The 72089-nt window shown below is 38.7% G+C and overlaps 2 protein-coding genes across 2 annotated transcripts; both read right to left on the bottom strand.

Annotated features, from left to right (window-relative positions):
• Nucleotides 1–47154: 47154 nt before the first annotated feature.
• On the bottom strand, nucleotides 47155–49720 carry THBD (thrombomodulin). The gene has a single exon (XM_070939127.1). It carries the CDS (start codon nucleotides 49718–49720, stop codon nucleotides 47963–47965), a length of 1758 nt encoding a protein of 585 aa, XP_070795228.1. The 3' UTR covers nucleotides 47155–47962.
• Nucleotides 49721–65808: 16088 nt separating this feature from the next.
• CD93 (CD93 molecule) lies at nucleotides 65809–67939 on the bottom strand. The gene has a single exon (XM_070939126.1). The coding sequence runs from the start codon at nucleotides 67937–67939 to the stop codon at nucleotides 66122–66124; it is 1818 nt and encodes a 605-aa protein (XP_070795227.1). The 3' UTR covers nucleotides 65809–66121.
• Between the last annotated feature and the right edge of the window lie 4150 nt (nucleotides 67940–72089).

Below are 72089 nucleotides of genomic sequence, written 5' to 3'. Positions count from 1 at the left end.
CAATTTCCTTTTAAAAATTAGAAAACAAGTTCTGCAATTAAAGTTCAATATCAAAATGTGAAATCTTAGTATATGTCTAATTTTGAACATTTCTGAATGAGACTGTGAACATAACAATTCCTTCACTGCAGTTATAAACATCTTTCCACTTTGAAATTCCAAGGGAGGTCATTGTACCTCAGATAGCCGGATGTGAGTCCCTCCTTGTGAAGTGGGGAGGCAGAGGGGCTTGCTGATTACATACCTGGCTCCCTGCCATGTGTCGGCTGCCCTGCCTGAACTGCTCAACGTGATTGCCGAGGTGGCGGTGGAGACCCCCGGGCTTATGGTCATGGGGGACTTCAACTTGCCATCTATCAGCGAAGTGTATGAGGCAGCCCGGGAGTTCATGGCTTCCATGACGGCCATGGACCTGACCCAATTAATTCATGGACCCACTCACACGGGAGGACACACTCTGGACTTGATTTTTGTCTCTGGTCAGTGGATGAATGATCTTGAGATAGGGGAGATAGTGACTGAGCCCTTGTCATGGTCAGATCATTCCCTTCTTAGGTTTGCTTTCTAACCGCCACACCTCACCGCAGGGAGGCGGAGCCTAGATGGTTCTGCCCTAGGCGCCTGATGGATCCTAATAGGTTCCAGATGGAGCTTGGGCCATTCCCTGAGGCTCTGACTCACGGCTCGGCTGAAGAGCTGGTGGCCGCCTGGGATAGGGCGGCTGCTGACGCTTTGGACCGAGTCGTGCCTTTGCGGCCTCTGACCCGTCGCCAAGTTTACCTGGCTCCTTGGTTCTCTGAGGAGCTGAGGGAGATGAAGCACTGGAAAAGACGCCAGGAGAGCAGTTGGAGGTCTAGTCGTTCCAAATCTGACCGAACACTGGTAAGGTCTCATATTAAGACCTACCTAGTGGCGATAAAAGCAGCAAAATGTCATTATTTTTCCGCTCTTATCGCATCTGCAGATAATTGCCCAGCTGCCCTGTTTAGGGTGACCCGCTCCATCCTCCATCTGGGAGCGCGGGAGGATCCCTTGCAGGGTCGGGCTGAGGATGTTGTTCAGTATCTACACGATAAAATCACTCAGATTCGGGAAGGCTTGGTCTCTGACTGGGTGGGTGCAGACGGGATGATGGAGGCTAGTCTTGAGAATGTCATTTGGGAAGAGTTTGACCTTGTCGCTCCCGAGGATGTGGACAGGATACTGGGACGGCTGAACGCGACCACATGATTATTGGACCCGTGTACCTCCTGGTTGGGCTGGCCTCCCGGGAGGTTACGCGAGGCTGGCTCCAGGGGATTATTAACACTTCTTTGAGTGATGGTGTCTTGCCATCCACCTTGAAAGAGGTGGTGGTGAGGCCCCTCCTCAAGAAGCCCTCTCTGGATCCGGCTGTTTTGGCTAACTACCGTCCGGTCTCCAACCTTCACTTTGTTGCAAAGGTTGTTGAGAGTGTGGTGGCTCGACAGCTTCCTCGGTACCTGGATGAAGCTGTCTATCTAGATCCACTCCAGTCCAGCTTCAGGCCTGGGCACAGCACAGAAACGGCATTGGTCGCGTTGGTGGATGATCTCTGGAGGGCTTGGGATAGGGGTTGTTCCTCTATCTTAGCCTGTTAGATCTCTCAGCGGCTTTTGATACCATCAACCATGGTATCATGCTGCGCCGGTTGAAAGGGTTAGGGGTGGGGGGCACCATCCTACAGTGGTTCTCCTCCTATCTCTCTGACTGGTCACAGTCGGTGTGGCAGGGGGGCAGAGGTCGACCCTGACGCATCTTGTTTGTGGGGTGCCGCAGGGGTCAGTCCTCTCACCCCTTCTGTTCAACATTTATGTGAAGCCGCTGGGCGAGATCATCCGTGGTTTTGGGGTGGAGTTCCATCAGTACGCTGACGATACTCAGCTGTACATCTTCACCCCAGGCCATCCCAATGATGCCCTTGAAGTGATGTCCCGGTGCCTAGAGGCCGTGCGGGTCTGGATGGGGAGAAACAGGCTTCGACTCAACCCCTCCAAGACCGAGTGGCTGTGGCTTCCGGTGTCCCAATATAGCCAGCTGGTGACATTGCTGGCTATTGGGGGTGAGTTACTGGCCCACACGGAGAGGGCTCGCAACTTGGGCATCCTCCTGGATGCACGGCTGTCTTTAGAAGAGCATATGACAGCCGTGGCCAGGGGGGCTTTTTATCAGGTTTGCCTGATTCGCCAGTTGCGTCCCTTTCTGGATCGGAACTCCTTACACACAGTCACTCAGGCATTCGTCACTTCCCGCCTGGACTACTGCAATGCTCTCTACGTGGGGCTCCCCTTGAGGAGCACCCAGAGGCTCCAACTGGTGCAGAATGCGGCTGTGCAAGGGATTATGGGAGCGATGGGGCGCTCCCATGTGACACCCCTCCTGCGCGAGCTGCATTGGCTTCCTGTGGTCTTCCGGGTGCACTTCAAGGTGCTGGTTACCGGGGCTTCCGGGTTGGCTCCGCGGCGCCATGGACGGTCTTTTTAGACCGCCGCCCCGCGATCCCGTTGAGCCATTCTGACAGCGCTAATCAGCTGTCAAACGGCTTGAAAATCTCCCCTTTGGGAAAAGAAAGGGAGGAGAGCAGGTGGGTGAGGGTAGAGCTCCCCGAAAACCCCTGGATTAATTCCAGGGGTTAGGAGGGCGGGAGCTCCCCGTTCAGGTCACTGAAGCTCCGGATCCGGGGGGACTCTGTTTTTTTTACAGAGCTAGGCGTCGCGTCCAATTTCTGCTGTCAAACAGAAGATTAAATGATTTCAAAAAAGCAGGCGGAACAGAAGCAGGAGGACAAGCTTTTTGCAAGTATAATACTTAACTCCGGGGATACAATGTTTCTAATTGGATTTTCTGAGCTGGAAGTAAAGATGGTGTTTTTTTTGTTGCGATTTTAAAAGTGAAAGCTAGAAAGGAAAGTGTCTGCTAATAGACTTGTGCTCAGAGACTGGCTTTAAATTGCTGGAATAGATTTTAAAGAGCTGTTTGGGAAAAGATTATCTCGTTTGGTGATTTATAAAGAAATTGCTGAAAGTTGCTCAAGAGGATGGCTGTGACTTTATGACTTTATGGTTGTGGGAAGAAAGAAAATCTTTTTAAAATAAAATGGCTTCCAAGAAAGGAGATTTTGAAAGTGCTGGAAGCTATTTGGAGGTGTCAGAAATGAAACAGTTGTCTGATTTACAGAACTATAAGGATTTTGATGCAGAATTTACAGAATTTATAAAAGAAGCCATGAATAATCATACTGCAGCTATAAGTAATCAAATAGCAATTCTTAAAGGGATAACGACAGAAATGACTGAGGAGACAAAAGCAAGCACGGAGCATGATGACAATTCAGGAGACATTTTGATTGAAGCAGAGAAGGTGGAAGAATCTTCTCAAGAATTTTCGAGCTTATTCTCTGCTCTTTTTGAAAAAATTGATAGAATCTTTCAAAATTACGACTTGGTTTGGAAGAAAGTAGTAAATGACCAGACTTCCGAAGTTTCAGAAGATGAAGGAGATTTGCCAATGGTATTTATACATTTAATAGAAAAGAAACAACTGAACTTTTTTTTTACAAACTCTTGACAATCTTTGGTCTTACAGACAAAGGAATGAACTGATTTATATAAGCAAGAAGAGGCGATATGGGGGCTCTAAATCAGAGGAAATTTTCTCAAAAAGGGGACAATCTTTGCAGTTACATCAACCTCAAATTAAAATGGAAAACCTCCTCAAAATAGAAGTAGGAGGGATGCAGAAAGACTGGAAAAAATATAAAAAGAAAGCAAGAATGGAAGATTAACTTTTCTTTTTGGTTTTGCAGTTGTTCTATTCATGGTTAAAAATGATTAAAATATTTGAGAGTAAGTAATGGTTAATTAAAATGATTATTTTTTTTAAAAAAAGGTAGAAATCAAAATGTTGATGATTATGTTTTAAAATTTTAAAAGTTGGAGGGAGGAATAATGAAGGGGGAAAATTTAGAAACTTAGAAAATGTAGAAATTTAACTATTGAATATCCAAGGTTTATTTTTTGTCATAAGATTTCAAAATATCTGAACTTTGAGAAAAGTAGGAGGGGGAAAAATGTTTTTGCAAATGAATTGAATATTTTATTGATATATTAAGAGAATTTTTAAGGTTTGAATGCTTAATATTTGTTAATGGTTTTAAAACTCTTATTAGAGTTATTGGATTATATGCTACTTTGAGTTTATAAAAAGGCAGGTTGATGAAATTGTAAAAGGGGAGTTAAGGGGTCTTGGGAGCTATTAAATCTTGCAGTTAACTAGTTTATTTTAGTGAATATTTGGTGAAATCTATGCCCTGTTTTTGTTCTGGGAAGTCGGGGGTGGTGGGTGGTGAGGAGGGGTTGAAGATTGAGTTTAGTGATGGATTATGGATTGATTTTTTTTTCTTGATGATAGTTTGAATGATTGTTTATATTGTATACTTGTTTGATCAGAAAATAAAAACTTTTTTTTTTAATAAAGTTGCTGGTTACCACCTTTAAAGCGCTCCATGGCATAGGGCCTGGGTACTTATGGGACCGCCTTCTGCCGCCGATAGCCTCCCACCGGCCAGTTTGCTCTCACAGAGAGGGACTCCTCAGGGTGCCGTCAGCCAGGCAATGTCGCCTGGCGACCCCCAGGGGGAGGGCCTTCTCTGTGGCAGCACTTGCCCTCTGGAACAACCTGCACCCAGAGATATGTAGGATACCAGATCTCCGTGCTTTTCGCCATGCCCTCAAAACTTTTCTATTTCATCAAGCTGGGCTAGCGTAACCCCCACCCCTTAGATATTTTTAATTGTAAATGGATTTTAGTCGGGAGGTTTTAAATTTTGGGCCAAAATTTGTTTAATTCTTTTCAAATTTTAAATTTTGTATTGGGATGTTTTTTATTCTAGGCTGTGCACTGCCCTGAGTCCAGCAGGAGAAGGGCGGTATAAAAATTCAATAAAAAGAAAAAAAAGAAAAGAAAAAAGAAATTAAATTTTTAGGTTAATTCTGTGAAAAGGAATTGTTCAGCCTTCATAACATAAAGACAGTGGAAGTCATCTTTATATCCTCCAGATGTGCCAGATGACAGACCCCATCACTTCAATGGTCAGCGATTAAAGGAATTGTTATTTGATATACATGAGCCAAATGAGAAAGGTGCCACAGAATGTGTGTGTAAGTTTGTGTGTGCCTATGCATGCCTTCTAATCAATGTTGACTCTTACTATTGAGACTCGTAAACATTTTACCTTCTCTCTTTCTCCTCTCTATCTCTCTCTCTCTGCATATGAGATTCTCTGACTTGAATCTCCCTTTAAAGTCAGACTTGACTCCTGTCAATTGCCTGGACAAATCCCTGCAGTTTTCTTGGCAAGATTTCAGAAATGATTTGCCATTGCCTACTTCCTAGGGCTGAGAGGGAGTGATTGGCCCAAGGTCACCCACCTGGGTTTGTGCTTAAGCAGGACCAAATGCACGGTTTCTCATTTCTAGCCTGAACTACTAAATCAAACTGGCTGTTATATCACTGCGCATATTAACCCAAATATATTATAACTTTGCAAAAAATAAATTATATTTTAATGATTATCAAACACTTCCTGGCTAACGAAGAAGCTTCAAATATAAAAATACTGAGATGTTATTAAAGAATAGCACAAAAATCTTTGGAAAAGCGGTTAAATTTTGCCAAGTTTTCATTTGGATTCAGAAAGAAATTCAAGACTATGTGCAGGGGGGAATCTCTCTTCATTTCATCTTCACAGCAAAAACGCTGTGCTATTCTGAAGTTTTTGCTAATATTTTTAAGTAGCCCTTGTGTTTAAAATATCACAAAGGCAAAGTGATAACCTAAGATGCTGTATGGGGCTGAGATCTGGTGGTGCGATGAGAAGGGTATTGCTGAATTGGAAGTAGTCCAAAACAACTTCAGAGGTAGGGTTACCTTCCAACAACATCAGACATCATCTTGCATTTTTCGAAGCTATATAAGAAATTAAAAAGCCTTCAATAATCCACCTTATCAAAATCTGTTTTCTCAGTTGGACCAAACTTTTGTCACCTATCCTATAAATGCCCTTGCTAACATTTGGGGCAGGACATGAGATCCAAGTAAAGTCCAATCGTTTAGCTATTCTATGTATCTAGGATCCCTAATTTAAAATCCACTTTGCAATTCAACATACTTTAAAAAATCATTATATTATCTAAAATTTGTGGCTTTCTTTCTTACTTTCTTTTTGAATCTTTAGTTTTGAACATTAGGTTTCAGTTTTATAAATATGATTTATATTTTGGTATTGCCTTAACATGTTGGGACTTTCCAATATAAAATTATATTCTATATAATTTTAATCAGATCATGGTTGTCCCAAAAGTGCTTTTTCTAAAAGGCAACTGGACTTTCTTAGGTTTTTTTTTTCCTTTGAAAACATTTCACTTCTCATCCAAAAAGCTTCTTCAGTTCTGACTGATGAGGAATGGAAGGATTTATATTCTTTGCAGTCATCTGGTCATTAGCACTCTGAGGGTTGATCCTTAGCTCTCTGAAAGTAGTTGAGACACTTTGGGGGTTTATCTCTATCCTTAGAGTCACCTGAATGACTGAAGTCCCAAGAAGTTCCACACCCATTTATACTCTGATTCAGGTGAAATAAGGACTGCAGTAAATTGTCAATTTTGGATTTTTATACAATTATCCCAGAGCTCAAATGTTGAGCAAATAGTTTTTTTTAAATAAAGTGAACTTCCCAAGGATTTCTTACATTCCTTCAAAGGATTCAGCCACTGCTCTAATCACAGTCACGGGAATTACAGTATTTGATACAGAGAACAGAACAGAACAGAACAGAGCTGGAAGGGACCTTGGAGGTCTTCTAGTCCAGCCCCCTACTCAAGAAACAGAATCTATACTATTTCAGGTAAGTGACTGTCTAGTTTCTTCTTAAAAACCTCCAGTGATGAAGCGCCTACGATTTCTGGTGGCAAGCTGTTCCACTGGTTAATTGTCCTCACTGTTAGGAAGTTTTTCCTTAATTCCAGGTTGCTTCTCTCTTTGGTTAGTTTTCAACCATTGTTTCTTGTCCTGCCCTCTGGTGCTCTGTAGAATAATTTGACCCCTTCTTCTTTGTGGCAGCCCCTCAAATATTGGATTCTGTGTTGATTCTGTGAATCCTTTAGAATAGTATAAAATTATAAGGATAGTATAAAAATGTATAAAGAAAGCTTCACAATTATGTTGTTAGATATAGACTGTCTTCAAAAATGTAGATTTCCCTTACAGTTGTGTAAAACTGATATGCTGGTTATTTTAAGAACTAGAGAGGATTCTCAAATGTCCAAAAAAACCCTGTAAAACAGGAATGCAAACATTTTTTTTTCTTTCAAATTGAGCATGTTGGTTACCAAAGGTTCTACCATCAGACATTCTGTACAATCTTTATTTTATGAAAGGGTACCAAGCTTCTGATAATATTAGATTATTGATGGACATTCCAACAAATCTTGAAATAGCTTTGGTAGTTTTGTTTATTTTATTCTATTCTGACTGGTTACACATGAGTTATTCTCCTCTGCTCCCTCATGTCCCCCTTCCCCCACCCCATGGATATGAACCTGTCAAGGATATCTCTGGTCTTCTAGTGATATGGTAATGAGCCACCTTTCTTGAATGGGGTAACACGCCAATGCAGCTGGGATAAAAACCTACCAATTTAGGCACACCAGTTTTGTTGCTGTGCCATCAAATCAGTCCTGGCAACTGCCTGGACAAGCCCCAAAAGTTTTATTGGCAATATTTTGGAAGTGATTTGCAGTTGCCTTCCTATATTAAATTCTGATCAATGTTTAAATCAAAAATAAGATAGCAGAAGGGATTGGTAACATGAGGGCAATTTCCCAGTTGATTAACATTAGCTATAATATATTAAAGAGCAACTTAAGTAGAACACTTAAAAGTTCATGTGAGATAAGAACTTTTATCTGTTTTAAAGAAACTTTTAAAGAAATTTCTGAAGAATTATCAACTTCCCACTGTCTCCAGTAGATGGCAGCAATGTATCATAGTTCCCGTTTTGTCCATTTGATTAAAGTTAATACTAATTTGCTCAAAAGGTCTCTGCAGCTTCTGGAACAGCTACTTCTCTTGCCTTCAGGAGCATCCCAGGTACCGAATTTGTAGACAAAAAGTTTTCTGACAAAATGTTTTCTAAATCATTCATGCCTGTTTATATTCCAGGTCAGTATGTACTGTCTGCAATCAGGGCTTAGAGAGAAAGCAGCTGCAAGGATGGGTAGAGTGAGGAAAGGATGGTTGAAAACAAATCTTCCTATGCCCCAGGATGATGATGATGATGATGATGATGATTTACTACAGAGTAGCAGTGATTAACATAACTGCAAAAGACTAAGGGGGCATTGGTCGTGCTGGTGGATGATCTTTGGAGGGCTCGGGACAGGGGATACTCCTCTGTTCTGGTCCTCTTGGATCTTTCGGCAGCTTTTGATACCATTGACTATGGTATCTTGTGCGATGGCTCAAGGGTTGGGAGTGGGAGGCACTGTTCTACGGTGGTTCTCCTCCTATCTCTCGGGCTGTATGCAAGCGGTGTTGGCAGGGGGGCAGAGGTCGGCTATGAGGCCCCCCACTTGTGGGGTGCCGCAGGGGTCAGTCCTCTCGCCTCTCCTGTTCAACATCTATATGAAGCTGCTTGGGAAGATCATCCGTGGTTTTGGGGTACGCTGATGATACCCAGCTTTTTATATCCACCCCAAACCAGCCCAGTGATGCCCTCGATGTGATGTCCCACTGCCTGGAAGCGGTACGGACCTGGATGGGGAGGAACAGGCTCCGACTCAACCCCGCCAAGACCGAGTGGCTGTGGGTACTGGCATCTTGGTCCGATCGAGATATTCCATCGTTGACCATCGGGGGTGAGGTGTTACCCCATGTGGATAGGGCTCGCAACTTGGGTGTCCTCCTGGATTCACGGTTGTCTCTGGAAGATCATGTAACGACCGTGACCAGGGGGGCATTTGCCTAGGTCCGCCTTGTGCGCCAGTTGCGCACTTACTTGGACCAAGATGCCCTACTCACCGTTACTCATGCGCTGGTCACCTCCTGTCTTTTTTTTTTTTAATTGAAAAAGTTTTATTAGAGAAAAAACACAATTTTCCCACAACCCTCCCACCCCCCGACTTCCCAGAGCAGAACACAAGGTATTTCTATTAACTTTTAAGAATAAACTAAATTGCCTAACTATCCATTAAACTAACACCCTCTAAAAAATAATTCTTAATCCCCCATAGATAAAATCCTGCTTCTTGGATATAATACTTCTAATGTCACTCATGTAGCGCTTATACAATTAAAGATTCATTCATAAGCTATTTGATATTTTTTAGTCTGATACTTATTTTGAATATAATCAATCCATCTTCTCCAATCCTGTATATATCTTTCTTGTGTATGATCCTTCAAATACGCTGAAATTTTAGCCATTTCAGCTAAGTTAGTTACTTTCAATATCCAAGCATCAATAGTAGGCAAAAAGTCCTTCTTCCAATGTTGTGCTATCAACAATCTTGCTGCTGTTATTAAGTTCAGGATCAGTTTAGTCTCTACAACTGTACAGTTGTAGTTATACTGTAGTTATACCCAGTAGAAACAAGTGCGGAGTAAATTTCAATCTTTTTTTAAAAAATATTCTGCATCACCCACCAAATCTTTATCCAAAATGCTTTGATTTTTTTACAAGTCCACCATATATGATAATAAGTTGCATCATCACAGTCACATCTCCAACATTTAGCTTGCACATTAGGATACATACATGATAGTTTTTTAGGATCTAAGTGCCATCTATAAAACATTTTATAAAAGTTTTCTCTTAAATTTTGTGCTTGTGTAAATTTCACATTTCTAATCCAAATCTTTTCCCAAGTCATCATCATCACTGGCTCTTGAAAATTTTGTGCCCATTTAATCATGCAATCTTTAACCAGTTCCGTCTCAGAGTCTATTTCCAATAAAGCATTATACAACCTTTTGATATGCATTTGTTTTTGATCTCTAATTTGTTTTACCAAATTTTCCTCATTTTGCACAAAGCCAGTTTTTTGATCTTCCTTCCATCTAGCTTGAAGCTGACCATACTGAAACCATGTGTAAATTATACCTTCTTCTCTCAATGTATCTAAAGATTTCAAATATAATACCCCCCTTTCCATAACAAGAAGCTCTTTATAAGTAATCACCTCCTGTTTTTGTTCTGTACTTATATTTTCTATTGCATGTCTAGGATTTGCCCATACAGGTATCTTATAATTTAACTTGTATTGATATTTTTTCCAAACCCTCAACAAAGCATTTCTAAGTATATGAGCCTTAAATACTTTATCCACTTTTTTGTCATATAACAAATAGGCATGCCATCCATATAGTAAATCATAACCTTCCAGATTCAACATTCTCCCCTCAGTTAAGCTAAACCAATCACTAATTTGTGATAAGACTGCTGCTTCATAATATAATCTTAAATTAGGCATTTTAAGACCCCCCCCTTTCACATGTATCTTGTATAATTTTCATCTTATTCTGGGTTTTTTCCCAGCCCATATAAAAGTATTAACACCTTTCTGCCATTCTCTCAAATTTTCGTCTTTCTTAAACACTGGTATCATTTGGAACAAGAATAAAAATCTGGGTAACACATTCATTTTAATTGCTGCAATTCTTCCCAATAAGGACAGCTGTAATTTTCTCCAATTCTCCATATCCTTCTGTAGCTTGTGCCAGAGATCTTCATAGTTATTTTTGTATAATTTTGTATTTGAAGCTGCAATATACACTCCTAAATATTTAACCTTTTTAACTATTTCAAACCCCGTTATTCTTCCTAGTTCGTCTCTTTCAAGTACAGACATGTTTTTGGTTATCATCTTTGTCTTATATGAATTGACTTTAAATCCTGATACTTTCCCATATTGATCAATTAAATCCAATAGATATGGAGTCGACTCTATGGGTTGAGATAAGGTAACAACCAAATCATCTGCAAATGCTCTTAATCTATAATCTTGATGTCTGATTACAATACCCTTCAATTTTTCTGAGTCACGTATCTTATTCAGTAGCACTTCCAAAGTCAAGATAAACAACAATGGGGACAGAGGACACCCCTGCCTTGTTCCTTTCTCAATTCTAAAAACCTCTGTTAAACCTCCATTAACTATTATTTGTGCTGTTTGCTGCTGGTATATCGCTCTAATTGATTGTGTAAAATACTCCCCAAAATGCATTTTCTCTATTATTTTAAACAAAAATTGCCAGTTCAAGCGATCAAATGCCTTCTCTGCATCCAAAAATATAAACGCTGCCGGGACTTGGTTATTTTTTTCCAAATATTCCAGTAGGTTTAAAATTTGTCTACCATTATATTTCATTTGTTTCCCTTTTATGAACCCTGATTGGTCATTATGAATTATTTGTTGCATAACTGGCATTAATCTATTAGCTAATATCTTAGCAAAAATCTTATAGTCGGTATTCAAAAGTGAAATTGGCCTAAAATTCTCAGGTTTGATACAGTTTTGATCCTCCTTTGGAATTAGTGAAACAAAAGCTGTTTTCCAGGAAGGTGGTACTCCTCCCCCTACCTGTATTTTATTAAATAGGATTTTAAGTGGTTCTAACATTTCAGATTGTAAATGTTTGTAATAAACAGCTGTTAGTCTGTCTGTTCCCGGAGCCTTACCTATTTTTAATTGTTTAATTACCCCAGCAATTTCCTCAGAAGTTATTGGCTGGTTCAATCTTTCTCTCTGTTCCAGCATTAGTTCAGGAATATCTATCTTTAAATATCTATCAATATCAACATCTTGAATTGAGTCTTTAGCATATAACTTTGTATAGAAATCCAAAAAAGCCTTTTTAATTAAATTCTGTTGGTGAATCTCCTTACCTCTAAATTCTATCTTATCTATAGTACGTGATTTTTGCTTTTTCCTCATCGTGTAAGCCAGCCATCTCCCAGGTTTATTGGCATTACAGAATGTATTATGTCTAGCATATTGTATGCTGGTTGCTACTTACTCAGCCATTAACATATTAAATTGCTCTCTTAAAATGTTTATCATATCTTTTGCCTTTTTATCTCCCGGATTAGTTATAAGCAATTGTTCTTTCTTTTTTATTTCCTCCTCTATCTCTTTCCATCTACTTTGTTGTTTTAATCTATATTTATTGTTCAGAAAAATTAATGTTCTCCTCATATATGCCTTACTTGCATCCCATACCATTTCCATAGAGGTACCTTTATTCATACTGTTAACAAAAAATTCTTTCATTTGTTTTTTAAGTTCATTCAAATTATCTTCATATCTAAATAAATTTTCATTTAACCTCCAAGACCTCCTTTCCCCTCTTTCCTGTTCTAATTCCACCCAAACCGGGCTATGATCAGTTAACGTTCTTGGATATATCTTCGTCTTCTTCACCCTAGAAAAAAGATCATTTGTGGTTAATATAAAGTCAATCCTAGAAAAGGATTGATGTCTATCTGAAAAAAAAGTAAAATCACTTTCCAATACGTTCCTTTCTCGCCAAATGTCTCTCAGCTCCATATCCTCCAAAATATCAAAAAAAGATTTAGGCAACTTAGCACGCATAGATATCTTGGATAAACTTTTTTTTATCTTTCTGGGTATTTATTACTGTTGCAATATTTTCAGGATCAGACTCAATAATGATAATAAGAGTTAGAGGTTTAAATATATTTCTCTTTAATTATAACAGGCATTCTATATTCACTGAATATTCACAGATAGAAGCAAGGAAAATGGTGAAGGTGGCTCCTTATATATACAAGGGGTGGAGCCAAGAATGGGAGTGGTGAATTATGAATACATTAGGAACCAAAGAATAAGTTAACCCCCGATGTCCCATATATACATTATTTACACATTAGGGAATAAGGCATTTACATCTCACAAATCCCCCTCTAAATGCCGGTTCGCTATACAACACCAATTACATTCAGATTCAGGACAATATAAGACATATAATTTTGATGTTAAATATTTGTGCTGTTTAGAAGGTAAAGGCTTCGTCAATATGTCAGCTAATTGTTCAGAGGTATCACAATGCACTGCTTTGATAAATCCATCTTGAGACAATTGTCTCACATGCTTAAATTTTATATCTATATGCCTGGACCTTTGTCCAATGGCATCGGATCTGGATATTTCAATGGCTGCTTTATTATCTTCATGCATAACAAAAGGCAAAGCAGGTTTTTTCCAAACATCTGAAATCAAATCATTAAACCATACAAGGTTATTTGCAGCTTTGGACAAACAAACATATTCCGCTTCTGTGGTCGAAGTGGCTACCAGTTCTTGTTTACCAGTGTACCAGTAAACTGGACAGTCATTTAATAGAAAAATATAACCAGAAGTGCTCTTTCTGCATGATATATCTCCAGCCCAATCCGCATCTGCGTAACATGTAAGTTTTGGTTCTTTACCATTACTAGGTTCTAATACTAAGCAAAAGTCTAATGTACTTTTCAGATATCTTAGAATTCTTTTGACTGCTTCCCAATGATACATTGTTGGTTTGCTAACATATCTTGACAATAAGTTGAGTGGTAATGCAATATCTGGCCTGGTCCAATTAGATATATAAAGAAGTGAACCTATGACTGATCTATAAAATGTATTATCCTTGAATTCAGGGGAAGATTCATCAGTGTTTCTAAGGAAATCAGTTTGCATAGGAGTGTCACAGGGTTTGGCATTGTTTAAATTGCATTTGTTCAGAAGTTCAATGATTTTATCTTTCTGAGTAAGTTTGAATCCCCTTCTAGTTTTGTTAATTTGTACACCAAGGTATTTGTTTACCTTACCTAGAGATTTCAACGAGAAATGTTCGTTTAGCTTATTTACAAAGGTTTCTCTTCTCTCCTTGTGTTTTCCTATATATAAAATATCATCTACATAAATTAATACAAATTCAATATGATCATCACTCTTTTTTACAAAGAAACAGTTATCAGCAGTGGTAGCGTTGAAATCCATGGTCTTAAGTACTTTTACCAAGCAATCGTACCATCTTTTGCCAGATTGCTTTAATCCGTATAGACTCTTGTTCAATAGCCAAATTTCATTCTTATTAGTGTATTGACTGTGTGGTGCTCTTACATATATTTCCTTATCTAGTTTTGCGTGTAAATACGCAGTCTGTATGTCATATTGAAATACATCAAGATTGAGTGCAGATGCCACTACTAGAGCTGTTTTAACACTCTCTGTTCTCACTGTGGGGGAGTATGTGTCAGTGTAGTCCTCCGGATATTTTTGTGCATAACCTTGTGCAACCAATCTAGCTTTGTATAGAGTATTGCCTCCTTCTAGATTCTTAATTTTATAAATCCACCTGGTACCTATAATCGTTTTATCTTTAGGTGCAATCGCAGGTGTAAACACATTCAATCCTTGCAAACTTTCCATCTCTTTTTTCATAGCTAGTTCCCATTTTTCTTTTTCTTCACGAGGGAGTTTTAATACTTCCTCATATGTATTAGGTGTCATTTGTTCACCATCCATATGCATTATGTAATCTCTGTATTTATTTGGTACTTGATTTCTATTGTTTCTAATAGCTCTTTCGGGTTTGCTATGGTTATCATGCAAATATCTTGCTTCCTTTTTTGTTAATGTGTCTGTCTTTATTTTGTGCTGACTATTTGTCCAAGTTTTGGTTTTGTTTTTATTTTTGTTGATATTTTGATTTTCTATTGTCCCTTCCTCACAAGATTTTGTATCTTTGCATTTATTTGGAAATATTTCATTAAGATGTAATTTAGACCAATTGGCCTGTTCATGGAACACAGCTGTTCTGGAGACTATAAATTTGTTATTATTATCAATGAATCTGTACCCTTTGGTGCCAGTTTCATATCCCATAAATCTTAATCTTCTGGATACGTTTTCTCCCTTTCTTCTCAACTGCTTAGGTATGTGTACGTCTGCAGTGACTCCAAATATGTGCATGTGTGCTAATTTGGGTTTTCTATTATACATCACCTCATATGGTGTTTTATTCACAATACTGGACCAGGTTCTATTTTGAGTGTAATTTGAATAATGTAAGGCCTCTGACCAAAATTGTTTGCCTAAACCAGCATCCTTTAATGTGCACCTAATCATGGTTTGTAGTGTGGAATTCTTTCTCTCTGCAATCCCGTTTTGGAACGCAGAAAATGGACTAGACGTGAAATGTAGCATTCCTCTATCCTTTAACCATTGGGAGAATTCTTTAGACATGAATTCACATCCCCTATCTGTCATAATTTGTTTTATTCTGATATTATGTTGTGTTTCTATGCGTTTGTAGAATTCCTTAAATTTCTGAAAGGTTTCATCCTTGTGTTTTAATGTGTAAACAAAACCATAGCGACTGTAATCGTCTACTATTGTTAGGAAGTAACGTTTTCTATAAGTGATTGATGGAGTTAATGGACCAACTAGGTCCATATGTACTAAGTCAAAAATTTTGTTAGTTGATCTGTTGGATTTTTTTGGTCTGGGACTAGTTTTTAGTTTAGTGGATTTACATACTGAGCATTCCAAATAATTTTCACAATTTTTTATTTTGACACCTTCTGCGTGTTCAGTCATTTTTTGTACTACAGGAAAACTTGCATGTCCTAACTTCCTATGCAAGATATGAGCACACTCATCATGAATTGGTTTACCTATTCTTGGTTTCTTCTCATTGTGTGTATTTGCGTGATCATGAGATATTTTACATTCATCATTGTCACTGTTACTAACATTTTCATCATCTGCCTCAATACAATCTTCCATATTTGAATCAATGTTATGTAACCATCTTTCTTTTGTTATTAGATAGGGTAGGCCTCCTTTAATCATCACAGTGCCTACATTTGTTTTGTCCTTCTCTAAAGTTGCTTTCCCCTTTGAGAAAACTATATTGATGTCAGAATCTCTGCTTAGTTTTATGGCACTTAGTATGTTATGAGGTATTTCTGGAATTAACAATACCCCCTCTATTTTTCCTAGGCCAGGCAAGGTCACATTTCCTCTGCCTAATACTTGAACCTTTTCTTGATTAGCTACCTTTATTACAAATTTATCTTCTGTAAATGAAGACAATATATTTTTGTTATTAGTGGTGTGGTTGGTTGCCCCAGAATCAATAAGCCAATTATTGTTCTCATTTTGTTGTGTTTTAGTGCTGTCTTGTTTATTTAGTCCATTCAGTGAACCAGATTTTCTCTCTTTTGAATTTTCTCTACCCCCTCTACTATCTCTGTAATTTGGTGGGCTTCTATATTTATGTCTATCTGTGGAAGACTGTCTATAATTGTATTTGCTCCTATACTCTGACCTATGTCTCTCCTTTGAGATTTTGGGACAGTCTCTTCTATTGTGTTCCCTGGACCCACAATTATGGCATTTAAAAGCTTCATTGTATTTTTCCTGGAAAGCTACCTTCCTAAAAGATTTGTGTTCTGTGTGATTGCTGGAACGATTTTTTCTTGAATTGTCTTCTGCTATCAATTTGTTAGATAGACTTTCTATGGATAAATATCCTAGATTGATGGTGTCTAAGTGTGACATAAAACTATCCCATGATGAATCAAGTGAATTGATAATAACACTTTTCATTGTTTGATCTGAAATCACTTCCCCCCTCAAATGCAGCTCAGCTCTTATTTTGTTTAGAGATATCAAATGCTCACTTATGGAAACCCCTGGTTTTACTCTGGAAGAAAAGAAATCCTTAGACATTCTTGTAGTGGTAGCTACACTATCGCTGTGAAACAGATTAAACATGCATTGAATTATTTCTGAAACAGTTAGGTTTGGTTTGATGCTATGATACATTGCAGGAGACACGCTAGATATTATTAAGAAAAATGCTCTATGATGTAAACAATCTATTTTTAAAGTCCAAGGTCTTCTTGGAGGACTAGTGATAAAGAATAGTAAATTTTCTTTCATAAAGACAACCTGAAGCTGTTGATACCATTCTTGCAAATTAATGCCATCAACTCTAAGTTTTGGGAAGTCACTGGGTAAGTTTCCCACATTATTTTGTCCATTACTTACAACCTGAGGTAGTCCGTGGTCTCGCAAGTGCAGGAAATTGCAAAACGGCATGGGGATGCTCGCAACGAGTCTGCGCGGTTCTCTGGCCAGTTCAAGTCTTTCCGGACCGTCTACGTAGTTTCGCACATGCGCGTTGCTCATTTCTTCTTTGGCGTCGTCGTGGAAGGTTCTCTCCATTGCAGCTCGCTCGCTCCGCTCCTCTTCAGACGAGTCGGTTTCTGGCTCGGTTTTAGGAGTTTTGATGGCGGCGACTGCTCTTTTCTTTCTTTTGTGTGCGTTGGTACTTGATCCGGTCTGCGGTGTAGGGCGGAATCGACATGGCTCTCTGGGCTCGGGCGTCGTCGCTCTCGAAGTCAGGATGGGAGCGTGCAGGTCTTGAGGTATCGGCTTGTTCTCTAGCTTCTTCGTTGTCGCTTTGGAAATTTTTAATTTTGGCCCAAATGCAGCAAAAAGCGTCTTCATTGCTGACTTTACTTGGGATTTCGTTAAGTCGTCTTCGCTTTCTGATTCTGGTTCTTCTGAAGAGTTTGAATCTTCCTTTTCGCTTTCGTTGTCTGATAACGTTTTTCGCGCCAGAAATTTTGAACTGAGCATTTTGATTGGCTCTGCTTCGCTCACTTTGGAGGCTTGTTGGAACCAAGATGGCTGCCATTCAAAATTTCGCGCGGGATCACATCTTTTCTTTTTCATAACGACTTTCTCTGTAGTCATATCACTCACAGTTTTTTGGTCTTTGGGTTTCTCTTTAGCAATGTTTTTCTCTCTCGCTGCTCCGCTGTTTTTCAGCATTTCTTGGAGATTCGCGATGAGGCTTTCATCATTCTTCTGGCTTTTTAATAGTTTTAATATCTCTGACCTGAGTTCGTTATTTTCTATTTCGATTTCCTCCTGGTCATTATTTTCATTTACTAGTTCTTCTTCTTCAGTGGTGTATTCTTCGGATTCTCTCGAAATCGCGTTTGTGGATTCGTTGATTATTTCTTGTTCAGTTTCTATTTCTTTGCTGTAGGCCCTGGTGTTGGGCCTATCTTTCTTAGACATCTTTAAGTATTTATTGAGTCAATTAACCATCCTCTGCTACCAGCTTGTTGCAATATTTTCAGGATCAGACTCAATAATGATAATAAGAGTTAGAGGTTTAAATATATTTCTCTTTAATTATAACAGGCATTCTATATTCACTGAATATTCACAGATAGAAGCAAGGAAAATGGTGAAGGTGGCTCCTTATATATACAAGGGGTGGAGCCAAGAATGGGAGTGGTGAATTATGAATACATTAGGAACCAAAGAATAAGTTAACCCCCGATGTCCCATATATACATTATTTACACATTAGGGAATAAGGCATTTACATCTCACAATTACCCCATTCCAATCACCCATTAAAAGTAAAGATCTGTAATTCCATTGTAGTATTTTAGTATGTAAAAATTTAAAAAAATTATCTTGCTGTTGGTTAGGTGCATATATTCCAATTACAAGCAACTTCCCATTCTGTGTTGTTAATTCAATTGTAATATATCTACCTTGAGCATCAGCCTCAATTAAATTGGCCGATAGGCCTCTTTTAACATATATAACTAGGCCATTTTTCTTCTCTGGTGCTGATGCCACAAAATGTGTACCTAATTTCGAATTTATCAAGTACTTTTGATCTGAAGATTTAATATGCATTTCTTGCAAACAAATAACATCATTCTGAAATTGCTTCAAGTAGTGAAATATTTTCTTTCTTTTTTGTGGAGAATTTAAACCATTGACATTCCAGGATAAAAATTTATTTGCCATCTCTAGGCCCTCCAAGCTTTGAGAGCATCAGCTGAACCTCCTCCGCCATTTTGGTCTTCGGCCTAGCTCCTCCCACTGCTTGTTTTTTTTGGACTTCTTGGGTTAAATCTTGAGGCTGTTGTGTCAATTGCTGTTTGTAAGTGGCTCTTGTCAGTCGTTGTTCTCTTGGCATCTCTATCTTCTTTAGTGGCTCAAGGGTTGGTGGTGGACCTCCACTCAGCAATAAATCTTCTTCCAAGTTAGATCCTCCAGCTAAACCTTGAGCATAGGTTTGTACTTGCCCTCCATCTTTCTCTTGTTGTATCATTTCCAATTGCTTTCTACCACCCCCTGGTGAGGGTGGCCGTCCAGCCTTTAAGACATTGGCATAAAAGTCTTTTGCCTTTCCAACTGTGTTTAAGCGATGTCTTTGCCCAGCATATGTCACTATTATCCCAAATAGGACATCCCATCTGTACTGCACCTGTTGGTTTCTTAATTCATTCACCAAAAAACCAAACTGCTTTCTGTCTCTTAACATTTTAGGAGGAAGCTCCTTCAAAACCACCAGCTCCTGTCCATCCACTTGAATCTTATTTTTTTTTTTTTTTAAAGAATGGCAAACTGCCACATGCAGCGCCTCACTTGGATGTGTCTGGAGTCTTGGAAGCTTGACTACCCTACGTTCTCCTACAAATGGACCTTGAGCTTGTTTGGAGGTTCTAGCAGGGGAGCGCAGCTATCGTATACCCTTGACCGAAGATCGGTACACTCCTTCTATCTGGGATGGTCGTCCTCTTCCACCGAGCGCGCAGCTTCGGGAGGGACGCACATGGAGCGGTGAGGGAGGAAGGGGACACCCGCCTAGCCAACCAGATCAGCCGAATCAACCCTGGCGATCAATGGGGTGACAGATGTCGCAGCCAGATCGCCCTCACATCCAACTTGAATCTTATTTTTGTAAGAAGCTTGCAGGATATCATTTCTAATTCTCCTTGTTGTAAAATAAATCACCACGTCTCTTGGCAGCTGCCTTTGTTTTGCCAGCCAAGAATTAACCCTATAGATTTTGTCAGTTTGAATTGCCACATCTTCTGGCCTTTCTGAAATCATCTCTGCTAAAGCATTGGAACAAATGTCCTTTAAATTTTCGCCACTCTTTTCTTTCAAGCCTCTCAGTCTCAGGGCAAATTCCATTGATCTATATTGTAGCATGACCATTTCATCATCCACTTTCTCTGTTTTTATCATAACCTCTCCTAATTTAGTTGCTAGCTCCAGATTAGCTTCATCAACTTCCCACACTCTCTCCTCAATCTTTAACATATGATTAGCCAATTCTGAAACTGCAAAAACAATGTCATCTCTTATTGCATCATGTTTTTCCTCCACCACATCTTTAATTTTCTTTAACTCCTCCGAGAATTCTTTCATCATTTCTGCCTGATTGTTCAGGGCACCCATTATAAATTCTTTAAGGTCTTGTGACTGTGTATCAGCCGGAAGTTGTTGCTTTTGAGTCACTACAGGGGAACCTTCTCCCCCTTTAGAAGTTGGTGGCTTTAATTGTTTAGCAGCCATTTTATTTTAAAATGAGTTATTCCTTTTACAGACACAAACAGTCTTGCAATATTTATTTCAAAGTTTTTCAAAATAGTCAATCCTCTCTCCAGTCTTTTCTCAGTCCCCAGCAATTTTCTCTTCAAGCGGAAGACTCTTAACAAGCAATTTCCCTTTAACTTTCACTTTCCATTCTGCCCATAACAAAGGCTTCCTCTCCAGCCTCCAGCTCAAGAAAGTTCCATTTGCAACAATGTATACACGGAGTTAAGCTCTGTTTCTTTTAAAATGCTTGCACTCTTGCTTCCGCTCTGTCTGCCTCTTTAGTAATCATTGAAACTCACTGTTTGCCGGCAAAATTGGACGCGACGTCTGGCTCTGGCTAGCAGAGACACCACCGATCCGGAGCAATGGGAGGGCTGAACTGGGGAGCTCTCACCCTCCGAGTCCCTGGGATTAATCCAGGGACTTTCAGGGAGCTCTACCCACCCCCTCCAATTCTCCTCTCCTTCTTTGCCTGAAGGAGAGTTTTTTCAAACCGCTGGACAGCAGTTTAGCGCTGTCAGGGTGGTTTTAACAGATCGGGTGGCTGGCAGTCAATGGAGACCGTCCTCGACGTCCGCGGAGCCACCGGAAGTCCTCCTGTCTTGACTACTGCAACGCTCTCTACCTAGGGCTGCCCTTGAAAACCACCCGAAGGCTTCAGCTGGTGCAGAATGTGGCCGCGCGGGTTGTGATGGGAGCGTCCCGACACTCCCATGTTACGCCCCTCCTGCACAACTTGCATTGGTTACCGGTTGCCCTTCGGGTGAGGTTCAAGGTGCTGGTTATTACCTACAAAGCCCTTCGTGGCCTAGGCCCGCGATATTTGTCGGACCCCCTGCAGCCAGTGACAATTCCCAATCGCCCGGTGCGTTCCCACAGACAGGGCCTCCTCAGGGTGCCGTCGGTTAGACAGTGTCGGCTGGCAACCCCCAGGGGGAGAGCTTTCTCTGTGGGCGCACCCACCCTCTGAAACCAACTTCCTTTTGAGCTCTGGATGGCCCCTGACCTTCGCTCATTCCGCCGTGATTTGAAGACCTGGTTGTTCCGCAGCCTGGACTGATGGGGGGGTTTCTTAATGAATTTTAAATTGTTTTAAATTGGAATTTTAATTTTATATTGTCTTTTAATGAGGAACTGTGCATCTTTACTGTTGTGAGCTGCCCTGAGACCTTGGAGATAGAGCGGCATATAAATTGCATAATAAATAAATAAATAAATAAATAAATAAATAAATAAATAAATAAATAAATAAATAAAGCAAAAGTACTGGAGGAAGGCAGAAAAACGTGTGCTACATAATCTAGTGTGCATTCTCATTGTCAGCCTTGAAGGAAATTCTACTCCAAATTCTCTATATCTGGAATGAGGTTATCTGCCATGGTATCTCACAACCTTGGGATGCAAAATTTCTTGGATCATTTATAATGCTGCACCTCATTTTAGCAAATAAATCTAGTGTTTCGTTAAGGAAAAATTTCATTATGAAAGGCAAAAAGAGCCTTGGTGGTACAGGGGTTTAAGGCACCCTGTTATTAAGCTTATTAAGACCAGCTGCCTGCAATTACTGCAGGGTTCGAATCTCGCCAAGGCTCAAGGTTGACTCAGCCTTCCATCCTTTCTAAGGTAGGTGAAATGAGGACCCAGTTTGTGGGGGCAATAAGCTGACTTTGTATAAATATACAAAAGGATGAAGGCTATTGCTGAGCACATTGTAAGCCGCCCTGAGTCTTCGGAGAAGGGCGGCATATAAATCAAATAAAAAAAAAGTAGTATTTATAAACCTAGTACCCCTCCACATCTCACTCCCACCATTATCCCTGGTTTATTCAATTTGACCCTGCAAAAAACATTGTACACAATTAAGAATCTTACACATTACACAGTCTGTAATGTATGAGAGACTTTTAATTGTGCACAGTGTTTTTGCAGGATCAAACTGAACAATCCAGGGATGGAGATGGGAGCAAGTTGTGGAGGTTTGTAAAATCATGATTTGTAGGGATAGACTAGAAAACCTTTTCAAAAAAATCTAGACTTATAGATGACTCAGTTCTTAGCTATTTTAGGTTTAATTATATAGTCCAAATAATCTCCAAAAGTACAGTTTAAAATAACAAAATGTAAGTCTAAAAATGTTCCTAGCCGAGCTAGATCATTTAATCCCTGCCCCATGGCTTCACCGGAGGTTTTTTTAAAAGTAATCTTTCCTTAAGGAATTAACTGGAGTGTAGTTTATTCCCCTCCCTACTCCTTTGTTTTTCAGTGATGTCTTTGAATCAAATGGGGGTGGGGGGGAGGAAGGGGAAAAAGAAAAAAAGCTGGTCAAGGTCCTACAAGGGAGCAGAGTCGATAAAGCAACCATTTCCACAAGCAGAAGGGAAAGTCCCAGGACGAGCAAGATGTCAGGCGAAGAAGAAGTTAAGCACTCACGGGAATTTAGCACAAGGAGAGAATGCCAAGACAATTCATTTGCTCCCCATACATTCAACTATTTTGTTAGCTGAGTTTTTAAAAGATAAAGTAATCCCAAAATAGAAATGGATGAAAGCTAGTAGAACGGAAGGTTTTCTCAGATACACTATCTGCCCTGGATAAGTTCTGTCTGTGTGCATTCAGAACAATGAGTTCCTCATGTTCTGATATGTGTTCTCCTTTGAAGCCATGCAGCTGACCTGAAATAAACTGGGCTTTTGGGAGGTGTGATCACAGCAGCCTATCTTGAGCTAACTTCAGTCTTTTGTCTTAAAAAAAATGATTTGAGAGAAATGATCTCTTAGATGGGGTTGGTTTCTTCTTGCTTCTATCCCGTCACATTGGATAAGATTGTAGGGGTTTCTGCACCTAATAAATGCAGTCAGCAGAGACTTAGTTGGTAGGACGACTGTCTGATGACTTAGCTGTTTGATATACAATAAAAGTCATGTATACTGTTTTTTTCAGATAGATTCAGGGGTGAAATTCATCTGGTTCGGACCAGCTCGGGCGAACCGGTAGGGATGATTTGAATTGGTTCGCTGAACTGGTAAAAACCACCCCTGGTTGGCTCCACCCATGCACACCTACTTGCCTGCTCACCCACTCACCCCTTCTGGCCACTCGCTTGCCCCTTCCGGTCGCTCTATCCATTCAACGTTAAATGCTGCAGCAGAGAGAATCTGAACTTTTCTCCCTCCATTCACAGTGGAGCTGCTGCAGCCTGTCCCTTTAAGGTACTTCAACCCCCTGGAGGGAAGGGGCTGGGGCGGACCATAAAGGGAGCAGCAGCTCCACTGTGAATGGAGGGAGAAAAGTTCGGATTCTCTCTGCTACAACATTCACCATACACACATTTTTTCGTACCGGGTTCTGTTGGCGTGGCTTCGTGAGGGGAGGGTCATGTGACTGAGTGGGCGTGGGCATGAGTGACATTGAGTTGGGCATGCCCACTCAGTCACAGAACCCCCCCCCACCAAGCCACACCCACAGAACCGGTAGGGAAAAAATTTGAACGTCACCACTGGATAAATCGCTTGTTACAATCCATGGAATAGAGCTGGTGATTGATGCATATGAACACCAATGAAGGAGATCACAAGTTCCTAGAACCTAAATGTTGGTTGAGACGAGTAATTGATATCAATAGAAGAGAATGTTTATAGCTCTAAACTGAGGGCCTTTAGTGCGCTTGATGATTTTTTTGCAGACATTTCATTACCAAACTAGATAACTAGATGCACTGATGATGTTACCTAGTTTAGTAATAAAACTTCTGCAAGAAAACCACCAATGTGCTCCATATGCAGGACTAGTTGGTTAGATAGATTGGGAAGGTTTGGGGGCATGAATGACATTTATTTCTTGTTGGTTAAATACTGAGGGAAAAATTGGGGACATACGATAAACACACTTCTTTTTTAAAAAAAGCTGGCCTTTGATATTTTATTTCTTTATTGTTTTGTGTTTTTTTTAAAGAAAGCAGAGTAGAAAACAAGTGATGTCAGCTTTAATAAAAGGGAAATATTTCACTATAATTTATAATATAATTATAAATCTAATACACAATAAATGTTATTATGGAACTGTATTTCATTATAATTTCCTATACTTATAGGCAACTTGTAAGATTAAGTCTTTAATTCACTGGGTACATTTGTATTTCCAAGATAGAAATCCCTTGACAGCAGTAAGTGCTTGGAGATCCCATTTCTGTTTCTGGCTGCCAGTTTCTGCATAATAGCTGTGTAAGTTAAAAGGATATGTACATCAGAAAATATTACATCTTCAAATTAATATATGTAATTACTTCTTTACAGAACGTCATAACTTTAGGACACGCAAAAATATATTGTAATGAAGTGTTGTTTATTTATTTAGAAAATGTATATGGCCACCCAACTTACTCTTGGTAACTCCAGGCCTGGAGTTGGGGATAAAACCCCAGTACAAAAACAATAATAATTCTTCCTGCATTAACAACAACATGACTATTTACTCCTTACTTTTCTATATAAATGCACTGCAGTCTAGTGAAGGCATCCAATATTAAGCACCATAACATCAAAAAGAGAACAAAACTTTTCATTAGAAGGAAACCAAGACAATTTATGGGCAATCAAATCAGGAGGAGTAAATACCGTGAATGAGATAGAAAGAATTCATGCAACCTAACCAGGACAGAAATCATGAAGGTACTCCAATACTGCCAATATACTTCCTTCACATTCAAAAGAGAAATGTATGAGCAAATAAAAGGGACACCGATGGTTTCCTCAATATTAGGAGTCTTTGCAGAAACTGTCCTGCGTGAACTAAAACACTGTGCATTTCAAAACTACATACCTAAATTTTGGTGCCACTACGTGAATAACAAGTTTGCCATCATCAAAAGAAACTCTATTGAACTCCATCTTCCCAGACATACAATTCACAATGGAGGAAGAAACAGCTAGACAATTACCATTTTTAGATGTGCTCGTCAGCAGGCAGGAAGATGGAAGCCTAGAAAGCACCATTTATCATGAGGCCACCAACACTCCACACATTCTTAGTTTCAACAGTAACAAACCACTATCGCACAAAAAGAGCTGTGTAAGAACACTATATGGCAGAGTGAGAACCCACTGTACGGTAGTATCCAGCAAACTAAACAACTGGAGAGAAGGTACCTACATGAACAATTCAGACATAATGGGATTTATTGCAAGATGCCTGCGCAAAAATCAAGGGAGAGAAAAGAAAAAAGAAGGTAAAAGACCAACTATATGGCATACCCTGCCATACATCAAAAACATTTTGGAAGCAGTAGAACGCAGCTTCTAAGATCTACAAGTGGGCATCTCATATGAGTCACATTATGCATTGTAAAGATTGTTTGGAGGTGTGAGATACTTCTAATGTAATCTACTGGATCCCCTGCAGCCGTGGTGGGTTGCCCCGTTTCCGACTGGTTCTATAGAACCGGTAGTAAAACTGACAGGAGGCTCCACCCGCCGACCCCGCTGTCATCAGGAAGCTTCTGCGCATGCGCAGAAAAACGCACACGCATGCATGAGCGGAGCAACCACTCACATGCGGCCCCGTTGCGAACCGGTAGTAAAGGTAAGTAGAACCCACCCCTGCCCTGCAGGGATTGCCCCTGTGACAAATGGGGAGGAAGCTAACCACCAAATTGCAAGAATACAAGCAAGCAGTCAGAGGAGGAGATCCACATTCATTGTTAGCTTCATATTGCAATGAACAAGGATACACATTCAATTTCACAGTTACTAAGATCATTGGCCATGCAGGTACAAAGATAGCCAAGGAAATGATTGAAGCCTGGGAAACGGGCTCCTTGTTAGTTAACAGGAGTGCTGATTTACCACCAGTTTATCAAATATTTAGGAGCCGAGGACTTGGCAGCACAAGGAAACGGCAGCCAATTGCCAGCCATCAACATACCAGTCAGCCAATAGGAAGGCACCACATAAACATGACTCACAGAACAGCCCAAAGGATGTATTCCAGTAGAGAGGAGTTCCCTAAAGATGGGCTCCAGCATAAGTCCGAAAGCTCAAAGAGTAAATCTCTGGTCCCGGTGACCGACCTAAATTAAATCTTGCATCATTATCCTGGGACGTGTATATTTGCCTTCATGTGTTACCATTCATACAGTTCAACATGACAATTTGGCAATCTTGGTCCAATCACTTTCTCTCAGCCATAGGAAGGAGGCAGTGGCAGCCACTATAACATCCTGTCCATTATCTCTAAGCTTCTTCCATGCTTCTCAGCTAGTCCATTTTGTAGTAGTGGATTCAGGAGAACTGAGTCACAAGGAGCACTTTTATTTAAAAGATTTCTTTTCCTTTCTTTAAATAGGCAACAATTCTGATTACCTTTCTGCTTCGTTGGGGAGTCAATCTGTGTATGTGTGGGGGGGAATGTTCCATTATTCTGGGGTTTTGGCCTTTCAGACTTGTGCTAAACCATCAGGGCCATACAGTTAAAGCACTTACTTTAACTGTAATGCTCAGGTGGCTGAGCATTATTAGGCCATAGACCACCAGGGCAGCATAGCTCTTTATCATAGCATAAAGGCAAAAGATGAGACTGACTGAAGGAGGGAGGAAGGGAGGGACAAGACAAAACACAGCTGTGTATGAAACTGCCATTTCCTATATTTCCTTTTAATCGAGGGAATTATATACAGATTTTTCTTAATATAATAAAATAAGCAAATGTGTACTTGGGAGTGAGATATTTTGGAAAGGTTTAACAGCCCAGATACAATTGCATTCGGTTGCAATGAACGGAACATTTTATCCTTGTCCTTAACCAAAAAATCATGGAAAATTTTAAACCTTTCCAAAGAATTTCTGTAAAACTGAAAGACAAATATCATCTTTTGTACGATTATGAAATAACATCTGAATGCCATGTGACAATTTAAATATGAAGATGAAAGATTGAAGACTCTTCTCTCAACTTATATTTTTCTCTATGTTTACACTGTTGAACTTCCTTTGTACACAGTTGGGAAAACAGTTAATCCCAATTCGATTAACTGAAGAAATGAAGCCTCCTACAAATTTCCAATTTTTTTTTCACCATCAGTCTTAAGAATTTCATAGTGAATGACTGGGACTGATTAGCTACTGTGTATGAAAAGAAGAACCTAGAATATCCCAAATGATCTCAAAATCTTGCAGAAAAGTTTGCTAAATTAGCAGCAATCGTCCAGTCCTTCTCAACTTCTATTATAATTCCAGTCTTATATAAATTGGCACATTGGGAGAGATTCAAAGGGTATTATTTTATTCTGAAATATTTTATTGGCCTTTAGTAACTCAATTAGAGATTTTCTATGATCTTCCAAATGCAATATTCTAATTTTAGTTGCATCTAATCTAGTCCTTATAATGGTAATACTGTTTTAATAATTTTTAAATCCTCCTTTGTTCCAAAAGAATGATTGTTATAAAAGAATGATCTTTTTCTGCAGCTTTTGTGAGTGTTCTTTAAAATATGAAATGATGTTTATAGAACATTTTTTTAGAAATCTCCAGATCAAATCCCATTTTGATCATTTCAACCACAACAAAATCATATGATTTTGGTTTCAAAAATATATTTAAATAGGAATTAAATATAAGGACACATTTTTAACGGATGCCAAGGAATATCAATATGTTAATTAGAGCTTATCTCAGTTTAGCATCATCTTGATAGAACAACTCAAAGAAGTAATGCAAGATCAAAAGACATGGACAGACCTGGCCCATAGAATCGCCAAGAGTTGGATACATCTGAATGAATAACATCATCATCATCATCATCATCATCTTCCTCTTCTTCTTCATCTGAGGCTCAGTGCTTTTTAATAAGGAAAACATGTTTGCTTTATGCCAGATAGTTTACAATAAAAATAAATTCATTGTTCTAACTGAAAAAATGGATCTCAGTATAGTCAGTGTAATTCAGGCTAGATTGTTTTAAGTTTTAATGTCATGAGCATTCAGTATCTCTATAAAGGCATTATTTCTATAAAATGAGGAATTTTTGCCTGAGCCTAAAAGGAAAAAAAATGCATATACCAAATGGAGAATTCACTTATGTATAACAGATCACCCTACTTTAAATGACTCTGACAACTAAAAGTGACGCAAAAGGTCCTAAAATGAGATAAAAAGAACCCAATTATGAGTCACAAACATTATACTTGTTTCATTCATTCATTGAAGAAAATATTTCAAAGCTACTTTCTGGGCCTGTAAGATGTCATTTATTAATTGGAGTGAACTGAACTCACTGTGCATTTAGTTTTCTTATTCATCATATATTTTCTTATATTTGCTGTCAGTGACATAAATACAGCCAAGGCAAGGAGGGTATCTCTGGAGGCTGCCAGTCCTTAAAAAAAATTTTTTTTGCTATGGTTGGAGGCAAATTAGTGCATGTCCAAAAAGGAACCTAGGTATTTGCTTGGAGCAACATGATGGGTAAAGGAGAAGAAACAGGTGGCTACTAGGCAGCACACCTGAAAACCTCAGAGTGGCCTGATTTAGATACTGGTAGATGGCAATCATGAAATGCAGAAAACCCTAACCATTTGCTGCCATCTAGTGGTTATCTGGATTTTGCAGTCCTGGTGCTGATGTTACTTGCCGGAGCAAATCCACCCTGCCAAGAGTGCCTAGGGGTGTGCCAGATCTGAGCACTAGGACAGAACTTTCTTGGAAATAGTTACTAGCTCTTTAATTTAACAGCTGGTGTCCGCTTTGGGCCAGAGCTCAATTTTCCTGTGACTTTATGCTTGGTATGTTGGCCTTTCTCATAATGTAATCTTCTGTTTTTTAAGAGTTATGAAATTCATAAAATGTAATTTTTAAATTGAAGACAACATCAGCAAGAAAAGAATGTTCTGTAAGACAGCATCATGAGTTAAATATTTGATGAGATCTGAGCTTGAGGTATTTGTACAGATGACCTGTTTATAATTGTGGGATTGATAATCAGTCTTTTGATCATTTACAATCAACATGCATATTTCTGGCTTGAAAATTCAAAGTATAATCCTAAAATGAAAAACAAAATACTGCAGAAATGTATATTTTCCAATTCCTGCATACCAGGTTATGCTAATGCAGAAATAGAGAGGATTTGCGGGAAAGAATTGGCAGCCTTAACCTATTCCTACTCTAAACAATTGGGTACGTCTCTAGATGTACAGATAAGAGCAGGCTAACTGGCCATTTGGGAATCTTCAGAAATGGGAAATTGCTACCTTGACCATTTGAATTGCAAAGGTTAGCCAAAAGCAGGAAGGCATAACCTTTCTCTGCCATGTCAAAATTTATCTAAGAAGGGCTAGGAAGCCTTTATGACCTCCTCCTGTAACTTTCATATATATTCAGCAACCAAGTCTTCTTGTTGCCATCTGTTTCTCCCCCCACCCCAATCAATTGTATCCAGTTCTAAGAGACTGCCTTGATAGATCCCTGCAGTTTTGTTGGCAAGGATGTTCAGAAGTGGTTTGCCATTCCTTCCTTCAGCCTCCTTCCTAGGCTGAGAGAAAGTGACTGGCCCATAGTCAGACTGCTGGCTTTGTGTCTAAGGTGGGACTAGAAATCGCAATTTCACAGTTTCTAGCCTGATGCCTAAACCACTTCACCAAATTAGCTCTCGAGTTTTTTTTTCAAAACTGGAAACCATTAACAGGGAAAGCTCTTCCCATATTTGGCTGAAAGTGGCAGGGGAAAGCAATTATTTCACAATCTGGTCTGATTTATTGTATTTGTTTGTTAGGCCAGTGTTTCTCAACCTTGGCAACATCAAGATGTGTGAACTTCTACTCCCGGTATTTCCTGGCCAGGGATTTCTGGGAGTTGAAGTCTACACATCTTAAATTTGCCAAGGTTGAGAAATACTGCTCCAGACAATACAGGAAATCCTCAACTTACAACCGTTCATTTAGTGACCATTCAAAGTTACAACAACATTGAAAAAAGTGACTTATGACCATTTTTCACACTTATGACCGTTGCAGCATCCCCATGGTCGTGCAATTTACATTTGGCTGCTTGACAAGTGGTTCATATTTGTGATGGTTCAATGTCCCGGGGTCATGTGGTCCTCTTTTGCGACCTTCTGATGTGCAAACTCAATGGAGAAGCCAGATTCACTTTACAACCATGTTACTAATTTAACCACTGCAGTGATTCACTTATCAAATGGGGCAAGAAAGGTCATAAAATGGGGCAAAACTCACTTAACAAATGTCTCACTTAACAGCATAAATTCTGGGCTCAATCGTCCCCCTTTCTATCACTACCAATGAAGAAACTGGCGGTTCAGAATAAGGCAGATGGATAGTAGGGTTTAGGAGAAAAGTAGGATCAGAGAAGGGCATGCCAGAAATGGGACAGGTCTTGATGCTTGTGGATAGGCTTATAAAGACGGGATTGCATCAGAGCACGGCTGACTCACACTGGTTATACGTAATTATGCTATTGGGCAGGATTTCGGAATAGTCAGTCCCCATCCAGAAGCCTGTAAGTATTACAAAGAACACATAAATATGCATAAATTAAATCAGCAACTCCAGATTATAAATCCCCCAATTTGCTCCCAGTTGAACCAGTGGTGGGTTTCAAATATTTTTACTACCGGCTCTGTGGGTGTGGCTTGGTGGGCGTGGCAGGGGAAGGATACTGTAAAATCTCCATTCCTACCCCACTCCAGGGGAAGATTACTGCAAAATCCCCATTTCCTCCCAATCAGCTGGGACTTGGGAGGCAGAGAATAGATGGGGGCGGGGCCAGTCAGAATTTTTAGTACCGGTTCTCCAAACTACTCAAAATTTCTACTATCGGTTCTCCAGAACTGGTCAGAACCTGCTGAAACCCACCTCTGAGTTGAATCCTTCAGGCCCATTTGAAAGCTTGTTGCTTTACTTAAAACGGCTTAGTGCCTGTTGGTAACTGCAAAACCTTTATGGACTCTTTAATGAAAGTGGAGAAAAAATGAACTTGTGATTTGTGGGTTTGCTGTTTAGAAAGAGTAGAATATGGGGGCGGGAGGGAAAGGAGCCACAAATAAATAAATTCATTTACAACTGTGGTAAAAAAAATTGGAAGCCACTCCTTTTGTCTTTTTTTCTCCCCTTTTCTTTTCAGTGTCTTTTACTTATTTCTCATTTGCTTATCACTTTTATTTTACTTTACTTTCTTTTTTAAAATTTTTGTATTGTTTTTTATTCTGTAAAAAACTTCTTCAGTAAAAATTAATGATAAAGAAATAATTCAGAGTCATTCCCACCCCCTTCCTCTCCCTGCCTTATTACAAATGTTTCATTTGTAATTATTACAATGCATTTGCATGACCCTTGGGCTCTCAGAATTTCCAGCATGGAGAGCCAGATGGGTAGAATGCCAGTTCCTGTAGCTGAGGAACATCTGGAGGACAGCAGGTTGAGGCAGGCTGCTTTACAGTGTAAAGTCACGGCAGCTGCACTTAATGGTAAACAATATCATAATGTGATTTGATTATTTTACTTTAGTGTCCCAGATAAACCTTATTGGGGTTTATAATTATGGCCTATGCCTTAGGGTGTTATGTAAAGCAAATTACTGTGGCTTATTATAACAAACCGTGGGGAAAACAAGCCATGGCTGGACAATAGGTGAGTTTAGCCCTCCCACGCCAACTCTTTCCAAACTGATAGACATCCTGTATTACTGACATTTCAACCACTGAAACAAAAAGAAATACAAGAACTAAGTAGAAGTAAACACCTATAAACATTGGATGTTCTCTTCATGGTGGTCTGGATCATTGGTCCATTTCACCTAAACCTGTTTTATTCTGATGGATAGCATCATGGCAAAATCTCAGACAAGAAACTTCTGAATATGCCACCAGCAGTTAGTGAGCTGCAGCAAGAGTTGTGGCTTCTCTCCAAAATATTTTATTTGCTTTGAAGGGACTATGTGATCATACTATGTGATATCACACAGTATTGGCTGTCAATCAGCTCTACACATTTCTAAGCCTTTTATTCCACCCCTACCTCCATTCCTTATTACACAGGGTCCTCTTTTCCTGGCAGACAGCCCTCCCTCCCTCCCTCTCCATACAAGTTCACACAGATAAAGAATAACATACTCATAATGAAAACATATTCATCAATATTTAAACAGTGAGATGATTATTTCATGTGTGAAAGATGGAGGTGGTTAAATGTAGTTGCCGCTTCTAAATGTTTGGAAAGATCTCAGTGAAAATGTAAAAAAATGTTGTCACAGAATTTCTACGATCCCACAGCCTTCCTCAAGCTAGTGTTCTCCAGATGTTCTGGACTTATTGTAATCCTTACATGGAAGGGGGCAAAGGCTAAGAGTTATGAGAGCTGAAGTTCAAAACGTGTGGGAGGACACTTGCTGGGGGAAGTCTGCAATATTTGGAGATCAAGGTTTGATGCTGTAACCTCAGCCATTTGATCTATGCTCTCTTAAATTCAGTAAGAAAAAGAAAATGCTCCCAAATATCCAATCTATCAAAGTGCCAAAGGATGAAATCAGCTGTTTCAGTGTCCTGTGATTCCTTTTTGCGACCTTCTGACAAGCAAAGTCAGTGGGGAAGCCAGATTCACTTTATAGCCGTGTTACTAACTTAACAACTGTAGCGATTCAACTGTGGCAAGAAAAGTTGTAAAATGTGGCAAAACTCACTTAACAACTGTCTTGCTTAGCAACAGAAATGTTGGGTTCAATTGTAGTTGTAAGGCAAGGACTACCTCTATAAGTACTACCCTTGAAATTTTACCATTGCTGGTTATTTCCCTTGTTGATTCAAGCCGGCTGCTCAACATCCCATAATAATTATGTGCACATACCATTGCTGGTCTTCACCCTGAATGATGAAAATGATATCTATTACATTTGGCTTATTAAATATCATAAAAATGTAATAAAAATATTAACATTCTGACTGACCTCTTGTATGTTTTTTTTCTTCTGCAAGTGTCTTTTGAGATTGGAATCTGCTGAATGACTAAACTTGTAGTCATTAAAATGTGCAAGTGATTTGTGAAATGTTTATCTAATGTATCATAATCCTATTGTGTCAAATAAAATGTATAAGATATAAGATATGAATTTAAACTCATCAGATTTCCACCCACACAATATGAGGGTCCTTTGATGTCTAAGATCATAAACTGAAGTTTTTTGTTTTTTTTTAAACATGAGCTGTGGTAGAAATTAAGGTGCAAATAATGTTCTCATATGTTAGTGCTGAATGGACAAACAAACGTGTGAAGAACTTTTGCTAGGAAAATAAATAGGCTACTCTCTTGCAAAGAAATGTGTGGTGTCAAACTATTTCAGAGTAGCACAGAAAATGGATACAATGCAATCCTATTCTTATTTACTCAGAAAAATGTTTCTTTGAATTTTGAATGTCCTCCCAGATAAACGTGCATGGAGCATCAGCCTAAAATGTTCTATAATTAAAGGCACGCAGCCCATTTCAGTCAAATATGAAAGGAGATCAAGATAAGAAATCCACATGACTTGAGAAATGGGCAGAAGGCAGAGGGAGAAAGTGTCCTAGGGAGAAATTCTGGGGCAGCAAACAATCTGTACTTGGACACAGTGGCAATCCCTGAGATTTCTGTCAGTGTCCATGTGTACTGTAAGGAGTGCTAAAAAGAGAGTGCATATAAAGTTCTTTGAACCTTCAAAAATATTCCTAAAGCTACTTTTGGAGCCAGGCTCAATCAAATGCTGCCTATTTTGGCACAAACATTCAGGAACAAAAGGCAGCTTCTCCCATCCCCTTTCCTTCCTGACAGGTTTTGATGGCTCTGTGCCATGACGACTCATTGGCGCATTTTGTTGTTCTGAACTTCTTGCTGTACCAGGCACCAAAAGAGTAGCTCAGTAAGTAAAGCACACAGACATAAACAGAGTAGATTCACATCATAACCACAAGTATTTCTTTTTATTCCAACTTTTACAGAGATCCGTGTTGGTTTAAAACTAGTCAACCACTCTTTACATGTGTTGTAATCAAATATCTGAAACTTAAATGGTAGCACAGGTTATACAGCCCCACTACCATTTTTTCAAACAAATGGGTTCAAACTTCAAATGGTTTGTTACAAGGCAGACATATAGAATGTCACGTTGGGTGCTCTGATTTATTTAATTGATTTACTTAAACTTGTGCTCCATTTTTTAATGTAACCATTTTCAAACTGACTAATAATCATATAAGAAAATGAAGACCAGAGCAATCATAAGTTGTACAATAATAACAGAACTATAAAACCAGGAATGTTCACAAAAGAATGTCCAAAAAGTCAAGATAGCAGGCAGATTGATTGATTGGCCAGGCAGTCAAAGCTCTGGCAGCCTGTAAAAATGGGTTGGAGCTTCATTTGCACAGATGTTCAACCATCTTGACATTTTTTTTGACACACACTTATAGAATAAAGCTAAAATGCTGTATGAGGAGAAAAATCTAAAATCTCCATGCAAATCTTCATGAGGATTGACAAAAATGCTTCAAAATAATACAGGTTTTAATATTGTCCAGAACATAAGAGATGGGGAGATGCAGATGGGGAAAAGTTCAAAAATTAGAGTTGCAGATTTCAGAGCTAAAATGTGTAATGCACCTATAAACATATACGATGTACCCACTTTCATGATGGTTACCAAACATACGTATGTGCACGTGCATGAACACAATCTGAAGATGTTTTAAGTTTCTGTAGCTAACCTGAAAAGTACAAGTTTCCTAGCCAGAAGCAGTTCTTTTTTTCAGATATGGTACATACATAGGTAAACATAGTGAAATACACTTAACCTTTAGGTATTTCATTTCCCTAAGGATTAAAATGTTATTCTTGCATAAAAAGTCCTGTCTACAATAATTTGAAAGTTAATAGGCTTGATTTCCCATAAAGGATTCATACTGTATACAAATTTCATCCAGTTTTACCACAACATATTTTTTTTAAATTGTGTCAGTGTTTTCCTAAAAGATAAAGATTTAATTTTTTTAAAAAACAAAACACCTTGAGCTTATTTATCTAGAAAAGTATAATCTGTCTTTCACAGATCAAATCCAGAGTATTCCAGAAAGTTATTTTGAAGCTGTAGTTATGTCCAGTTGAGGAGAGATTCAGAAGGAGAAAATTTTAGGTTCAAAATAAAAAATGAGGCTCCAAATCACTCCAGAATGAGTTGATCAGTTTTCTAAATCATCAAATCGGAATCCAAACCAAATGTTGTAGTTGTGCATGCCCACACTTATTATATACATTTTATACATGCATACAATATTATGCTGGATGGTTGTTTTTACAGATAATGTTATTGCTATCACACTCTACTATTTTACAGGCTGTTTTATGGTATTTTATGGTGCAATAATCTGTTTTAACTTGATGATTTATTGTGTTTTCTATAATGAAAGCTGCCTTTTGAGAACTTCACTCAAACAATAGTCTTAAAAGTTACTATTTAAAACTATTTTAGTTAACACTATATTCAACCAACATAAAAGTAATTTCAAATAAGAGCTCTTTTTTCGGGTAATGGAAAGGTCAATGGAACCTATTTGAATCCATCAATTGATGGATCCTTTTGAATTTCATTTGGCACCGAAAGCCAGGAACGTGGAAAATCTTTGTCCTTCATTCTCACACAACAAAAGCATATGAAACTAATCTCATGTGGGCAGTTTCGTATGATGAAAAGAGTCTTTCAAGAAAAATGGGCCCAAACTATTTTGGTCTTTGCAGATCAATCTAAGAACAAGCCATCTTCAAAAAGGGTCCATATCAAGTCCATTTCACTATAAGGTAAGTTAGATGTGATTACTACATTGGAAATTGAGATAAGAGCCATTGTTTCCCAAGAAGATCACTTCTGACATACCAATCCAAACTCATAGAAGACATTCCTACCATAACAAGGTCTGATAGTTTTGATTCAAAAGAAATATATATATCTTGAAAATGACCATGGCACAATCATAGGGATTTAATAAATGGCAGTAGAGCTTTGTTTAGCTGATTGAGGTTGTAATTTAAAATGATTCCAATCAGCTACTAGGTGAATGAGGGAAGGAAAAACTTAGATGCTAGAATTAATTAAGAGATACTTTACTAGAGAATACACAGTGATAATCAGTATGCATATTTAGTTATTACATTAAACTGTATATATATTTTACTTAATTAAATGTCTCAGACTATTTAATAAAGAACGAACAAGTTTTATATGGAATGCCTAAGCAAATCAGGAACTGAGATTTAGCAATGAACCTTTGTCTCACCCACCATAACAGTGTAATGATCTAATTTAAAAATGTAGCTGCCATGTGCTAGAGTAGCACTGTATGTCTTTGAACCATTTTCTTCTGTTGAAAGGAGATATGTATGATTGCTTTAATTTATTCCTGAATTCTGATCAAAGCCAGCTCCAAGATAGAATTATAATTAAGGCAAACTATATCCAATTTTAATCTTTTAGTTTTGTGAAGATTTTTTTCTTTTTATAGGGGAGTTCAATCCATTTATGTTAACAGATAGCATCTTTATTTCCTCATCCATCTTTTCACTTATATATAGATCTTGCCCTTCAAGTTGTTCTTATCACTCTCTGTCCTTTTGTTCTTGTGCCTTCTCGTTCTGTCCGCTCAGTTTTCACCCTCACTTTTTCTTCTTGATCAAAAACTTTTTCTTCTATTTGCATTTCATCTTGACTTTTGATCTAGACCTTCTTAAAATAAATATCTTTCCCTCACATTTGATATGTGGGCAGTGCAGAACACAACAGATGTGCTAAAACAATTTGTAATGAATTTCTATTTGGCAATGTATCAGCATTTCTTGTACCTTTGTACCTGTTGCAATTTTTAAAACATCACTTTCGGGAATTAACCCAACCTTCCATCAGGCAATTCTCCTCCTAAAATATGTCAAAGGAAACATTTCCTCCTTTCTATTCTTCACAGAATTCCACCCTTAAGTATTTCTGGAGGGTTGAGTGATCACATCAGGAGAAACTTGCTCAGAAGAAAGGGTTTCCTTCCATTCTTTACTGAGTTCACCTCTTAAATATTTTTGCAGGACTGACTTACTATGGCAGGAAAAACATAATTGAAAAAAGAAAAAAGGAAAAGAAAAATGGGGTGGGGCAGAGAATGAGTCCTTTGGGCAAAGAGACCAGGAAAGTAGATAATTTCAAGAAGGATATGTCTGCAAATAGAAAAGGGCTGAAAAGACACCAATATTAAGCTGAAAATACAAATGATGTCTCACCTTCTGCTAACTAAGATAAGATAGCATTCACAGGAATGCTTACTCATTCAACATCAATGACATTTACAGGAAACATGTAAAAAGTACTGTAGATTATTTGTACCTATCCCTCTATTTTAGTTTTGTGAAACATGTACTCATTGTCTCTCCCATTCTGCCACATTTATTGGTTACTTCCATGTTGGCTACAGTGCTGAGGGTATTCCATTACAAGGGTTAAACATAGTGCACATGAGAGTGATCTGTGAAAATAAACCTTCCTTGCTCAAAAAGATTAACCTGATACAATAAGAATTTTCTGTACATCAAAATGGTCGGGTTAATTATCAGTTTTCTGAATAAGTTGGCAGATGAATCAAAGTCTAAAATTATGGCATGGAAAATATGATGATGCAGGTTTAGATTTCATTGATAAGTAATTATTTAGCTCTTGAACAGCATGTTCAAAACAAGAGGACAGGTCACATGTTTTGGTGGTTAACCATTTTGGGCAGTTTATTTTACACTAAAAATGTAGATATTACAGATGCAGCCTAAAGAGATTATCTCATAAAATAAATATATAGTTCAGATTTTATGAGATCTAATTGTAACATATATGTGGACATTTATTAAAAACTAGTAGTACAAATAGGGATTGTTAATATATTGAAATCTAAGAGCAACCCAGACTCAGAAGGGGAAGGACCAATGAGAAATACTAAATCCACACATCCCATCAGTGGAACCACCTTCCAGAGATGCCAGAGAGACTTGGATCTTGGAGCCCATCCCCAAACTATAGCTCCCAAAACTCAGTCCATTGGCGGGGATGGAGTGGGATTTTAAGCTACAATGAACCTACACTCATCTGAAAGCATATGCAGTACCAATGCAAAATTCAGCTGATGGAAAAGCTTCCTATAATCTTTAACTCCATTTCTTGATACACACTCTTTCACTAACCACATAATTTCGCTATTTAAAAAAGTCTGGAGTTCCAAAATATTCTTGAAAATAGACATAAATGGAGAACTGTAAATGGCCCAAAAGGTTTATTATTGTTGGTTTGATGGAAGTATGGATTCCACAATTAACTCCATAAAGCTTTGCAGCACTACATCAAGGAACTGGAAGATAACGTAAGTGCTTGTATATACAGATACATTGTATGTATATACATATATACCCTGTTTCCCCAAAAATAGGACATCCCCTAATAATAAGCCCAATTGGGCTTTTAAGTGCATGCACTAAAATAAGCCTCCCCCCCAAAAAATAAGCTGTCCCCAAAAATACTTAAATGCAGAGCTGGGAATAAGGTAAGACAGCAAGAGGAGCCCTATCTTGCTCCATGCGCCCCAAAATAATAAGGCCAAGTGCTTATTTCGGGGTTCAAAAAAATATAAGGCAGGGTCTTATTTTCGGGGAAACACGGGTATTGTATGACCCAGCAATGTCTTTCATATCATGTTGAATAAGGATCAATATAACGGATATTATTTTATATAATTATATAAAGGATGGATCTAATGGGATATAATTACAAAAAAAAAACTACAAGAGAATTGGAAGGTTCTCATGATTATATAGAGCAGAGCTGTCAAACTCCTGGCCCATGGGCTGTATGCATCACACACTGGCCGCGCTCATGCCTGGTTTAGTGAAAGGGAAAAAAGTTCCAATATGTCACGTGACGCTGCCATGACAACGTGAGTTTGACACCCCTGGTATAGAGGGTGTGGTGGCCTAGTGATTAAGATACTGGGCTTATTGACTGAAAGGTTGGCAGTTCGAAACCCAAGTGCCACATGATGGTGTGAGCTCCATTCTTGCTCCATTCCTGCCCACCCAGCAGTTCGAAAACATGCAAATGCAAGTAGATAAATTGGTACCTCTTTAATGGAAAGGTAATGGCATCCAGTGTACCTCACAGTATAGTCTTTCTGGCCACATAATCATGGAAGCATCTTTGGACAATGCTGGCTCCCTTGGCTGAAACGGAGATGAACACCACCCTCTAGAGTCAGACACTAAGCAAGAGAAACCTTTACTTTTATCTTCATCAAGATTGTATACATTATAGTGACCAGAAATATACGCATGTACTTTTCTGCTTTTTTTCAGTCACTTTATCTAAATATTACTTTCTACTTTAGCACTGATCTGTTTACAGGTGTGATGGCCTTGATTTTTATCAAATAAAATTTGCATATATCACTAAAATTTTTGGGTAGTTATTTATTGGGTTTATAAACTGGTCCCATCACAAAGGACTGTGATTGGCATATATTGCTACCTCTGTAAACTGGATACAGTACAGAGGTAGCAATATATTTACTGGATTTAAAACAGTACAAAACAGGGAAAACAATACATTACACAAGCTATACATAGCACAGCAACATTTATCAATATAACCAGAAATGAGGAGGTTTTCAATTCCCAAAGAGAACAAAATTATAGTTTTGCAGACCCTACAGAAAGGGAGCATGATTGAAAAGACTCAATTTGTAGTCCTTGTATATGATATCAACTCAATGAAGGAATGTGGAGGGAGCCCACACTACTAGTTCCAGTTGAATGGGTAAATGTGATTCTGCAGATATCCAGGTCCTGAGCCAGATAAGCTATTCTTTAAAGTTATCAATGAGCATCTTGAATTTCACCCAGCTGGCAAGTAATGCAGCTCTTGAAGTGTTGGGTTTCTATGCATGAACTGAGGAGCCCCCACGATTACTCAAGCATTCTAGACCAGTTTCCAAGTGATCTTCAGAATATCTCTTTAGACCACATTGCAGTAGTCCACTCAAGTAGTGACTTAGGTTTGAGTGACTGTGACCTCCCATTTCAGAATGGGGCATACTCAAAGTATCAGAACTATCAATCCAGAATGATTCCAAATTGCATCCCAGGAAACACAACTCTATCCAGGACCAAAAATGATATTTTTTTGGAATCAGATGGTTTCTAACTTAAAGCCACTCTGTTTTGCTGGGATAAAACTGAATCTTGCTCCTCACCATCCAAAACCTAATGGCCTCCGCTCCAGATACCTGGACAGCATCTCAGTGGCATCATCTGGGAGTAATTAATTGGAACAACATCAAGCTTTGTGCCGTTCCATAATTGAGGAACCTGGGACTGATCTCTCCCCTCACCATTTATTCTTCTTTAAGAAGAAAAATCACTGCAGAACAGTGTCCCCCTTTGCCCAATCAGTGGAGGTGGTTCAGAAGGGTACCATAATCAATTGAAGGCCACTGAGCCACTGAGATATCAATCAACTCCAGGAGTATCCCATTCTCTATCTCAGTCTTGCCATAGGATGTCCATAAGTGAAATATTATTATCTCTGTATCATACACAGCCATGAAATGAATATGAGTCTAGATAAACTGTTTCCTCTCTATAGCTGGAGCAGCCCCATTACTTTTTCAACAAGTTTCCCAGGGAAGTGAAGGGTAGATATTAATCAATAATTATCCAGAATATCTGAACTGAGCAATGGCTAGTTGACAAAAGAGTCATTTTGTTCTTTCAGGATGGGTGGCAACCTCTCTTCTCCCTAGGATGTATTTACCACCAATTTGACCTGATCTCCTCCTTGGAGGCTTTTATGTTTTTTTTTTTTTAACCATTCACCTTCTCTGGCCTTCCTAAATTGCTTTTAATCACTTCATGGTTTCCTTTTTACAGCCAAAAATTGCTAGAGTTGTGAAGAAAAACAATTATTTTAACAATGACTGTCAAAAAGAAAAAGGTACAAAGATTGAATAGCTACACATAGGAATTACTAAACAGGAAACTGCATTTGAAAAAAGTTAGAGCTTGTATAAACATTATGGATTTTAATTTTGTAAGCAACATAACTTTTTCAGGTCATTGTCATGGCTACGTTAGATGAAGATACTCGTTTGGGACTTATATTTATGTCCTGTAAAATTCTTTTTTGTCATTTTTGGTAATTTTATTTTTATTTTGCTGCTCTTTCATTCCCAATATTACTCAAGGGTACTGATTACTAAATATTAAATGGAGAAAATACTGTAAACCTAACAAACAAAATGAAGATTGCATCCTCCCACCATCCCTATTTTTTTTATATGACCAAAGTCAAAGTCAAAGACTATAAATTTGACCAAAGTCAAATTTACAGTCGATCAATACTCTGCCTAATCCCATCAGATCCAAACTGATCCTCTCTGCATCTAAATCAAAGTAAAACAACTTCCTCACCAGTTCACAATCCAGTCCAACAGCAGCCTTTACAAGGGAACAGTAACCTAGAGAAGCCCCAACTTTCCATTCTCCATCAGTTGATGATCTCAACATTCTATCTCCTTCACAATGGACTTCCCCAACTCTGCTTTCCTCCTGGAAGGTCCATTTGACCTAATAATAGAAATAGCTTCAGGTACACTGGAAGAACTTGCCTAGCTCAAAAACATGGCCAAAAAAATCAGATTCCTTGGATCTCCTACTGTGAGGTCTTAATATCTATAAAAATCTTTGCGTTTACATTTGTGAGGACTCTCTAGCTTGTAAAGCAGGCACCTTCCATAGTTCTTGTCAATGCTGTGCTCTTTCTTCAAACTGAATCCACAAATAATTAGGTGGCAAGAAATAGATACAGAAAATTATCTGCCATCTGTCAATCTTTGCAATGATTGCAGCCCAAGTCTGTTAACCCTTCATGAATAAACAGTAGTATATTTAGAATGCCAGCTTTGAATCAATCTAGGGGGCTGTATCCTAGATATTTAGTAAGCAAAACAGACATTTACCAAGAATCTCAGATATGAAAGTGTTTGGGAAAAAGAATTCATAAGATCCCACCTAGTCATATAAGTATGATGGACAATACAGAAATTTTATAAATAAATAAAATGTTTATGGAGGGATAATTGATTGTGCAATAAAGTTCAAATAAAATGTGGACACTGGTAGTCCCCTCAAAATAAAACAGACAGCCTTAGATGCCCAGAGGTTGAACTATATCAAGGATCCCTCCCTAAAGATAAAAATCTGAGAACAGTGGAAGGAAAAAAACACACAAAAAAGATTTAGTTTAATTTGAAAAAATATAACTGATTTTTATGAAAGTGAAAAATTTAACAGGAGTGGAAACAATGGCTAATAAGATTTAATGACTTCCCCAAGTTGGCAAAGCTCAAAACCATAAGAATTCCTCATATAAAGTTGCATACTATGTACATACTGTGTGTGTGTGCTCTTTAAAACCAATAATTTCAGGCCTTTTTCAAATTGGCATGAATTTGGATAGAGAACTGTCTAACTTCAGACAGCAGTAATTTAAATGCTCCTTCTGTAATTTTGAGCTCACATATTAGAGTCACTGTTAAAGTCCTTTTCCGTGTAAGATTTTTTTAATGGAATATTTTTTTACTTTGTGCAAAACAGTGAGTAATAACCCTCAAAACTAAACTATACTTGATATAGGCTACCGCTGATCGGATCATTAAACTATTGTACGTCTACCTCATTAATTTTAAAACTGATTTATATATTACTGAATTGGATTTTTTAATCTTTATTGATACACTCTCCATACACATGGGCACGACCCCACACACTTAAACACACAGTTGTGTTGAAAGGCACATCAAGGAAGGATTTGAAGGAGAAAGTGCATAAAAGGAAATTATCCTTAATTCATCCTTCTGTTGTGGATTCAGAACCACTATAACCATTATCAGTTGGTTAATCTGATAAATTTGCTCTAGAAAAAGTACAAATATAAAACACAACCCCATTATAAAAGTAGGTTGAATATATGAGAATAAATCCAAATATTTCCATTATGCCAAAGGAAACACTTTTGATAGTATCTAATTTAGGGTACATAATAGACTTGGCTGTTCAAGCAAATAGGCTGACTCTGATTCTGGGTTTTATTATTTATTATTTATTAGTTAATTTGGTTTGTTGTACATGTTTTTAACTTGTGTTCGCCGCCCTGAGTCCTTCTGGAGAAGGGCGGCATATAAATACATGAAATAAATAAATAAATAAATAAATAAATAAATAAATAAATAAATAAAGTGATGAAAAAGAAAGTTAATCAAATATGAAACAGCATTTTGTAATCATAAAAATGTGGCAATCTTTCTGCATGGAAATACAAAAGTCTTTACTGCTAATCTCAAATAAATATCTATACAACCGTCTGCTCTGCTTAAGGTATAGTCTGTCCTGGGGGAAAAAAGTGCTTTAATGTAAGCTCTGGTAGTTGTTGTCATATAGACTTCTTTCGCTAAGAACTATGGTCCATTTCTTAGTTAACAACTAATAAGTTTCAGCATTTTTTAAATTTCCAAAGTTACACATTGTTTTATTCTATTTGCTGTGCAGTAAATTCAAACATTTAAATATTAAAAATTCTATATAATTTTTCCATTATTATTTTTCAAACCTGTTGACCTGCATTATAATGATGAAGATAATTTTCAAAGACCACTTGTGTACACAGGTCCTCAAATTATGACTAGTCACTTAGCTACAATCAGAAGTTGCAACAGACCTCCTTGGGATTACTTATGATCTGGTTCTGAAGTTCCAATGGCCAGTACTCCCCGTCGCCCGCCCAGCCACATGGTCACATTTTAGCCTCTCAGCAACCAGGCTGCATTCATGGCTGTATGCATCATGCATACATGTAACTGCATTTGATGATGTTTTTGTTAAAAACCAGCATTTACCTCCAGTTTTTGGTCATAGTGAACAATTGGTTCACTTAGTGACATGATGTTCGCTGAATGCCTGTGGCCATGGCTTTCCAACCATAGCACTTGCTTAATGACCACCACAAAAAGGTCATAAAATAGGTCAGTTTTACGACAATCATGACTTATGACCAAAATGGGCAGCTCCATTAGTTGTAAGTCGAGCATTATTTGTATAAAAGGCATACTATGTTGGGTCCTTCACCATATCTGTGTTTTATTATGTGAAGCAAGCCCAGTGCTGCAGTGTTGGCTTATTTACTTGAGAGTAAGACTTACTGAATTTGGTATAATGGATTCAGAATATTGAAATGGGCATGATTCTTAAAAAAAAAAAAAAGACTGTATACTTGTTTCCTTATATTCTTCACCCTTACTATATACATTATGATTTTCTATTTTGTCTTCATTTTTGTTTTAATTTGTTTCAGATTTGTGTTCATTTCAGGACCAACTAGAAATAGATCCCTCCTTCCCAGCATGTTCTGAAATCAGCACGGGATTTGCAAGCCTTAAAATGAATCTTGTACAGCCTGCTTTTCTGCTCTGCTGGCAGATTTTCCCCCTTAGAAGGGGAAAGGAGCAAGAAATGAATGTAATCATTAATTCTCTCTGATCCATCTTACTCAGAACTATTGGAACACAGAAAGCTTACATAACAGTAAACTCAAATGATTTGAGAATAATTTGTACATAATGAAACAGAGGTTAATGCCCAGAGTTTGTAATTCATTAGTGGGTGGCCTCTATTAACAGATCAATTTAATATTTATTACTATCAACTTCTAAGAGATGTACCTTTTTAATTAGATTTAAAGTTTAAGAAACCAAGGATCACATATCCACTTAGAAAAGTTTGAAAAACAAAAGTAGATTAAATAGAATTCCATAAGCACACATAATACACTCTCATAATTATATTGAACTTTTAGGATCATTAGCCATATATAAAGTAGCTGAAGGAGATGTGCAAGGTGGCATTTAAGCTAAGGAACATGCAAAGGTTTTGAATGTTAGTGAAGTAGTTATGCAGCTTAGTTAAACTAGTGGCTAATCAAATTTCTGTTATAAGGTAACAATTACCATTTTAGGTTTACCAATCTATTATTAATTCTATAATTATCTTGTCCATTCTTAAATTAGTTTGGGATTACTATACCTAAGTTCTAAATTTATATTTTTTTATAGTTATGACTTTGCTATGTACTAACTATAGCCATTTAAATGCTAATGTCCATGGTTTCTTCATTGTTTTAATTTTTAAAATTTTAAAAACCATACCTGTTATACTACATCAGCTGTTACACTGATGTTATACATTATTTATAAAATAAATATTTCACACTTTATTTATGGTCAGAATGTCACTCTAACATTTTTTTTCCTGATAATATACATGCATTTCTTGAAATAACAAGAAACTTAGTAAGTATGCTAACTTCACAAATGTCTAGCCAAAAATGTTCTTCATTACTGAACTAATTAAAATTAATCCAGCAGTTAATTTTAGTTCTAAATTATCTGTTGATATTCTGTTCACTTGTGCAATCTTGAAAATGTTTATTTAATTTTAACAGAAACAGGTTCATAGTACATAGTACATGTGTCAATTGTGTTTTTTTTCAGATAAGTTTCGTATTACTTGAATGAAGGACAGGCATGAAGCTAATATAGCTTTATTTAATCCTTGCAACTTTATCCTTGAGGTTCAAGAAATCTACCATAAAACCTGGAAATCCAGACAAAATAAAGAGATGCTTGAAACACAACATGTATGTAGTATGTGAAAGAGATCATGCTGCAAATTTTATATAGATTGACTTTTTATGTACACTGATGGAAAAATAACTTTATAGCATATTTTCTATAAATACATACATAAAACATTCACTTATAAACTATCTCATTCACTTCCATTTATTAAAAGAGCCATTTTAAAGTGTTAAAAAATACCACATTGGAACTGTATTAACCAATTAACAGCAAGATTGATAATTTCCTTACCAGTGATTCATAGCCCCTTACATTTTCATCCAGTTGTTTCTCTGCTGGTAACACAGTAATAAAAATAAACTTTATATTGCTTCACTAACGGTTGGGTGACACTAGAAGTTATAAAAATCCTTCAGGAAGACATGGCTATAGTATTCAACAAATGCCTATAACATTTTTTGCAAACTCCCAATAAGATACTGCAATGGTGACATCATAACTCTGAAAGAATCCAGGTATGATAAAACTCACCAGGTATTAATTAGTTCACATTTAGCCTTTGGTTACACTTTGTACCTGAAATCAATGCAAAGGGCTTACATTTAGCTGAATTTTGTTTCAGAACTGATTAGATACAATTCACTTTACAATGTTTAAAGTCCTTTTTATCATGCTTATCATCTTAAATAAAAATGAAAGAGTTTCTCAAATGAAGGCATTAAAATGTCATTCTCCAACTCTTTCCAATACAGTACTGAAAATCTGAAAGGCATGATACAGCTTCCACTAAAACTGGTGAACATTTTATATTAGAAACAAAACATGAAAGAAAGGAATTTAATCCAGTTAAATAAAAGTGTCCAAAGTGCAAACTGGTATGTCACGTTTTTCAATTAGAGAAATCCATTGTGAAACAAATAGAACAATCTGAAAATGAGATGAAGATAAAGGAAAGTCGCACAAAGAAAAAAGGAATAACATCGCAATAAAGTAGTTGTGCTTATAACAGCAAGTACTCAAAACTACTTTGACAACACAGAAAGTTTGTATTACAAACCAAATAAAGGTTTGTATTACAAACCAAATAAAGAAGGTAAAAGCCCAAATCTGTAATAAAAAAAAGGGGGGGAGGAGAATGGGGCTGCATGGTAGTGTATTGCAAATTAAATGGATAATTTGGCATGGGCTGATAGCTAACTCCTTCAACATTCACAGAGACTATGTCAAGATTGTTACATAGAATTGTTATCCAATAATGTTAACAAGGTGAAAGCTGTGAATTAGAAACATATGTTTAACAGTGAAAGCTTCCAGGCAAAATACTTGTAGAAGAGTTTAATATCCCTCCCATTTCATTTGATCTTGATCTTCAACACAGGCAGCATCATGTCTGTACAACAAATTATAGACCAATCACGTTGTATTTGAAGAAAAGAAGGGTAGAACTAAAATCCTATATAAATGCACCCCCGACTCCATTTCTCTGCACACGTGGGATTCACATTATAGGTCAGTGACAAATACTAACATTGCTCTCACGGCATGACAATTAACTCTCGGGAAATGAAAGGAAAACATTACTTCAGAGTTCATGCAGGCAGTTATGAATTAAACAGCATCTGCACAGGACTCCACCCCCCACCCCCAAATTCATAAACATTTCCTTAAAGTTTTTAAAGTTATTGTCTCTTTTCTCCTTCCAGAATGAATGTTTCCTACATTTTCTGTCTGGAAGAGTCACATGTTGAACTAACATGCTGAAGTGCCACACCACTTTCAGACTGCTGAGATTTGTAGTCTGATATGCTTTGTGCAGCATAGCGTTTCTTCACCAGGTAGGAGATAATAACTACCAACATCACAACCGTACAGGTGACGCCAACAATTATTGCAACCAATGTCCCTCGGCTGCTGCCATCCTTTGGTGGGGCAAAAGAAGGAGGAACAGGTGATTTGGGATAAGTTTCAGTTTCACCTGAAAACTCTTCTGGTTCTTCTGATGGCTCCTCACAGAAGCTGCCCGCTTCTTGAATAAGTCCATTGGGACAGATGCAGTTGTAACTGCCAGGTATATTTATGCACTTCAGGGAACCACAGAATTTAGCCTCACACTCATTGATGTCTGTGCATACTTGTATACCATCTATGTTCATTTCCAAGATAAAGTTTTCTGGACAATAGCATTCATTTATATTGTTAGGGTCACACTGTGCAGCGCATTGACTCTGGTTACAGACTTGGAGACACTTATGAGGACTTTTGGGGTCTGGAATATATCCCTCAAAACATGTGCATTTATACTCTCCATCAACAAGGTTGCAGTCATGTTCACACGTTAAATCAAAGCACGCCCATTTTTCTAGGAGGCATTTGCCCTTCACCAGATCATAGCCTTGCCAGCAGCGGCACTCAAATGCGCCCTGGGTGTTAATGCACTCCTGTTCACAAAGCCCTGGTGTGGCCTGACAGTCATCGATGTCCAAGCAGCTCTTGCCATCGGAATCCAGCTCATAACCCTCAAAGCACATACAGACTCCAGAGTCACCCTGAGGCTCACAATACTGCTGGCATCCTAAACTGGCACAGGGGGACCAGCAGCTCCGTTGGTCCTCCAACAACGTCTTGCCTTCCAGGCAGGCGCAGTGGGGTCTCCCTTGCTCGTCCAAATGACACTGATCGTCACAGCCCCCATTTTGCAACTGACAATCCCAGGCGCCGGGCGCGGCTGAACCCCATTCGAAAGACCCGTTGCTGCCCTGAGCACGGCACTCCAGAACGGCATCCAAACTCTGCACCTCCGCCGTAGTGCCCGGCGGAGAGGCCACCAGATCGCTCTCTCGGGCGCCGAAGGGCGTGAGGTAAGTGACCGCGAAGGCGGCCGGCAGGGGCCCGCAGGTCCCGTTCGGATAGTTGTACTCGCAGAGGATGGCTTCGGCGGAGGCGTTGCAGGCGCGCTCCTGCCACCTCAGTTGGGCAGTCACCGCCACGCACGTGGGGCCGCAGGTGGGCACTTTTGCGTCGGACCCGTTGCTCTCCCAAGCGTCGAAGTCCGTCCGCTCGTCGCCGGTCACCCACTGAAATCCCCGCAGGCGTTTCGTCGGTTCGACGCAGCGGTTCCCGGGCAGGCGCAAGCCTAGCCAGGCGCTGCCGGGGCGGTCGCGCAGCAGCAGCAGCGCAATGGCCTCCGCCGCCACCGTGGAGCGGACCGTCATGAGGTGTCCGCCGCCTGCCTCGCACACGCCGCCCGCCTCGGTGAAAGTCCTGGAAATGCCGAATAAACCGAAGCAGGCGGAGCCCAAACACTGCGCGCCTAAGGGGATCGGCGCCGGAGACGGAGTGGGTGACGCCAACCCTGCTCTCAGGCTGCCCATCGCCACTAGGAGGAACCACATGTTAGCGGCGATTACGGCGAGCGCACTTCGAGTGAAACTGGGGTGCCCCGTCGTCGCTTCCCGTTCAGGCGGTCGCAGCATTTATAGCGCCTTCCATGCGAGGGGAGGAGGGGAGAAAACCAGGAGAAATAAGGGAAGCACCGCCCGCCCGCCCAGGAGGAGATCTCCCTCTGGAGCAGGAGCAGAGTCAGAGTCTCACACACTCACACCCAGCTGGATGCAGCGCTGAGAAGGGAAGCCAGCCAGCCCCGCCCTCATTTCCTCGACTATTGGCGCAGGAAATTGAGGCTTCCACCCGATCCTTCTTAGTCCGGAGAAGTGGCTGCTCTCAGCAGCCAAATGCTAGATAGCGTCCATAAAGTTAGTTAGTTAGCTTTCTTTTTGCTCTTTAGCTGGCTCTCCATTTCTAAAGTAGCATTTGACTACTAACTGCGAGTAACTGCATGGAACTAATGCAATCTTTGTCCAAACCTGGCACCAAGTTGCAACCACTGTCCTTTAAATGTCCTGGTGGTGTGGAAGTACTTCCCTGGCTGAGGCATTTGCTCAGTTCTGGCATGTTCTCTGTGGTTGCTGCTGCTGCTGCTGCTTCCAAAAGAAAGGAAAGTTTTCTGAGGGTTTTAGATGTGGAGAGCGGAAGATGTCCAATAAACTTTAGTGCTCAAAAGTGGAAAAGCCAATAGCTGAAAGATAGTGCCCATAAAGCATTGTAAGTGCCTTAGTCTTAACAGTATTATAAATCCAGGAAAATCTTCTTGTGGAACAAAGGAACAGACAAACTCTGTTTATTCTGCATTCAAACCCACCAAACTGCTGCTTGAACACACCAGTTCTCTCAAACGCTTCCCAAAATGTTATGGCCGAAATTAAATAGGTTTTGCTTCTATATTTGATACTGTATGTTTATTTAGTGATCATCTCACCTGTAGAGGGTAAAGAGATTGACTCTGGTGGAAAGAGGGAAGATCTATTCCCAAGGCAACAAGTAGATAAATACTGCTTTGGCCCCATCTGAAATAGTTTTCAGGTAGGCACCCCCTAACTCACTACTGCATACAGTTTTGGTCACCACGATGTAAAAAGGGTGTTGAGACTCTAGAAAGAATACAGAGAAGAGAAACTAAGATGACCAGGGCACTGGAAACTAAAATGTGAAGAATGGTTGCAGGAATTGGATATGTCTAGTTTAATGAAAAGAAGGACTAGGGGTGACATGATAGTAGTGTTCTAATATCTCAGGGGCTGTCACAAAGGAGAAGGGGTCAACCTGTTATCCAATGCACTTGAAGATGGACAAAAAGCTAATCAAGGAGAGAAGCAACCTAGAACTAAAGAGAAATTTTCTGATAGTTTAAATAATAAATCAATGGAATGAAATGCCTCCAGAAGTTGTGGGTGCTTCAACACTGGAAATTTTTAAGAAGAGACATTTCATTTATCTGAAATGGTATATAAGGTTTCCTGCCTGAATTGGGGGGGGGTTGGACTAGAAGATCTCCAAGGTCCCTTCCAACTCTGTTATTCTGTTCACTTGAATATAAAAGAGAGAGAAGGGGAAGCACATTCAGACTTGCAAGTTTGTTGTCAGCCCTAGGAGATAGACCAGACCAAGAAGAGTTCACCTAGGCATAAAATTATTTTTACAAAGATTGGTCATAGTAACAGAAACTTGCAAATATAAATTTCCATTGCTTTTTTCCCCTTTGCATGAATTGGCAGTTGCATTGTGGAAAATTTATCAAAATGTTTTGGAGTCCTCTAGATTAGCTCTCTGGTCTTGGCCATTACCCATGTTGTCTGAAAGAGACTTAGCGGAGAGAATGTGCTTTCATGAGCTAATGAGCATCTCAATAAACAGGATGATCCTATGCAAAAAAACTTTCATTAATTCCCAGCCCTTCCCGGTTAATCAAAAAATAGCTTTTTTTTTTTTTTTTTGCTATATTGTCTAGTTCACACATAATTGAAATGGAACTTTTATCCAAAATTATTACTATTAATAAAGTAGAATCAGTTTGATGTAGCTAGAAACCGGGAGCCTACGAGTTGTATTTCTGCCTTAGGCACCAAGGCAGATCTGGGTGATCTTGGACTCATTGTTCTCACTCTGCCTTACAAAGAAGCCAGAGGAGGTTACAAGCTACTCCTCAATTTACCACAACTGAGACCAGAATTTCCATTGCTAAGCAAGGCAGTTGTTAAGTGAGTTGTGACCAATTTTATAACCTTTTTTTGACATGTTGTTAAGCAAATCAGTGCTGTTCTTAAGTGAATCACTTGGTTATTAACTGAAGCCAGCTCCCCCTCCATTGATTTTGCAGTCAGAAGCTGGCTGGGAAGAATGCAAATGTTGATCACTTGATCCCAGAACTCAGCAACTATTGTTAAACACATGCTGGTTCCAAGCCCTGGGATTTTGATCACATGACTGTGAGGGTGCTGCAAAGGTCAAAATTGTGAGGCTCGATTATAAGTCACTTTTTTCAATGCCATTGTAACTGGTCTTAAATGAATGATTGTAAATCGAGGACTACCTGTACTTCCAAAAATCTTGCCAAAAAACCCTGCATGGATATGTCCAGGATAGTTTCCAGATGTCAATGCTGACTTGAAGGAACAATGTCTATTATCTGTCTACAGGTAGTTTATGACTTACAAACATTCATTTAACAACAATTTGAAATTGTGATGGCACTGAAAAAAGTGACTGGTCCTTTCACTATGAGTATCACAGCATCCCCATAATCATGTGAACAAAATTTGGGCTTTTGGCAACTGGTATGTATTTATGACTGAATTTCCTTAACAATTGTGTTATTCAATTAACAACTGTGGTGATTTAGTGACTATAGCAAAAACGATCATAAAACTGGGCACAGCTCATTTAACAATCACATCACTTAGTGATGGAAGTTCTGGCCCCAGTTGGGTCATAAATTGAGGACTGCCTGTATATATCTGGATAAAAATGGGAAAATGAAATGTCTTTTGGTGGTAATTGTAGGAGATCTCCCCTCTAAGGAGCACCGCTGGATGTTTCTCATTCCCATCCATCAAAGTACTAACAAACAAATGGTACTGTGGATAGGCAGAGGAAAGCCATCCTTGAAAACAGCCCAGCTACAGCTTCTTTTGAAAATGATGCTTTCACTGGTCTGAACGGTCCCTACATTGTACCTGTGCTGCAGGCAGAGATGGTGCTCGGTGATAGGAAGGACTATCTGTGATGCCTTCACAGATGAAGCAAATGGGGATATTGGGAGGGAGGGTGAAATCATTTTCATCCCTCACATTTTTTCTGGAAGATTAAGAAATATACCATTAAAGGCAGGGGTGGGATTCAGCCAGTTCAGACCGGTTTGGGCAAACCGGATGTTAATTTTAATCTGGTTCGCCGAACTGGTTGTCCCAAGGACTGGCTGACCCCACCCCGCCCCTCCCAGGAACCTCCACGTGGCCCATTTTGGATGCCAGGTAAGTGCAGGGCACGCACAGAGGCTCTGGGAGGGCGAAAAACGGGCCTACCGGAAGTCCGGAAACAGGACTGTTTCTGGCCTCCAGAAGGCCTCCAATGCCCAGTGGAGGCCATTTCTGCCCTCCTGGAGGCTCCAGAAAAGCCTCTGGAGCCTGGGGAGGGCAAAAAATAGGCCTACTGGAAGTACCGGAAGTCCAGAAACGGGCCCATTTCTGGCCTCCAGAGCACCTTCGGTGCCCGGTTGAGGCCGTTTTCACCCTCATGGGAGGCTCCATGAAAGCCTCTGGAGCCTGGGGAGGGTGAAAATGCCTCCGCCCCATGGTGCAGCAGGCTGAGTAGGCCATGCCCCCATGACCATGACCATGCAGCAACCAGGCAGCGAACTGGTTGCTGAATTTTTTCAATCCCATCCCTGATTAAAGGTAGTCTTTATTTAGTGACTATCTCATACAGCAGAAGTGAGGAGCTATGGCCCCTTTATGACTTATGGACTTCAACTCCCAGAATTCCCGAGCCAGAAGTCCACAAATCATAAAAGGGCCATAGTTCCCCACCCCTGTCAGACAGTGACTGCTCAAAGTGACAGTGATGAAAATGTAAGCTTGTGACTAATGCTGACATTTACGATCTTCATATGTCTGCCAAGCAAAGCAAAATAAGATCTGATGCATAGTCAATAGTTTCACATAGCAACCACTTCACTTAGTGACTGGATTGGCAATCCCAATTGTGTGGTCACTAAATGAGGACTACCTATAATAGAAACTCCTCTATTAATATGCCTCCTCCCACCCTTCTCGGTAGAAAAGAACATGATTTCAAAGAATGCAATTAGCATTGCATGTAATAAGTTTCTTAGAAGCAAGTCATGTTTTTCAATGGAATATGTGTTTCTTGTGGTTGTACTGGTACAATACCTACTAGTGTTCGGTATAAGTACATAAAAAGATAGAAAAATAAATTTCATTTCTGAACATAGAGTGGATACATGTTAGGAGATGGTATGAATGATGAAATTGCATTTAAGGGAATTCAGCTGAATTCATGGGTGGCCTTGGCGGACATAATACAGCAACTATTGACTGTAGAATTAGACTGCATGCATTTGCAAGCCCTTCTGAAGTAGAAACATGCCTTTGATTGTCAGGCCTTTTGCAGAAGCAGCAGAGAAAGAATTCAAAATCTATCACATTTGCCCTCTGTCCCCTTTTATGCAATAACAGGGGAGTGTGCTCTTATTTTTCAAAACATGATTTATTCAATGATTAAATAGTGCTTTTCCCATGACTGAGGTGATAGTTACTGATGAGAATTCCTGCGTCACTAAATACGTTTGGCAAGAAAGGGGATGATGTTGCAGATGAATTTCAAAGATTGGAAAACCCCTCAAGGATGAGATAATTGGAGTAATAGAACAGCTGTAACCATTGCAAGAAAAGTTTAACGCTTCTGCTAAAGTAGATAATTAGCAGCCAACAACAAATTAAGGAACTGCCATCAGATCAGAACAATAACTTTCTGTTTTGAGACATTGCTCTAAAATGAAATGGATCCAATGCCTCCAATATCTTTCAGTATTTCCAGTTCAAGCTGGTAAGGAAGCTACTTTCAGAAGAAAAAGATAAGCTCCAAGAGATAATGTGTGATAAGATATTGTGTTGGGCTTCTAGTGGAAAGATTCCAATTTGATAATATAAACTACTGAATATCCTTTTGCAAGTCACTTTTGCTAAGTTTCATGATTTATCTGGCTTTTTAGCCTTACAGTGTTGCATGAAACCTGGCATCGTAGTTTGAAATTACTTATTCAAGCACATAAGAAATGTCTAGTTTAGCTAGGCTTATTGATTTTGTTTGGAATTATGTTTGTGTATGATTGTTTGCCTACCTGTTTTTTCCCCCTATTTCCTTTTTTCAATGAATATTTTGTAGCAAGAGATTTGGCTTCTTCCATTAGGAATGTCTCCATTAAAACCACTTGCAAGACTACACAGTTGTTCCTTTTGTTTCAGTATTGACAAATGTTTTGATAGGTTTCGTATTTTTAAGTTTTTTTGTTTTCCTTAGGTTGAGTAGAAGGAAGTCATATTTAAAGAACAACTAAACAATCCTTGGAAGTCTCTCAGAGAGAATTTTTTGCTCCTAGTTTCTAACCATAACCCTAATCCTACCATTACCTTCTGAAATGAGAGAGAGGGGACCTGCCAGAAGAAGGTTGGGTGGAAATAAAGGGCTTAAAACAAAGGTGGGCTGCTGCCGGTTCGGACCGGTTTGCCCGTACCGGTAGCTCCGACCACCGGCTGGGCCTACCCACACGCCCCAATGCTATCCCGTCCTATATATCTTACTCTCTGGCTCGCTGGCCCGCCCACGCAGCCCAGCTGATTTCTACGCCTCACCCGTTCCACTCACTGCAGCTTTCCATGAAGGTGTGTGTTTAAAGTTGTGCGGAAGGCGCACATACGCTCACATTTTAGGTTCAGCACTAGCCGAACCAGTTGTTAAATTATGTGAAGCCAGTGGTGAAATCTGAACTGGTTTGCTACTGGTTCGCTGGCCGCGCATGCGCACCAAATGCACACTGTGCGCAGTGCATACCAAACGCATGTGTGCGTATGTGCAGTGTGCACCAAATGCCCTCTGTGTTTAAAAAGCTACCGGTTCAGTCTAACCGGTAGTTAAAAAAAGCTATGATCCGACCTGGATTTCCTGCTTTCTAGCAAAGCTAAACCACGCGGCACAGGTGATCGCCTGAATTGGAGCGAACCGGTAGCATTTCACCCCTGTGTGAAGCCTACCTCTGGCTTAAAAGTAAGCTCACCCAGATACTCATAAATTCATGTGCTTGTTGGCATAGCAGAAGATATGCACTGTCATGACATAAGATGTAGATGATGTAGTGGAATTCGGAGATTAGAAATCGATTGTAGAAGTTTACACTCTTTTAAAGTTTATTTTATTAAGTATGTAATCTTACTATTTTCACTCAGGCCATGATGAAGTTATCAGTGACAATGAGGAGGAATTCCTGTCATGAGAATATTTAGATAGGTTAATAATGTTTGCACCAAGAGAAGGGTAGGTAAGGATCATGGTGGCCCTTCTCAAGCATGATGAAACTAATTGTTAGAGGCTGAGGGTGGAAAGATTAACTTCCTTATCTTCCCTTTAAAAAAACTCAGGTTTTAAGTTAATCAACTACGTAGCTATAATATCTCGCAAAACAGTTTAACTCAGCTGCTAAGAATGAGACACTGAGAGATGATGTGGAAGACCAAATGGTAAAAAAAAGTATCTTCTCCCAAAATTTCCACATCTTTCCAAAATGTTGGGAATGACGTGCAAGGATCACTTCGATTTTCTTACTGTTTTTTCCTCTTTAAAAGTAGTTTTTAGTACACAGGAAGAAAGAGATGGGGGGGGATATAAAGTAGGGGAAAAAATACAGTAGAAAGCGATTAAGTTTTTAAATAGTACATTAAATCTTGAATAAGTGGAATGATATTGATCAGTATTTTAATTATATCAATGGAGAAAGTGTGTAGAGAACCAATGATGTCAATCCTAGGTTGTATGCCTGGATTAGCCCCATACTCTGTAAATGTATTATTCTTCATTTTGATAAATTCCAAAATTTTGGTACATAATTTATTATATGATATTATAATATAATAATATAATATATTTATAATATATTAACAAGCTAACCATTATTTTATCAAAATAAAATAAAATAAAATTTGAACTTGAACTTGTGACCCTCCGGTCAGCAGGCCCAGCATCTTAACTGCTTGGCCATCATGCCCCCTATCACATGCATGAGTGGCATCTAAAACTTCTGAATTACAATAGCACTAAAATTGTTTGGGTGATTCCAAATATTTTTATAAACAATTACTATTTTTGCCTTTGTAATTCTCTTCAATTGTTTATAAAAATATTTGAAATCACCCAAATAATTTTAGTGCTGATTGTAAGTCAGAAGTTTTAGATGCCATTAATGCATGTGACGGGGCTTGACGGCCGAGCAGTTAAGACGCTGGGCTTGTTGATCGGAGGGTCATGAGTTCAAGATCAAGTACGACATGATGGAGTGAGCTTCTATTACTTGCCCCAGCTCCTGCCAACTAGCAGTTTGAAAACATGTAAATGCAAGTAGTTAAATACCAGTTTGGAGAGAAGGTAATAGTGTTCTGTGCGCCTTGGTGTATATTCATGCTGGCCACATGACCATGAAAGCATCTTTGGACAACTCTTCAGGTGTGAATAGATGAGCTCTGCCCCCGAGAGTTGGACATAACTGGCAGAGGAAACCTTTATCTTTTTAATGCATGTACAGTTTGTAATTGAAAGATGTTTTTAATTGCCTGCAGTTTTCAACAACTTGTTAAAAGTTTGATTGAGAGTACAATCTAGAATTTTAATATCACTATTAACTCATGAATTTCCCTCCAGAAAGCTTTACCTGAAATTTTCAAACTGTTCCCAGTTTGATATTGCTGACAAAATCAAATCAAATCTTTATGACTTTATTACAGTCACAGACCAGTATATGTTAACAATATGAATCCTCAGAATATTCATACTCTCAAATGCCAATGGAGATTCTTAATCATCCAGGTCAGGATTGTCCCAAAGATGCTTTTTCAAAAGGCAACTGGACTTTCTTAGTCTTTCCTTGAAGACATTTCGCTTCTCTTTCAAGAAGCTTCTTCAGTTCTGATTAAATTTGACAATATGAATGTTCTGAGGATAAATCTGTCAAACACTGAATTCAATACTCCCCCCTCTGTGCTCCCTGCTAAAGTATTTTAGGTAAACAAGATTCAAAAGTTCTTTTTTAAACAAGTACTATAACACTGTTTGAATACAGAAACTAGGGTAAGAGTAAGTCAGTTGGAGCCATCTTAGATAAGTAAAAATCTGCCTCCATTGCCCTTGGCTCAGACATCACCCCATACAACTATAGTCTTTAGTATCAGGATAGCAGAAGCAAATACCTTTTTAGTATGTGCATAATGGTATCTTGATGATTAAAATGAAAAATATGAAATTGCAATTTTTTTAAAAAAATATGTTTTGTTCTTGCTGTAGACATCTATCTAGACTCCTATATAATACGTAAAACATTGGGGACAGGGTTCACCATCTTGTTATTGTCTTTCTATATTCTCATTTCTATATCTCTTCATAGAGGAACTTGGGACCAAACTGTCAAATACGATGCAATTTCCTTTTGCAATAATATGTATTGTATTAAGCTACATGTATTATATTCGGCTACCTATATTTTTCTAAGGAGGTAATGGGAATGATTGAATGCGTTAAATTTTGAAGGATGGGGCTGAAAAAAAATATATTTAACTGCACCTATTGGTAACAATCTCATAAAAAGCTCAACTCCCAGAACCAACCAAATTGTTTCCTTGATTAAAATATAGAAGCGATTTTCCCTTTCCTTCTCCTCCTTTTCCAGCTTCCCAGTCTACACTCTGGTGTGTCGTGGGGAAATCTCCTATACAAAAGCCAAGAGAGCTTACCGTAGTTTTTGGAAAGCAACTAAGGTGGGTGAGGTACTGTAACCCACTTGGGATGAGATTAGAATAGTATGATAATAGGTTCAGGTAGTCCTCAATGTAGGACCACAACTGAGCCCAACATTTCTATGGCTAAGCAAGATAGTTATTATGTGAGTTTCCCCCCATTTTACAATCTTTCTTGCCACAGCTGTTAAGAGAATCATTGCAGTTATTAAGTTGATAACAAAGTTGTTAAGTGAATCTGGCTTCCCTGTTAAGTTTGCTTGTCAGAAAGTCACAAAATATGATCACATGAACCCCAGGACACTGCAACTGTCATAAATATGAACCAGTTGCCAAGCATCTGAATTTTGATCATGTAACTGCAGGGATGCTGCAGTTGTCGTAAGTATGAAAAACGGTCATAAGTCACTTTTTTCAGTGCCTTTGTAACTTCAAATGGTCACTAAACCAATGATTGTAAATTGAGGATGATTTGTATTGTGTTTCACTCATTAAATTAAAAAAAATTGATGTTCTTGATCTTGCTTGTTTGTATGGAATTCACCAGAATTTGGTCTAGAAATACTTCATACATTTGTATCCATAGACTCAGTGAGAAATATAGATTTGATGATTGCAAAATATATGGTTCTTTGATGTCAGTACATGGGATCTCCCAGAAACTTTTTCATTAGTGTTCTTCCAGGGAAAAATATATTTTAATTTTTCTTAATTTATAGGGGCATTATATGGAAATTAAGTATGTCTAAATTCATGTTCTGAAACTACATAGAGCAGATATTAGCAGTGAGCAGCTGATTTCCAGCTGCTGACTCCAGCCTTCAAATTTTACAGTACTCTGTTTCTGTTATAATTTTCTGTAAGACATACACATAATTAATTCAGCTGAAAAAGATATATAATAAATTGCCAGAACAATAATTCAATACATAGCTAGAGGTTTTATACTTTATTTCCTGATCCTTGAGCAGAAACCTAAACCAGAAGAGGATTTACTGGGATATATTAGACATTTCTTAAGGATTTTTTTTTTTTTTTTGGCCATTCTAAAAGAAAAATCTCAATCCATTGTTGAAAATATTAAAAGTGAATGCCAAATATTGAAGAACAGCTGCATGTACAATTCTAGGTTACTAATCATACAGATGACATTGCTGGCCAATGCCATCTGAGGAACTGTAATTTTGTGAGACAAATCCAAATTTCTGATTTCTGGATTGGAAGCAATTAGTATTTTTTCCTGCTCTGTATTTCACAATGTGCAGTCAATGCATAGCTGTGCAGCTGAAGGAAATTGTAAATCATATGAAATTGGATTATGTTGAATCAACCTCAATATTTCAGCCCAGATCTTTCAGCCCATTCACTCCAGATGTAATGGATTAAAACCCATTATTGTCAGCCTGCTAGCATATTGACTGGCTCAGTCTGATGAGATTGCAGTTAAAACACATCTGGTGCATATCAGATGGTGATGGTTAGACTTGCCTAACAATGTCTGCGACTACCACCACTCATCAAGATTGCCTAACAATGTCTGCGACTATACCACCACTCATCAAGATTTTGAGTAGGAATGTTTTTATCAATCCTGATACTTGGAAAACCTATTTGAAGATCCCAGGAATTGAACTCTGGACTTGCTGTAGACAAGGCATGTACTTTACTATTGGATTGTTTATAATGTTATCTGTTTCATTAGTTTTAGAAAGTATATCTTTATTGCTGAAGCTTCAAGGTGACTAACAGCTGCAAATACAACAAAAGAACAACAAATAAAATCACCAAAAGAAAATGTAAAGAGCAACGTACACACAGTTGAAGGTTAGTTAAAGTTCAGAATAAGAAGGACTTCACCTGTGTAAAAGATATTTTACTGAATATTGTATGGGTGACTTACCAATCTAATAGTAAAATACAATATTACAGTAACAAATATGAAACAATTGAGAATGTGATATTTTAAATGGAGTCACTAAAGTTAGTTAAAAATGTTAAAAGGCTAAAAGTTCAGAAAATTGCAAAAAAAGAGAGAGCTTGTTCTAGAATATAGCTATATCACTTCATTTGGCAGGGAAATTTGCAACAATCAATCAAAGGATTATAGATACATATGGGAAAAGATAACATACCGGAAGGTTCACTACTGTTGAATTCTTTAAGTAATGACTGTGCAGGGCAAAATTTCATAGTTTGAGCAGAAGCTGCTTCCTTGCAAATGTGAATGTTGACCAGATGTTGATAATATGATGTTGCTGTGCTATATTTCTATCGCCCCTCAGAACGCATGTGTACTGTGACTTTATCCTCTTTTATAGGCCTGCTCCCATCCTTCTACAATATATTAAGTATAGTCTGTCACCACTAAAGGGCTGCTCACCTTGATCTGGCCAATGAAAAGCCTGAAGAAGATAAGGGGGGGGGAGGGAGCAACTCAAGTGTGCTGATATGACTTGGTTTAAAGAAACAATCTTAGCAAAAAGATTGTGTAAAGAAGCTATATGTCTGTGAAGAAATCCATGTCCCTGAATGTTGAAGTACTGTTGAAAGTATCTGGATAAGATTAACAGGAGTGAAAAAATATGTGATAGCATTGTGGGAGTTTACTATAGGTTACCTAGGAAGGAAAAACTTCAGCAATGCTTGTTCTAAGCTTAGGCAAACTGGTGCAGCCTTACCTAGATTTGGAGGTCTTGCAGAAAATCTCTTGGGCCCTTGGGGCAGAGATAGCATAGTAAGAAATCCACTTATGCTGACAGAGAGCCAATAATGCTGACTAAGACGCTGAATCCTCAGATCTCTGAATTAAATGAATATTTTTCTTTAAAAAAAATTTTTTCAGCAATGATATTGTTCAGGCCCTTACTAGAACTGAATTTCATTCCCTCTTCTGTTTAGTAAACCAATTTCCATTTTTCTATATGCTGACAGTGTTGCTATTTTGTCTGTACCTCAAGTGGCTCTGCAACACTTGCATTGCATTATCAATCCAAAATGCTGGAAATCAACCCCCATGAAAACCAAGGTGACACACTAACCACCCCCACATTTGGAAAACTGACAATCTTTTCCCAGAAACTATTCTTCAAGCCTCACCCTGCATGCCCGAATAGCTTGGAATGCAGTAATTAGATATATAGCCTGTGGGGGAAACAGCTATCTTCCTATAACAGGTAAACTTTCAAAATCCAAAGTGCTAAGTATAGTGCACGGTGTTGGGCTTATAAGGATACATATGCATTAGAAACAGTGCAGTTTAAATTTATGAGATCTGCTTTGTTGCCAAGGGATGTCTCCACCTAGAGTCTGATGCATTTCCGTTGAGGGCCCGCTTGAAATACTGCAGGTTGAAGAATTAGCTTAAGTAAATTGTTGGTGGGAAAAGACTCTTTAGGTTTAGACCAATTAGTACTGACAGACAGACATCAGTCTCATTGGAAGAAAGAAATGACCAGTACTGTGGATTCAACCATCATTTTATTTTTGTTTGTAACTTTGTATCCATTTGTTGTGGGGGGGGGGAAATAGGAGGAGGAAGAAGTATTATATGTTTCTCACCTTGAGTTACTTGTAGCCTTTGACTTATGACCACAATTGAGCTCAACATTTCTGTTGAGACTAAGCGAGACAGTTGTTAAGTTAGTTTTGTCGCATTTTATGACCTTTCTTGCCACAGCTAAGTGAATCACTGCAATTTTTAAGTTAGTAGCACTATTGTTAAGTGAATCTGGCTTCCTCATTGACTTTGCTTGTCAGAAGATCACAAAAGGGGATCACGTGATCCCAGGACACTGCAATCCTCATAAATATGAGTCAGTTGTAAGCATCCAAATTTTGATCATGTAACTATGGGTATAGTTGTAAGTGTGAAAAATGGCCATAAGTCATTTTTTTCAGTGCCATTATAACTTTAAATGGTCACTAAGCAAGTGGTATGTAAGTTGAGGACTACTTGTGTTTCTGAAGTATTAAAGCTGAGATTTTTTTAAAAAAAGAAAGCAAACAAACAAAAAAGCAGAGAATCTTTGAGGTTTTCTCTCTTTTTAGTTTTCATGTACCTGAATATGACCATTTACTAAAGACAAGGGTGTGGATCCTTCTGAATTTAGCTCTTCCCAGGAATCTTTGGCTCTAGTTCAAAGCTGAGTGGGTAAGAGAAATAAGCACGAGAGTTACAGAGTCTTCAAAGAAGGGATATTTTATTTTTTTTATTCTGAAACCACGTTGTAGTAGCCACAAGTAAAAAGGAGAGGAAAAGAAAGAAAAAAACATTTAATCATACCATTTTAAGATTTCATTTCTATGGAATTTCCCATACCAGATAAAACTAGGCAGGCAGATAGACAGACAAACACAAGCAATATATAAGGCAAGATAGGGATGGTATATGTAGCATTCATTTTTTTAGTTCTGATGACTGCATTCATGCCTTAACTGGGTTGCCATTGCTTTGTGCTGGGTATGTGGCTGTTTTAATTTTTTTAGCATTTGTTTTACAAATTATGAGTCCCTTCACACCCATACCCCATTCATCCAAGAAGTTATCAGAGTTGATCCCGCTTAGGTTATGAGGTCAGCATAGGTTGGTTAATTGCTGCTATTCCTTTCCTGGTGTTCTCCTGTTTCCTATAGGTCTATAGCTGGGTGGACAGTCTGTAGTGTTCCACATTTTGTTGCCTCAAAATCATGCCATCTCTGACCATTGAGGCCATGATAGCTAGGCACTTATGGGAGTTGAAGTCCAGCAATTTCTAAATAGATGCAACTTGCTGACCTTTAGCCTACATTTTTTAATGGAAATTAATCTGGAGGGACATCTACGTTACATATTTTATAATAGAACACTGACTCAGTATTCCAGTTCATATGCTTTCCAAGACTGCATACATATAATCCCTCTTTTTAAAAAGAAAGGACTACATGACTCAGATCTCAGTGTCTCTAAATTTCTACATAGGATATTAATATTTTAGTTATATCTTGTACAATCTAGAGGAGACCTGCCCTGTTTCTCCCAAAATAAGACATCCCCTGATAATAAGGCCAATCGGGCTTTTGAGTGCATGGCAATAAGGCCAAGCACTTATTTCAAGGTTCAAAAAAATATAAGACAGGGTCTTATTTTTGGGGAAACACAGTATATATTCAGTTTTTCCACAATGGAAAAAGAATATTTCACGATTGGCCAATGAGTGGTGGATTTTATTCTTTTGTTATGAAAATATCATTATAAATCAGTATGTTCCCAAAAAATCTAGGTTGAGCATAGATATGTGTCCTTCATTTGTATCATAATTGCATATATGAGGGCATCTGAATTTGTTATTAGTTGTATTATGCGCTTCAAGTATTACCCTTTTGTCTTCCTCTCTTTTCAGCAACTGTACAAAAAGAAGATAAGAAAATCCATTTAAAATATCTAGGCAGTCAGACTTCTGAATTTTCCTATGGCTTTCTTGATTTAACAATAGATTCAGCAGAGACAATAACTTCAGGAGCAAAGTTTTCCTCTGCAAACTCATTATGTTAAGTTAATTTCTGGTAATGTAGGACTCAATATCTTACATGCATGGTTTAGTCCAGACTAAGCCATTTTATTTAGTCTTAATGAAATTATTAATAGAACCCAGTGGCATTTCTAATAGAGTTATTTTTATTTCAAATCCAGTCTTGAATAACGTTATCAAAATGGAGAGTGACGTAGATTTAATAGCAAAAACTACAGATTGTTTGCTTAAATAACATGTATCTTAGATTTTCAATTAGTTATAGAAATATTTCAATAGAAGAAACAGAGGAGATTTTTAGAGGGAAATCTTGGCCAACAACTGCAAATCAGGTATTAAAATTGCCACTCCTAAAAATTATTCTAATATCAAATGCTTCTGTAAATACTTTTTGCAGGGGGAGGGAGTTATGGAGATATTCACAATTTGTTTTCCTCATCTCATCTATTATTTGTGAATTTATGTTCTAAGGCTGATTTATGGAATTCAAGATCACTATCACCTAAATACAATCTTTAAAACCCTGCAGAAAATGTAATTTGGATAAGCTACTAAACCAACATTCTCAATGGACACTGCACTTATGGGAAAATGCCAGAAAGAATATATATTTCACATTTCTAGCTTGTCATCTGAGCCTGCTGTTGTGGACTGAGAAAGATTGACTGGCCTCAAATTAGCCAGCCAGCTTTTAATATTTTAGAGATCATAAGTCTCAAGAAAAAAGAAACATAAGCTGAAAGTGGAGCTTCTTTAAATGGAGGGAACAAAACCTTATCCCTACCACAACACTGCATTTTCGTTCTATATATTCTGCATACTGAAATCAAATTGAATATAAAAAATGAAATCCTCTTACATTTTGGAGTAGTTATCCCTAGGGTTGATCACATAGACTGACCAAGTTATTTTTAAAGAACTAGCCCTGAAAGAGAAATTTCAGAACTGGGTGTACATGATGGAGACAGTCTGTAACATTTGCTATTTACCAACTTTCCAAAATATTGTCAGAATGAGGTATAAAGCACATTTTATTGAACAATGTTCAGCTTTAATACAGTTAACTTTGAAATGGTTTCAAATTTTTGCTACATTCCCCAGAACTGTTTTCCTCAAGCATCCAGTCATTAAATATGTTGGATCATAAACGGCCTCTATATTTTTCTCCTTCTCCCCATAAACTGATATGGAAAGCATAGATGAAGCTTTGGTTGGTCACTGCAGCTGTTTCTGTTTCAGTGAGACTGAGTCATCCCCAAACAATGTGATAACATTTAGCTTTGGGTGAGCAGCAAAACAGCAGAATCTGAAGCCTAAGCGGGCATGCAGTACCTTTTTACTGAACCAAGTACAGCCAATTCAAGACAAGTTAAATTACAGTTCTGTGAATTCAGTTCCTCTGATTCCATGCAAACTGATTTCTATGGACCACAATTAGTTTAAACCCAAGGGTGAAAATGAATATAAGATTTCACAACTAACAAAAGTAATTTGAAAGATGATTTGACTGTGCTGCTATCACAGCACTATTGGAATTAATTTAAGAAATATGCTTCTTTCCTTCTGGTCATTTTTTTTTTTTAAGGATTGATACGAAGTTGGCATTAGAGTAGTAAGATAAAAACTGGGTGGACATAAAAATAGATGTGTTGCTTAGAAAAATTTACCTCTTGCTTCCTAGGCAAGAAGGGAAAGCTGATCTAACAATCAACTGACCATCCAGCATGTATGTAAAGTGGATGCAAAGTCAAACATATCACTGTTGTCAGAGATACAAATCTTGATAGAGTTACTCTTAAAGGTTTTATTTCTAGTTTCACCCTTGGGGTTTTGATGGTGCAATTGTAGCAGTCCTTTTGCAAAATATTACATGAAAAAGTTATCAGTGTACACTTATTAAACATTTCAATGTATACCTTTCCTTTCCTTCCTTCTCACACCAAAACCACATGATTGACTACAAGCCCTCCTTGCTTCCTGCTGCCCTGCTCTCTCCTTGGTCTGGTGCCCAAGAATAATTATCGGTGACATTCTTAGAATTTTTCTTGACTTCCTTGGCTTTTATTTTCCTGTAGATGACCCAAGCTAGGGCAAAAGAGACCAGGAATAAAACACCCACACCACCCAAGATAAGATACAAAAATTGCTTGGAGCCATGACTGTTCTTATCTATCCTCTCATCTCTGATATGGGGTTTGTCCTCCAGTGCACTGCTGACCACAGCTGGCTGAAGGGTGGAATCCTGGGATGCAAAGACTCCTAGCTCAGCTTGAGGTGAAGGATCAGTCAGCAAAGCTGGTAACTCTGAAGCAGGATGAATATCTGTTGGAATCCATTCTCCTCCCTGAGTGGATAGTAAAGAGGTGCTGCTTGTCGGATCCAAGAGACAAGAGATCCCATTGGGTGCCAAAATCCAGCCATCCCTACAAGAGCACAGGTAGCTGCCAACTTGATTGATGCACATATGTTCACAAAGTTCTTCCTGACACTCATCAATATCAAGACAAGAAGAGCTATTAATACCTTCCAGTTGATATCCTGGCTGGCAAGAGCAGTGGAAGGAGCCATGAGTATTTACACAAATCTGGTCACATGGTGTGTTCCTCGCACACTCGTCAATGTCCTGGCATGCCTGGTGGTCAGACTCGGCAGGCATATAGCCTAGGTTGCAATGACATGTGAAGGACCCCTTGGTATTCACACATATTTGTTCACAAGGACTTTGAGGCGCACCACACTCATTCACATCTATGCAGCTCCGCTCATCATCAGCCAAAATATAACCAGAAGCACAGAGGCATTGGAAGCCCCCAGGGTATGGTTTACACTGTCCTTGACATGGATTGGAGCTGCAGTAGTCCACGGGAACACAGGAAAGATGATCCCTTCCAAGTTGGTATCCTGAGTGGCATGCACATTGAAACAAACCCTTGCCTTGATTCAGACACTCATGTTCACAACCCCCATTGTTGTAGCTGCAACCGTAAGTGAGTGAAGCACAAAATGGACCTGGGCTGCTCCATTCAGAGACATTGCTGTTTGGCTGTGGCTTGCACACAAGGAAGATGTTAGGTATCTCCTCTCCTTGGGGCTCACATGCTACTTCAGCCGTGGAGCCAAAGGGTACAGTGACAAGGAAATCAGTGGCTACACCAAAAGGGGTGCTGTAGCTGACCACACCTGGCCCTGCCAGTATAAGTGGACGACACATTCCCTGGAAACTGAACTTGCACAAGAAGCCTGACAACCCAGCATTTGCATTGCCGCAGAGGCTGTCTACCCAGGACAGTTCCTGAGATGAGAAGGGAGTCCCCTGAAGGGTCACACACATATTTGACAAGCATGTTTCCCGGGGCTCCTGTCCCCAATTAGAGTATTGGGTGTCCTCACCTCCTGTCACCCAGCGGAAGCCCCTCAATGGCCGATGTTTCTCGTAGCATTTGCCTTTCTTTCGGTGAAGCCCAATCCACAATCTTACCTCTGAAACTGTGCCAGCTTCCCCTTTGGGTATCTTCGTGAGCAGCTGTGGGACAAGCAAAGCCTCCTCTTGGCTTTTCAGAGTCATCAGGTTACCCCCATTGTCCTTGCACTTTTGCTGAGCTTCCATCCAACCAAACCGTCCAAAATTCAGTGTGTAGCAAGTGGTCCCAGAACACAAAGCTTCTGCCTCTTCACTGGGCTGAACTGTCAGTCCCAAAAGCAGCAGCTGCCAAAATACCTGTGGGGGAATCCCCATCTTTGCTGCATGAAGGAACAACGAACTGAGTGATTTCATTGTGGGCTCAAATTCTATAAATGTCTGTAAAGCATATGCTAAGACAATAGAGCACAGCTTGTTTGCCTCCCATATCCCTTTGGCTCAGTGGCTGGGTCATATGCATCCTGTCTTGGTTGAGAGTCTTATTTGTCACCGGAGACTTAAGTTTCCTGAGAGAGTTTCATTGTCAGCTGCAGCCCTTGTTGTTCAGTTTGGTTTAACCTATGGGGATAAAAAACATCCCTTTTATACCCTCTCTCAGTTTTCTTATTTTTAACCTAGTTCTTTTCCTTCATGTGGAATGTACACTGGCTCCCTCCCTTCCCCCCTTATAAAACATCACTGAACTTTCAAACAAACCAAATAGGGCCTTCCAGTTTTAGAGTGGTATTTTTTAAAATTGGACATAAGATGCCACATCTAGATGGAAAAACGTTGTACAGCCCTTCGTAATATTAACCTCTCATATTTATGATCTTTAAATAGAAATGAAACCCTTAAATAGAAATTGGGTCATGGGAATGTCTTCATTTTAAAGGCAGCTACGCTTTTTAAGGATTCAGATCTGATTCCTATAATAGTGTGAAATCCTCATTCAGCCAAAACTGACAGGGCCATTTCGTTTCTATTGAATTTTTAACAGGTTTACAATGTAATGCTCACAAAGAATTTTATAAATCCAGAATTATTAACTTAGCATTTGAGATGATGCCGTTACAAAGAGCAAACCCTAGTTTACTTTTGAGATGTGTGAAATTACATCCAGGGTCCAAACAAGATTCCTAAGTACCGTACTGCAAAACTGACTGTATGAATACCAGCACAGTTCTGCCTTAAGGGGAGACAGAAATTTAGGAAGTTGCCTTAGTACTGAATCAGTCTGAGGATAAATAATTGTTATCGACTACAGCTTTCTGAATGTGAGTTTACTGCAGCTTTGTTAGATTACAATTCCCATCATCTCCAGGTACATGCAGAACGAGAAGTGTAGTTCAGTACATGAAGTGGGAACAGTATTTACAATGGCTGATCTGCCTTAATTGGCAGAATCTCCCAGAGAGTTCTTTCTCAGCTCTGATCCTGGTGCTCCATGCAGCAATGTGGAGAAAGACAATTTCAGACATACAACAAAAGATTGTTCTCATGATAAAATATTGAAAAAAAGTTTCCCATGTGAAATGGATCAGATCATGCAGTTGGATGGCAGTACCAGAAGATATAAGAAAAGTGCAAAAGGAAATCTGATCAAAAACCAAAAGTGCATGAGACATCCTTTGGAGCCATTATAGAGAATCAGATGTTACACATCTGGTAGTCAGGGAAGAAAACAAATCATGTTTTTCTTCTATGTGGCTACAGAAATTCATTGAATGGAGTTTTTCAGAGCTATTGGATATGTGACTATGTCTTTAATTATCCCAATTGATGTTCTACTAATATTGTGAAAAGTTTTCATAATTCTTCATGGATTAAAAATCATGTGAAATTAACATAGACCTCATGTCCATCTCCCCTGTTTGAGTTTTTCTGTTGAGTGAGAAGGTATCTTGATCTTGTAGATCAGGGGGTGTAAGGACTTTATCCTTCCAGTGATTTTTGAGATTACTTTATACTCTCTTTGTCAGGAAGAGTTTTCTGAATTCCTAAACGAGTCAGTAGTAAGAGCTTTGCTTAAAAAGCCATATTTAAATCTGAAATAGTATAATAAATATTGGCCTAAACCCAACATTCCATATTTAGCATTTGATGGTACTACAGTCCCAGAGGCCCTGATCTTTAGATCCAAATTTGGTATGAAAATGACCACTGTGATCCTGACGGATTAGCTGTAAGGGACTTTGACCCTACTGATACATGAAGAATTCTGTGTTTTTAATATTACTTGTCATAATATTCCATTAGAACATATAAAGAAGTTGCTGATTGGCTCTTTAGCATGTGATTTTCCTGGACTTTAATTGTTTCTACCCACAACCTCAATTGACAGGTTTAGAGGATGTAGAGAATGGCCTTGAAGGACAGGAGGAAGAGAAAGAGCCACTACTATGACTATGGACAAATAAAGGAGGATTGAGCCTTGGCCAAGCAAATAATGTGAAAAAACATCTTAGATAAATCCCTTCTGAATTCAGAGACATAGAAAGGGGGTGGGGGTGGGGGTGGGGGGGGACACATTCAGACCCCCTTGCAAGATTCTGTTACTGTAGCTGTTACAACAGGGGTGTCAAACTTGCAGCGTCACATTGTCGTCATGTGACATATTATGATTTTTTCCTCCTTCGCTAAAACGGAGTTGGGTGTGGCCAGCGCATGACGCATCCAGCCCGTGGGCCCTGAATTTGACACCCCTGTGTTACAATATAAATAGTTCTGACCTATACAGCATTGGTTTCTTAGTCTGGTCTGCCTTACTGGGCTGACATCAGATCAGCTCATTTTCCCTTAACCTTTCAGTACCTGAATCTATTGTAATAGGATGCTTCCCCATTCCATTTGCCAGATCTTTTTAGTTAGAATTAATTATAGCATTGTTAACTGTTTGATATAAACAGATATTGTTTATGTTTTCATTTTTTTATTGTTAGCTATCTTCTGAAAAAAAAGGTGGGGTGCAAAATTGAAAGAAGAAATAGGATCAGTAAGGGCTAAAGTAAATGTTACTTTTATTGTTCAAATGGCTCACATTGGTGCCAAAAAGCACACCTTTTTCTTTGTAAGCAGAGGTGCTTTTTTTAAATAAAGGGATTATAGCTGGGAAGAGGAAAGTTTAAACCTCTCCTAAGTAACTCAAAGCAGTATCACGCTAAAGCAACTTATTTCAGATAGCACAGTAAGTTAGGATAATTAAGAGCTTACACAACCTCTTTTTAGGCCATTATTTTTCAAAGGAAGTTTTGAATCACATGTTGAGAGGAAAAATCCAAGTTACAAATGAGGCTGGGATAAGACAAGGGGCAGACTTTTAGATGCTATTAAATTTGATTTTGGCTTATGTAATTACTCCCCACATATTTAATTATTTACTCCTTTAGGGTTAAGGTTCAGGACAGGATAAGAGTGAGGGTAACTAATGTTTTGCAGTTACTGTATTTGGACTATAAAAATCCAAGTGACCCTCAGATGACACAAGAGATACAGAAAACTGACTGTAGCAGCATCCAGCATCCCTGAACAAAGTGCCAATCTAGGAATAAGTGCTGGAGAGGCCTGGGAAGCAGGCCTCTTGTTTCTGTGTCAAATAGGAGGAGCTGGATCTGAATAATGAAGCAACACCTCTCGAAGAGTTAGTTGTACTGTGCTGATGAGGCCATCACCATCTTGTCCACCAGAAGGTGTCAGGTTCTTCCAAATAAATTTGACAGTTCTAAGGAACAGCTAGGCAGATAAGGGCAGATGATGAATCTTCAAACCTAGCAGATCCAACAAAAACAGCATTATGATTTCAAAGGTGGTGCTTCTTCAAGATTACATACCTTTTGCAACACAAGCATGAGTACATGAAAGCTATGCTATACATGTGATTCCATTAATATATTTAGCCCATTCACTATCCCAGAGGCTCAGCAGAAAACTGAAGAGAAGCATAGTCATGGTTGCAACAAGACCAAGGATGCACATTTGGGTGTATCTCTGTGTTAATATATGAGTGGTCAATGTGCAAAATCTAGGAATGTTGCACCATAATAAAATACATGATTCATTTTATAGATAAGAGTTCTATTAATAATAGGATAATCTTAAAATACAAACTGCCTATAAATCCTGATGAGTCAGAATCTAATTTTAGGAGAGACTTTACAATCAACATTTGTTCCTCAACTCACTGATGGATTTGTTTCTCTTCGGCATTACCTTGAAATATTACTGCTTTCTACATCATGGAAATATTTGAAAAGAATCAAGCATATCTGGGACTGATATTTCTGTCTCCCCATTTAGCATATTTTTACTCATATTCATATACTTCTTGGTGTCCTTGAATGAGCACAACTCTTGGGACAGTTATTTCCTGAATGATCTCATATATGGATGCACGAAGAGATTTTGTAGAATGGCAGTGATGAAATCTGCTGGCAACTTACTTGAGTTTTCTGAAAGCTGTTGTGGGATGATCCTAATGTCGCCTTCATTCTGACTTGACATGGGGAAGATAGAAATTGTAAATGTT

This window comes from Pituophis catenifer, unplaced genomic scaffold, assembly GCF_029215685.1.
Source record: "Pituophis catenifer annectens isolate HBS135680 unplaced genomic scaffold, rPitCat1.0.hap2 SCAF_3, whole genome shotgun sequence".
Classification (NCBI taxonomy): Eukaryota; Metazoa; Chordata; class Lepidosauria; order Squamata; family Colubridae; genus Pituophis; species Pituophis catenifer.
This window is presented reverse-complemented; position numbering and strand designations above follow the sequence as displayed.

Coding starts and splice junctions, on each gene's coding strand:
- THBD (XM_070939127.1), bottom strand. CDS start 49,720: ATGCTGCGACCGCCTGAACGGGAAGCGACGACGGGGCACCCCAGTTTC.
- CD93 (XM_070939126.1), bottom strand. CDS start 67,939: ATGAAATCACTCAGTTCGTTGTTCCTTCATGCAGCAAAGATGGGGATT.